Source organism: Pinus tabuliformis, chromosome 3_2 (genome assembly GCF_031772625.1).
Source record: "Pinus tabuliformis cultivar Carrire ecotype Pingquan chromosome 3_2, CPIR1, whole genome shotgun sequence".
NCBI classification, from domain to species: Eukaryota; Viridiplantae; Streptophyta; class Pinopsida; order Pinales; family Pinaceae; genus Pinus; species Pinus tabuliformis.
The window spans coordinates 842,256,032-842,328,120 of record NC_142302.1 but is presented as its reverse complement, the minus strand read 5'-3'; the positions used below and the strand labels follow the sequence as shown (position 1 = coordinate 842,328,120).

Here is a 72,089-nt window from a genome sequence, read left to right as displayed (position 1 = left end):
CTCAGTTCACCTTCTCTCTGCTGGCTTGAGGAGCTGACTTATCCTCCCACTATCCTCTCTTGTTCATGCTGGAAGGAACTTGCTGAGGCCTCCATACTTGGTGGGCCCATGCCCAAAGATTGCCCCAAAGGCATTTCCCCTTCTTAAAGGGGATTCATTCTGTGTCTTTTCTCCCCTTGAGTCGTTGTTGTTGTGAGGGGAGTCTCTTTGTCCCTCTTTCTACTTATATCCTCCTTTTGTGGGGTTTGGAGGATTAAGGCTTCAGCTGTTGTTTCCTGCCTAGGAGGCACAACTTGTGGTGGTTGCTGCTCAGTAAAACTTGGGGCCTCAGCTGCCTTTTCTTGCTGCAGTGGCTGCTCTTTCTCTTGTTGCCCCTCTTGTGGCTGTTGTACCTGTTGTTGTTGTTGTTGTACCTCCTTATGAGGTGGTTGTTCTGGTTCCATTTCCTTTTCCTTGCCTTTGGTAGAAGTTGGCTCAGTTGCTTTGGCTGCTTGCTGATTTGCTGTGGAGGAAGATGCAGTTGTTCCCACTTGAGTTCTTGGAAGAGTAAACACCTGTGAACAAAGCTCTAGGTCAGCCACCTTTTTCAGATTTCTTAGTGCTCTTTGATTTAACTCTTCTTGTGTGATAGGCTCCTCTAAGGTTCCTCTCCTCCACTTTGTTTGATTTGCATACTTTTCTATATGACGAATCCTTACGTGGTCATAACTGGCCAGCCTATATTTGACCCTTCTTAGGCTTATGAAGTGATTGGGGTCATAAGGTTTCCAAAGGAAACTGGTTTGCAAGCCAAGGGATTCTAACATGCTATCCGCCTCTTGCCAACCTTCCTCCCTTTTGTTGTAGATAAAGTGGCCTAATTGGTTCCTGACCTTGAGTTGTGCTTTCTTGCCTCTGCCTGAAAAGTGCAGCACATCAGCATTCCCAAATTGCCTGAAGTATTCCAGGTCAAACAATCTCATGGGCACATATTTGGGCAATCTGTCTGGGGGCAACTCACACCCATATATCCTTATAACTGTGTGGTTCTGGTAGAAGTACCAGTCCCCAATGCTGTAAGATTTAGACAATTGAAGTACCCTTTGCATCTCATCAGTTAGTCTTGCAGGAGGTGAGATCATCATCAGAGACATAGCTGGGTGGATGAAGAGATCTATGAACTCACAGTAAGTATATGGAGAGTCAGATTTGCAGTGGAAGACAGAGGACCAATAAACCACTGACCTTGGATTGCCTTGGGCATCCACTCTTTTCACATCAAAAGAAAACTTTTCATGTTGATAATATAGGATTAAGTGGTAGATGTAAGAGGTGTATCTGAACACCTTCTCTCTTGCCAAGTTCATCAACTGCTCATGTATCTTATCAGAGATGTAGGTGGCATAGTCATAGCAAATTGGAGACTTGCCAGGAGCGAACATGAGCATGATCACTAGCACAGTTTCATCTACAAATTCAATTGAATTATAGCCCAAAATGGGACTAATCATGTCTGCAAGATCTCTGCCCAATTGGTTGAGGTATACTTGTTTAATAGGAGGATACTTCACAGAGTCAGAGCCAATGTACAGCTGATTGAGTTTGGTGACCTGAGCATCTGTCAATCTAGCTCCTTGATTTATCAAATCTATTAGTGATAAAGGAACTAATTTCTTCTCAGTCTTGAAGTTCAACATCTCTTTGATAGCTTCAGGGGTGATATAGAAAACAACTAAGCCTGAAGGGTCAAGCATAGCCCTCTGAGTAGGGTCATAGCATTCGGCACATAGGTGGATTAAATCAGGAAACTGATTGACCTGAGGGAGCTTGAAGATAGGGAGAAAAGAGTCCCATATGCCCAATACATCTGTTCCACTCTCATGTTTAGCCTTCAATTCATTTAGCAGGTGGATGTGGAACTTGGTCTTCATCAGCATTTCCTCTGAAATTTGATAATCCAGGTCTGCTAGAGGTTGCCATTCCAATTCTCTCTGGGGAGCATTTAAAGGAGCAACATTCAGGGCTACCGGTGCTACTGGAGCATCCATGGCTACTTTTAGGATTCGGTTGTCTATAAACACTGACGTTACCGTGCAAAGCAACATAAAAGAGTATTCTTTGAAAAGGAAGGCGAATTACTTAGGAACAAAGGATAAATGGTCAATTGCAGCAATTGAAATACTGCTCAAAGTATGGATAGGACAAAATGCCTGGCTTTGAACTCTTTTTTCACGGTAAATTGGTGCAGTTTAGGCTACCAGTCCATGATTGCGCGAACAGAATGTAAGTTTTATGAAAACTCTTGTAAGATAAAGCTCGGCTGGTGAATTTCGACCTTATAGTGCAAATGGGGACTAGGCACAGGGGAATTGCTGGTGAATTATGTGTTTTTCACTGTTTTTAGCTATTTTTGGCGATTTACGGACAAAACCAGGCGCAGGAGGGATTCATAAGGATAAATACCTGATATACTGTGAGCAATGGTCACGGATGCAGGTGGAAATGGCGCGCCAGCGGTATCCAGGTTGAATTCAGCAGGTTGGCGTGCGGTTGGACGTGAAAAACATGCAGAGAAAAGAACAGTCGTTTTTTCCAAAAGTGCAAAAACGCGAAATTTTGGCCAAAATATGGATTTTTGGAACATTGGCGCTTTTTTTTGGATGACGTCATCAGGTGGGGTCAAGGTCAGATGACGTTAGCATGACGTCATCGGGTGACGTGGCGGCACAAGAGGGGTCCACGAGGATGGTGAGGTGGCAGACACGTGGAGCAAATGGCGGACGGGGCGCTGACAGGGTGATGACGCTGGCGGTGACGCTAGCAGTGGGTTCCCCGAAACCGGAAATGGTTAGCGGTTTTATATCGCACCGCCTTCCATACGGAAGCGGAATTGTCAGAAGTACCTCCGATATGATGTGGGGGTGACGCGCGACAAAGGCCTGACGTCACCCTCTGACAGATTTCGGAAGCTATCTTTCAGACGTCGGGGCCGGTCCGATATGTACGAGGGTCGTCGGATGAAAAGGGCCCGATCCGACAATCGACGGATCGTTGAGCTAGCCGAACGATACGGATGCGGGCGGGGTTAAAATAATATTTCTTTTGAGATTTGCGCCTGGCGGGAACCTTTGGAAATTGGCGGATTTTCATGGTTTTTTCAATGTTTTTTACAAAAATGCGCATAGCGCTAAGACTTTGGGTAAATGAAAAAAGTGGGTTTTTATATGTATTTTGCAAATGAAGCGGGTTAGGGGTAAAAAGGGGTTTATCGCAAGGTTTATTAGCAAATGAAGGGTTTAATGGGTTAAATGACTTCTGAAGGGGAAAGAGGGGTAAGGCTTAGGGCTCTTAAACTGACCAGATGTCAATTTAATCTCTGGTAGTGAATCATATGGCTATAATGCCAAGGGGAGGGATATTTATACAATGCTTGGGGTTTATACACCATAGTGTTATAATAGTAGGGAAAGGGTAACATAGGGGATTTAGATAATAGAAGTTAGGGGTTAATATGGATGAAAAAGGTGAATGAGGAGTGAAATCACTAAGTTTTTGTGAAGATAACTTAGCTTAGGGAGTAGATCAAAATGAAAAGTTTTTTAGACAAGAAATGTGGCTTTTAAAGGAATAAGAACCAGCATAAAACCTCAAATTCTTTCATGAACACAACTAATGAAGGGATGTTATTAATGAAGGTGAAAAAGGGGGAACAGGAAGTTAGTCATGCTTCTTTGCTTTGTTGCAACATGATGGAGAAGAAGACCTTCTCAATCCATTGATATTCCTTTGTGAATAGGTTAGAACACATTCAATTGTAAGGAATGACATTTCTGCAACCCCATCTGCCTACCCATCTACTTGCCTAGCATTTTTTGTTTCTTCTTGGAGGGTGCACTTAGACTTGCAGACCCTTATTTGCCTTTTCTTTTCTTTTGGCTTTTTTCTTTTGGTTTTCTATCTAAAACTACACTTATTGCTTCCAAGGTCCCAGATTAAGCAGTTGGGAACCTTAATTTCTCTACCTAGCTACTGGTCTGCCAAGATTAGACAGTTTGGACAGACTTCTTTCTCTATTCTACAACAGAAAATTAAAACATGGCATGATCCAGATTAGGCTTTTGGACCATCCATCAAAATTGAGTCAACATAAAGCTATATACACACCTTGTCTCCTTTTGGAAATATGGGATCTTTGTATCACCAAAGCAGAGCATATTTGGAACTTTCTTTGCCAATCATGAAATATGAAACCTATTGGTATAGGTAGCTAACAGTGGCTCCACATGGGGATGGTTTTTCCATTTGAAAGACCAAGAACAGCAGGTCAGAATGCCTTGGCCCTTGACTGCTTTTACCAAAACTTGAAGTATGCTGCTCTGAAATGCCAAACTTGTGCTCTTCCCATCTTGGTAAATCTCTGAACTTATTTGCCTTTTGCTGATACCTTATAAACTTGAGAAACTGCATTTTTACATATTTAACAGAAAGTAATATATACACCTGGATATGTACAAGGGAAACTCAGGTTGCACTTATGGATAGTAATCAAAATAGTGCTTTAACATCTTGCCATTCACAGGACCTTCATCCAAATCAGTTTCATTAAGACTTTTAAGGAAATAAGTATTGTTTCCTTGTACTGCTTGAACAACAAATGGCCCTCTCCAAAGGGAATCAAATTTTCCATGTTTTCCCTTATCTTCTCTTCTTGAATCCCACTTGAGGACTTTGTCTCCAACATTAAAGTCTTCTGCATTGGTCCTTCTGTCAAAGGCTTTCTTTAGCTTTTCTTGTAAAACTTGAACTCTGCTGTAAACTTGGTCTCTAGTTTGCTGCAAACAAATTATTTGATTTATCCTTCTTTGCATATCATTTGGTTCTGCTTGGCTCTCTTGAAGTAATTTCATGACAGGGATTCCCAGTGATGAAGGAAATTTGGCTTCTAATCCATAAACTAACTCATATGGGCTAATCCCAATTGATCTTTTGGTTGTTAGTCTATCTGCCCATAAGGCATTCACAAGCTTCTTATGCCAATTCTTCTTATTTTCTTCCAATACCTTCTTTATGATGTTCACAAGGCTTTTGTTTGATGATTCAGCAAGGCCATTTCCTTGGGGATAATATGCAGTAGAATGGCCCAAGGTTATGTGAAATCTGTGGTAGAAATTCACCATCTTCTTAGATCTGAAAGAAGCAGCATTGTCTGTTATTATCTTATCAGGACAACCAAATATAGAGAGAATATTGGTCTCAAGGAACTGAATGATTGTGGAATCATTTGCTTGTCTGCATGGAACAACTTCAATCCACTTAGTAAAGTAGTCTGTAGCTGTTAGAATCCATCTATGTTGGCCTGAAGATGAAGGGTGAATTTCCCCAATGAAATCCAAGCCCCATTGTTGAAAAGGTCTCTCTGTTGCAATAGGCCTCAAAGGCAGTGGCAGTAATTTTTTCTTTCCCTCAAACACTTGGCATTTATGACATGAAGTGGTAAATTTTTTGACATCAGCAAAAATAGTGGGCCAATAGTAACCAGCCCTCAGCATTTTATCCACAGTGGATTTCCAATACAAGTGTCCACCACAGTCACCTACATGAAATTCTTTGATGACATTGTTAGTGTCATTCTCAATTAAGCAGTTTAACAGTATGCCCTCATGGTTTTCCAAAGCAAATTGCCATCCAAGACACAAAATCTTGAAGCTTTCATTTTTAGGAACCTACACTTAGTTCTGGACAATCCTGGTGGAGCACACAGGTTTTGTAACACATAACATATATCAGAGTACCAAGGGGATTGTTCAAAGGCTACATTGATCTTTGGAGTCGCCAGCTCCAGTTCATTGTCCAGATGGTTTATGTCTAAGGCTTGGAAGTTTGCTTCTGTCATTAGTTTGGCCAAACCTTGCCCTTTTATTAATTTTGTAGGTTTTATTTCAATATCAAATTCCAAAATGTTGGCAATCCATTTTCCTCTTCTACCCTCTAAGTTTTCTTGAGTGAGTATGTCTTTTACAATGGGACTTGGCACATAAGCTATAACATGGGAATAAAGGATGTAAATCCTAAAGTCTTTAATGGCCTTGACCAAAGCATAAGCTTGTTTCTCCATGATCTGATATTTGAGAGGTGCATATCTAAGAGCTCTGCTAAAGAAAGCAATGGGTTTCTCGTTCCCTTGGTCATCTTTCTGTAATAAAACAACAGCAATGGTATGCTGGGAGGCAAAAGAGAAAATGATAAATTCCATGTCAAATTGAGGATTTGTTAAAACTGGAGTTTGGGTAAGGGCCAATTTTATGCCTTCAAAGGCTTGATTTGCTTCAACTGTCCATTTCACCTTTGAGTCCTTCTTTAGCATGTTATTTAGTAATCTGATCAATTCTGTTAAGTTTGGGATAAACCTTCTCAAGAAGTTGATCTTACCCAAGAAGGCTTGCAATTCTTTGATGTTTCTTGGGTGGGGCATTTGTAAGATAGCTTGTATCCTGTCTGGGTCAATTCTTATGCCATCTTTTGAAATAATATGCCCTAACAGCTTACCTTCTTCCAAACCAAATAGAGACTTCTTTGGGTTCAATGAAATTCCATATTTCCTACATGTCAAGAAGATTTGTCTCAAATGCTTCAAATGTTCTTGGTCTGATTTTGAGAAAGGTGTGAGGTCATCTAAATAAATGACAAGAAAGTCATGAATCTCCTTGGCAAAAGCAATATCCATTGCTCTTTGAAATGTTGCCCCTGCATTTTTCAGTCCAAAAGGCATTTTTACATATTTGAAAGTTCCCCATGGGGTTGTGAATGCAGTTTTGTCTTGATCATCAGGGTGTACTAGGATTTGATTAAAGCCTGAGAACCCATCAAGCAGTGAGATCCTTGAGGCTCCTACCACTCTTTAGGGAATGTGATCCATCTTAGGTAAGGGATAGTTGTCCTTGAGGGACACTTGATTCAGATTTCTAAGATCAACACAAAGTATTATCTCACCAGTTTTCTTTCTTGTAGGTACCAAATTAGAGATCCAGTCCGAAAACCTGATTGGTGCTATGATGCCAGCTTTAAACATTTTTTGAAGTTCTTTTTCAATTGAAGGGAGAAGCATGGGATTGATTCTTCTCAGTTTTTGCTTAAATGGCTTTTGATTTGGCTTGAGAGGGATAGTGTGTTGGATAACGGAGGTGTTATAGGATTTTAAGTCCTCATAACTCCATGCAAAGACATCTTGAAACTCTTTGAAAAGGTCAATGTATTTGGGCTTTTGATCAGGGGGTAGGGAAGCAGATAATTTTATTATCTTGGGCTTTTCAATGGTTCCAATGTTGCATTCTTCAATGGCAGAGTTAAGGGGCTGCATTTTTGGTTTTCTTGGGACATCATTTGAATCAAAGATATCCTCTAGTGGAGTTAGGCCTGTTGGAAGAAAATTGTCTTTCAATTGTATTACTTCAGCCTCAGCATCAGCCACTTCTTCACAACTGATTTGTTGAATTTTTTGTATATTGTCTTTGTTGAAAATTGTTGGATGTAGGATTTGGTGAGCTGTCTTAGGTGATATTGGCTTGTTATTCTGTTTACTCTGTATTTGTGATTGACTTGCTCCCTCAAGTATTTGTGATTGACTTGCTCCCTCAGTGTCAATATTTAGTCCTGCAAATTCTTGTTGCAAGGTCAAGAAATTATTTATTTGTGCATCATCTTCAAATACTTGCCAGTCTTTGACATTGTTTGGGACAGAAGGTCTGTGTTTTACCTCAGCTGTAAAGCAATGATGGGGCTCAAAAGGTAACTTGCAGGTGCTTGCAAATGTGGCCAAGCTATGAGCATGCAGGTTATGGGTCCTGGGAATCTTGGTAATTTGAAATTCAGTGAAGGACTGTAGTAGTTCAGCAGCAGCAGATCTATAAGATCTCAGTCTTTTATCATTAGTAACAAAATTTCCCTTTACCTGTTGGATAATCAATTCTGAATCTCCCATAATTGAAACTCTTATGGCTTGTAAGGATTTCACTAGCTTAAGGCCTAGCAAGAGAGCTTCATATTCTGCCATGTTATTAGTGCATCTGAAATTTAGTCTATAGGCTCGACCTTCTGCATGATTGTTCTGCTTGTTATGTATCCAAACCCCAGCTCCTGCTCCTAATTTGTTAACTGACCCATCAAATTCTAGAAACCATAGGTTCTCTTTTCCTAGGGGAGATTTAATAACTTCTCTATGATCTGGGATAGTGAGTTGAAGCTCTGGTTTTTCACCTGGTTTGTCTTCTAGGACAGTCTGATAACTTAATTGAATTAGCTTGATTTCTAGAGCAGCAGTTTGTTCATTAATGTCATGATATTGTTCAAGTGTTTTGGTTTCTTCATCATTTGTAAGCCCTGAATTATCATTGAAGAGAATATATGAATCTATATCGGAATGGACAGCATATATGGGAAAGTTTTGAGGTTTTTCTTCACTGCTGACCATGTATTTCATGAGTGACTCTCTATATAACCTCTTGGGTTGACCAAAGACTGAGATGGTTGCATATGACATGTCTAGTTGTAGGGAACCTTGGAGTTTAGCTCCCCATGACCTTGATAACAGCATCCCATATTTGGGTGGGATATCAGCAACCACAACATCCATGAGGATTGTTTTATTGGGATATTGAACTAGGGACACACATAGATCTTTTATCAGACCTAAACACTTAACTTGGCTGGAGTCAAATGAGAATAAGTCCTTGTATGGTCTTGTAATATCTAGATTCAATCTTTCCATGACTGATTTAGGCATCAAGTTATGAGAGGCACCTGAGTCAAACATTGCGTTGTGTAGTATCTTGTCATGAACATGCAGGCTGACATAGAAAGGTAAGATCCCTGTAACTGTTGTCTTTCCATCAACTTCTGGACCGAACAGTAATTCTGGGGTGTCATCCAACACATTGACATTATCTTTATTACGAGTAATTTGAAGGGACTTCTTGATTTGTTGTCTATAAATTTCATGCTTGGCTAGTTCTGAAAGAGGAATAGCTACTTTTAGTTTGCCAATTTCAGCTTCTAGGTCAAAGGGTTTTTCAGATTGGATTTTGGGGTTGTGGATGACAGTCTTTTCCTTGTTCACTAAGTATTCTTCTTGATTCTTATCTCGGTCTTGCAGCTTGTCCTTCTTACTCACCTCTTGAGGAGTGTTACTTGGATTGGGCTATAAGGGTGATGAATCTGCTGGCTGCTGTTTTGAGGGAGATGTTTCAGTTATTTCTTCAACCGTTACCTCATTTGTACTTGGACAAGTTTTGTCACTTGGTTCTGTGATAATAGCTTTCTTAGGCTGTGTAGTGTCCTTTTTTTTGTCAGGCTGTGTCACATTTATAGTTCTGCTTCTCAGCTTATATTGTTTATGAACTTCATAAACAGATGTGTCATATCCTTGTTTAAAGTCAAATGACTCACCTGACCTGGTTTGGAATTGTTGAATGTCATCATCTTTATGATCCTCTTGACTCAAGAAAACTTGTTGTTCATCATTCAGACCCATTAGATTAATGTGTGTGTCATCTGTTTGCTCATTCGAAGTGGATGCCTCAGTATAGTTTTCCTGGAAAGGAGGTCTTATGTCTGGATCAGAACCGGCTTTGCCAGTGTTTGGGTTTTGATTTCTCCTAAAATTTGGATTCCTGATAGGGTTATTTTGTGGAGCTTCCCATGATGACTTTCTCTCAACTGATTCTACTCTATCACCCAATCTCTTCATACCAATACCAATAAGTATTGCATCCAGTTTTTTATCAAAGGCAGAGGGTTCTTCTTTGAAGGTGGTTCTATTTTCCAATCTTGCCCTGTTTCTTTTGGCAATCAGGTTAGCCTCTACTGTGACAGCAACCTTTTGGGCTTCTTCAAGGGTTTTAGGCACCCTTTCTTTTAATTGATATGCCATACCAGGGTCAAAACCATCCGGAAATTTGTACAAGGCTAAATCAGGGGGAGGTCTTAAATTCTGTGGTATTGCATTATATACATTATTAAATCTTGCACAATACTCCAACACGGTCTCTTGAGGACCTCGTTTTATTGTGTCATATTCACCAAGTATGTGCAGGGGATCTTTCTTTTTCTCCCATCTATTAGTAAAGGCTTGATAAAGGTCATCAGGAGTTGTGATGGTATTTGCATCTAGTGATCTAAACCAAGTTCTCACATCCCCTGTGAGGCTCTGAACAAAGATTCTCATTCTCACACTGTCATCATCTATTTCATAGTTCTCAAAGTGGTCTTGCATCCTTCTGGCATGCTGAATTGCTGTGAAAGGGCCAGTGGAGTCAAGATATGAGATTTTGGATTGATAGTCCTGAGGTAGAGCTGGAGCATTGGCAGGTAACTGTAGGGGTGCATACCTATTAGCCATATTTGCAGGATTTATAGGATTAACAGGTATAACTGGGATAGCATGAATGACTGGTACAACAGGGGTTGTGGGAAAGGTGGAAACTAGAGTGTTGGCCAAGGGAATATGTGCAGTGGATGAAGGTGTGAAAGGAGGGCTTTGAGATGTGGATGGTGAACTGGGGGAATCAAGGCTAGACCGAAATAGAACCTTGATTGGAGTTGGAACAGGGTTTGGATGAGTGGTCTCAGGACTTGAATCAGCAAGAGTTTCCTGTCCCTGCTGCTTCCTAATGATCTTAGGGATTGTATTAGGATTTTCAAAAACAACTGGTGGATTAGGGTCAGGATTTGACCTTGTATATCGTGGATTCTTCTTGGGAGCTAGCTTCTGAACATCTTTTTGGTATATTTAGGATTTTTAGGACTGTTTTAAGGGACTGCTCAAGCTTTTTAGAACCACAGTCTATGGATATACCACAGTTGAAAAATAATATGCTTGTCCCCAGTGGAGTCGCCAATTATGTTAACACCCAGGTTGTTCCCTTTGACTCCCAAGGGAATACGGCCGGGGTAACCACTAACCAATCTTTGGATTACAGTTTCTAGCCAAACTGCAATCAGAGAGGGCTCTCTCTTTAAGGTTTGTCTCTATTTTGTGAAGATTTTAGGCAAGTTATGAGTTTAGGGTTTGGTTTTATATTTTGGTTGAGGGATGTCTTCTGTACCTAAAATGGAAACCTTCAGATAATTCTAGTCCATTGGGCAATGGAGTCTTTGGCTACTAGTTGTTTGAGAGGAAGATTGGGATTGATGAAACTGCAGGGCCTTTTGAATATCTCATGAAACAAATTTGATATTATAATGATGAAGTGTGTTTAACCAGTGAAAAGCAATTAAGAATTTTCCACTAAGCTTGGTTGTGAGAAAGAGATGTATTGTAAAGGAGCAGATTTGAATTCCTAAAAACAATAATCACTGTGAAAGATACAGTGTAGAGGTGCAGCAATTAAGAATTACACCTTTATAACCATAACTGAAGAAAACATTTATAATAGCATAGATTGAATTCAGGGTATTCTATGAATAAATCCTCGAATTAGTCTTTTTCTCTGCCATTAATTGTGAAATCTAGAACATGGATGAATTATGAGAAAATAACAGAAAGAACATAACGAAAGTTTAAGTAAACTTATTGAGCCATGAAAACACGTAGGAATCCTGTAGCACTCAGCAATCGCATTACAACCCCTCAGACAACACAGACTTTGGAAATTCCATCGGCCTTTGTATTAAACTCTGAAAATTTACAGCAAAAGAACTCTTGAAGAGAAATCAACAACAACCCTTGCAAACTTATGTGAGGGGGAATATATACAAACGCTCATACAAAATATCTGGAGTGTTGAGTCATTTGAGAAATGAATACGTTCACCAACTTTTCAAGATAGTAGATAAGAAAGTTATTACATCATTGAATACAAAATAAATGCTCTTTATATCTGTCAGGAGATACTTTGACATTTGGAGGCCACTGAGTCAGTCTGAACGTTCTGCTTTAATGCCGGAAATGTGCCTTTATGGCTATCGTGCTGTAGCTTTTCGGCCCTGTTACCTGTTAGCTGTCAATTTTGCTTTGTTGGCCGAATATGATCTGCTGAGTTGGCTCAGCCCTTCCCTTTTCATGCATGCTGATTTTACTAAGTTTTTCTGTGCATACCAACTTGTATTTTTTGATGAAAAAACTTAGTGAATGGCTTCTTGTCTACAAGATCATCTGTATTGCCTTAGTCCACCATTCCTGTGTGGGCAATTGATGTCTAAGAATTGCATCCAAAGTCTCATCTACCTCTTTGTATTTGTAGAAGTTTGGAGGCACTTCAAACAGATGTTTAATTTCATTCATTATAAAGAATAAATTCTCTACCCTGTTGTAGAGAGTTTGTCCTGTAGCTGGCCCTGTTTCTTCTGAGGTGCTGGGCCTTTCAGTGATCTGATTTGTGGCGAATGTGTTGACCCTCTTGGCATACTGCTCATGTGTAAGTAGCCTTCCTGCGCTGTTCAGTAAGCCAGGGAGACCTCTGTTTTGCAATGCCACATATTTGTCCATGAATCTATTGACCTCTGTCTGCATGTCCTGGGTCCTCCTTTCTAGTGTCTGCACCAGGTTTCTTAGTGTTAGGACCCTCTTTATTAACAAAATAGTCTCAGTCTTGTTGGAGATTCCCATAGTTGCTAACTGAGCACTTGTTCTATTATTAAGCACATTGATCATCCTGTTGGCAACTTCAGGCATATTGCCTAGAGAGGCCCTTGATCTCTGAATTTCCTTCTGTGCTTTTGCAATGAGCTCCAACTGCTCATGAATTGTCTCAATATATTGCCATTGATCAGTGATGGATTGGCCAATATTGGCCCACAACACTGTCTTGAGCTCAGCTATCACTTTATCAAGTGTGAGCTCCTTCTCCAGCTCTTTTATCTTATCCTTAAGGGCCTTTATTTCCCTGCCCTTTTCTGCTACAGTCTGCTTGGATTTGTCATATCTTTCATTTACCTTGGCTAAATTCTCCCTGGCCTCATTTAATTCTGTCATTTGAGCTTCCAGGGCCTGAATCTCATTTCTCATCTTTTGCATGTCCAGGCTTGGGGCCTGCTCTATTGTTGGTGGTGGTGCTGAGGTAGAAGGTGTTGCCTGTTCTGTTTGTTGAGTGAGGGGAGCAGTAGTTGGAGGAGCTTCCTCAAGGTTAATTATTTCAGGAGGAGGATGAGATGTTTGACCTCCTTCCTTTTGCTGTAATGATGCTTGCAATGCTGCCTGTGCAGCCTCTGATTCTCCCAACTTTTCTTGAGTCTGGATCAGCTGTTTGTATAAAGGCACCAGCAAAGCTGTGGCATCTTGATCATGTCTCAGTTGGGCAACTTCGTCTGTTTGAGGGTGAATAGTTGTTGGGATTTTGATCTTTTTCCTCAAAGCTGCCATGTCTGCATCCCTCAATTTCAATATTTCTTGTATGCCCTTGATGTCCTTGGGGTTATGCCCAATCTCTCTGATTATATCTTCTAAGGCTCTGATCCTGTTGTCCTTTGCTTGAGAGGATGCTCTCTCCAACTCAAGTTGGGCAGCTGTATTATTTAGGCTATTTTCTAGCCTGTAGTTATCCAATGTCTTATCTGCCAAGGAGGCATACACCATCTCACCCGTTTGCTTACGCAATTCGATTTCTTCCATTGGGTGGATGTCCTTGGCTAGGACCTCAAGATTGGTCCTCAAGTAGTCTAAAGGGGACTGTGGTTGCAATGCAGGTTGCATGAAGTGACTCATGATCATTTTGCCTTCATTAACATCGTATGCAGACATCAGTCTTTGTTGGTTAGTGGGAGCCATTTTCAACAAATGATTATATAGCTGAATTTTTATTGGCTCATTCCTCCTCTTTATGTCAATGAACTATTGTTTGATGCTCAGTTCACGTTCTCTCTGCTGGCTTGAGGAGCTGACTTCTCCTCCCACTATCCTCTCTTGTTCCTGCTGGAAGGAACTTGCTGAGGCCTCCATACTTGGTGGGCCCATGCCCAAAGATTGCCCCAAAGGCATTTCCTCTTCTGAAAGGGGATTCATTCTGTGTCTTTTCTCCCCTTGAGTCGTTGTTGTTGTGAGGGGAGTCTCTCTGTCCCTCTTTCTACTTATATCCTCCTTTTGTGGGGTTTGGAGGATTGAGGCTTTAGCTGTTGTTTCCTGCCTAGGAGGCACAACTTGTGGTGGCTGCTGCTCAGTAAAAATTGGGGCCTCAGCTGCCTTTTCTTGCTGCAGTGGCTGCTCTTTCTCTTGTTGCCCCTCTTGTGGCTGTTGTACCTGTTGCTGTTGTTGTTGTACCTCCTCATGAGGTGGCTGTTCTGGTTCCATTTCCTTTTCCTTGCCTTTGGTAGAAGTTGGCTCAGTTGCTTTGGCTGCTTGCTGATTTTCTGTGGAGATAGATGCAGCTGTTCCCACTTGAGTGCCTGGAAGAGTAAACACCTGTGAACAAAGCTCTAGGTCAGCCACCTTTTTCAGATTTCTTAGTGCTCTTTGATTTAACTCTTCTTGTGTGATAGGCTCCTCTAAGGATCCTCTCCTCCACTTTGTTTGATTTGCATACTTTTCTATATGACGAATCCTTACGTGGTCATAACTGGCCAGCCTATATTTGACCCTTCTTAGGCTTATGAAGTGATTGGGGTCATAAGGTTTCCAAAGGAAACTGGATTGCAAGCCAAGGGATTCTAACATGCTATCCGCCTCTTGCCAACCTTCCTCCCTTTTGTTGTAGATAAAGTGGCCTAATTGGTTCCTGACCTTGAGTTGTGCTTTCTTGCCTCTGCCTGAAAAGTGCAGCACATCAGCATTCCCAAATTGCCTGAAGTATTCCAGGGCAAACAATCTCATGGGCACATATTTGGGCAATCTGTCTGGGGGCAACTCACACCCATATATCCTTATAACTGTGTGGTTCTGGTAGAAGTACCAGTCCCCAATGCTGTAAGATTTAGACGATTGAAGTACCCTTTGCATCTCATCAGTTAGTCTTGGAGGAGGTGAGCTCATCATCAGAGACATAGCTGGGTGGATGAAGAGATCTATGAACTCACAGTAAGTATATGGAGAGTCAGATTTGCAGTGGAAGACAGAGGACCAATAGACCACTGAACTTGGATTGCCTTGGGCATCCACTCTTTTCACAGCAAAAGAAAACTTTTCATGTTGATAATATAGGATTAAGTGGTAGATGTAAGAGGTGTATCTGAACACCTTCTCTCTTGCCAAGTTCATCAACTGCTCATGTATCTTATCAGAGATGTAGGTGGCATAGTCATAGCAAATTGGAGACTTGCCAGGAGCGAACATGAGCATGATCACTAGCACAGTTTCATCTACAAATTCAATTGAATTATAGCCCAAAATGGGACTAATCATGTCTGCAAGATCTCTACCCAATTGGTTGAGGTATACTTGGTTAATAGGAGGATACTTCACAGAGTCAGAGCCAATGTACAGCTGATTGATTTTGGTGACCTGAGCATCTGTCAATCTAGCTCCTTGATTTATCAAATTTATTAGTGATAAAGGAACTAATTTCTTCTCAGTCTTGAAGTTCAGCATCTCTTTGATAGCTTCAGGGGTGATATAGAAAACAACTGAGCCTGAAGGGTCAAGCATAGCCCTCTGAGTAGGGTCATAGCATTCAGCACATAGGTGGATTAAATCAGGAAACTGATTGACCTAAGGGAGCTTGAAGATAGGGAGAAAAGAGTCCCATATGCCCAATACATCTGTTCCACTCTCATGTTTAGCCTTCAATTCATTTAGCAGGTGGATGTGGAACTTGGTCTTCATCAACATTTCCTCTGAAATTTGATAATCCAGGTCTGCTAGAGGTTGCCATTCCAATTCACTCTGGGGAGCGTTTAAAGGAGCAACATTCAGGGCTACCGGTGCTACTGGAGCATCCATGGCTACTTTTAGGATTCGGTTGTCTATAAACATCGGCGTTACCGTGCAGAGCAACACAAAAGAGTATTCTTTGAAAAGGAGGTGAATTACTTAGGAACGAAGGATAAATGGTCAATTGCAGCAATTGAAATACTGCTCAAAGTATGGATAGGACAAAATGCCTGCCTTTGAACTCTTTTTTCACGGTAAATTGGTGCAGTTTAGGCTACTAGTCCACGATTGCGCGAACATAATGTAAGTTTTATGAAAAATCTGGTAATATAAAGCTTGGCTGGTGAATTTCGACATTATAGTGCAAATGGGGACTAGGCACAGGGGAATTGCTGGTGAATTATGTGTTTTTCACTGTTTTTATCTATTTTTGACGATTTATGGACAAAACCAGGCGCAGGAGGGATTCATAAGGATAAATACCTGATATACTGTGAGTAATGGTCACGAATGCAGGTGGAAATGGCGCGCCAGCGGTCTCCAGGTTGAATTCAGCAGGTTGGCGTGCGGTTGGACGTGAAAAACATGCAGAGAAAAGAACAGTCGTTTTTTCCAAAAGTGCAAAAAACGCGAAATTTTGGCCAAAATATGGATTTTTGGAACATTGGCGCTTTTTTTGGATGACGTCAGCATGACGTCATCAGGTGGGGTCAAGGTCGAATGACGTCAGCATGACGTCATCGGGTGACATGGCGGCACAAGAGGGGTCCACGGGGATGGTGAGCTGGTAGACAGGTGGAGCAAATGGCGGACGGGGCGCTGACAGGGTGATGACGTTGGCGGTGACGCTAGCAGTGGGTTCCCCGAAACCGGAAATGGTTATCGGTTTTATATCACACCGCCTTCCATACGGAAGCGGAATTGTCAGAAGTACCTCCGATATGATGTGGGGGTGATGCGCAGCAAAGGCCTGACGTCACCCTCTGACAGATTTCGGAAGCTATCTTTCGGACGTCGGGGCCGGTCCGATATGTACGAGGGCCGTCGGATGAAAAGGGCCCGATCCGACGGTCGACGGATCGTTGAGCTGGCCGGACGATACGGATGCGGGCGAGGTTAAATAATATTTCTTTTGAGATTTGCGCCCGGTGGGAACCTTTGGAAATTGGCGGATTTTCATGGTTTTTTCAATGTTTTTTACAAAAATGCGCATAACGCTAAGACTTTGGGTAAATGAAAAAAGTGGGTTTTTATATGTATTTTTCAAATGAAGCGGGTTAGGGGTAAAAAGGGTTTATCGCAAGGTTTATTAGCAAATGAAGGGTTTAATGGGTTAAATGACTTCTGAAGGGGAAAGAGGGGTAAGGCTTAGGGCTCTTAAACTGACCAGATGTCAATTTAATCTCTGATAGTGAATCATATGGCTATAATGCCAAGGGGAGGGATATTTATACAATGCTTGGGGTTTATACACCATAGTGTTATAATAGTAGGGAAAGGGTAACATAGGGGATTTAGATAATAGATGTTAGGGTTTAATATGGATGAAAAAGGTGAATGAGGAGTGAAATCACTAAGTTTTGTGAAGATAACTTAGCTTAGGGAGTAGATCAAAATGAAAAGTTTTTTAGACAAGAAATGTGGCTTTTAAAGGAATAAGAACCATCATAAAACCTCAAATTCTTTCATGAACACAACTGATGAAGTGATGTTAGTAATGAAGGTGAAAAAGGGGGAAAAGGAAGTTAGTCATGCTTCTTTGCTTTGCTGCAACATGATGGAGAAGAAGACCTTCTCAATCCATTGATATTCCTTTGTGAATAGGTTAGCACACATTCAATTGTAAGGAATGACATTTCTGCAACCCCATCTGCCTACCCATCTACTTGCTTAGCATTTTTTGTTTCTTCTTGGAGGGTGCACTTAGACTTGCAGACCCTTATTTGCCTTTTCTTTTCTTTTGGCTTTTTTCTTTTGGTTTTGTATCTAAAACTACCCTTATTGCTTCCAAGGTCCCAGATTAAGCAGTTGGGAACCTTAATTTCTCTACCTAGCTACTGGTCTGCCAAGATTAGACAGTTTGGACAGACTTCTTTCTCTATTCTACAACAGAAAATTTAAACATGGCATGATCCAGATTAGGCTTTTGGACCATCCATCAAAATTGAGTCAACATAAAGCTATATACACACCTTGTCTCCTTTTGGAAATATGGGATCTTTGTATCACCAAAGCAGAGCATATTTGGAACTTTCTTTGCCAATCATGAAATATGAAACCTATTGGTATAGGTAACTAACAGAACCACCCCTCAGAGAAAGACAATTACCCTATGTTGTCCATGGAGCATATTTTACATAACATATCTCGTGCAGATTTTTTTTATTATTTGACGAGTTTTCAGGATATAATTAGGTCCTACTAACAAAACTTGATTGATTCAAAACTACATTTCGTAGCAAGTGGGGTACGTTTGCATATAGATGAATTCAATTTGGGCTTGTGAATGGATGTACAACCTTTCAGTGTGCCATGGAAATCTCCTTCCATGGACTCATCGAATAGAGCGTAGTGGTATACCTCGATGACATGTCAACCATGTTTTCCAGAAAATGGTCAGACCACATACCCCACTTGAAGAAAATATTTGAGTCATGATGGAAATATATGGTTTCCTCTAATCCCTAAAAAGGTGCATTTGTAGTGTCTGAAGGCAACCTCCTTAGGCACATCATTCCCAGAAGCAGCATCAAAGTTGATCCAGATTAGGTCTAGACCATCACACAAATCCCTCACCCAGCCAATAAGAAAGTAATGCAATCCTTCTTAGGAAAGATAAACTTCCTCCTAAAGTTCATCTCGAACTATGTGCACATAGTAAACCAATGCAAGACATGATAAAGAAGAATTCAGTCTACAGCTGGGGCAATAGGGAAAATAATGCATTCACCCATATCTAGTAGGATATAGCAGAAGTGTCTGCACTTTACAACCCAAATTTTAGCAAAGATTTCTTGCTATACACCTTCACCTCTGACAACTCGCTTGCTGCAATACTCACTTAGAAGGACAAGCTGAATGATGAACGTCCCATCTCCTTCATGAGTACAAGAATGCATGGATAGAAACTCAGCTATCTTGCCATTGACAAATAAGCATATGCAGTTATCATAGCGACTAAAACAACCCTCCAAAATTTCACCTTAGCTTTGTTTTGGAGCCTCCCTATTAACCTTTCACAACATCATGTCTTGCTTCATCATGTACACAAGTTTCAATGATTTTCTTGCAGAATCACAGCCTGTCCATCAGAGCTGTTGCATTCCCCTCACAAGTTGTTCCTCCAGACTTGGTTCGGTTGCAGGCATAGCAGCTCCCTCAAGAAATTGCGCAATTTTGGAGGGCAACCAGTCTTCCCTCCAGAAATTGCATAATTTTGTCTCATAGCCTATTGGGCTCCAAAATTGCGTAATTCTACCAGTCATGCTTCATCTAGAAAATTGTATAATTTCCCCCAGCAAGTCTACTCATCCAAGGAATTGCACAATCCTCGGTAGTACTCAGATGCTCTACCCAGAAATTCCACAAATCTCTTGGGCAGCTAGCCTAGCTCCCTTCCAGAAATGCACATTTTCTCCCAATAGTTGAGCAGCCTCTTGCATGTGCAGCTGAGTCGATTGGATCCCTCCAAGACCGAGAAAAATTGATTTTCATGCATGGGTAGCTTCTCCCAAGGTATCATGCAAAGGCATCCCTTGATTTAGGGATCTACTTTTAACAGCTGGAGGTTGCATTCAAGGATCATCTCGAAAACCTCCCACCAAGTATCGCTCTTCCTAGATTTGTGGCATGCGAGTCACACCTTCAATCTTATCAAAACTCGTGAACCGGATGTTATAGAGCTCATTCCTAACACCATCCTTGCAGCTCTAAAATCCCACATCGCATCCAGGAGTCGTCGACATACTCAACTCAATTGTTTTGGGGTAAGCCCACTTTCCATGTCTTGTGTTGCTTTTCTAGCACCTTTTGTGTTTCACTTTGTATGAATATTGTTTGCCTGATTTCAGTGAGCACTTGCTTTCATTTTGGTACATACTAGCTTGTACTAGCACCATTTCAGTTTTCGTTAACATCTCACTAATGTCGCATGCATGAAACCGTTTTTCATGAATGGTCGCCGATTAGGCAACTCACCTCACCCATGTGTATGTTGTTCCATTTTCTGAATCTTTTATTAACCATTTGCATGCATGATCATTTGCTTATGCTTACACTCAGTATCACCATGCATTCGCATTCACATTCGCTTCAATTTCCTGTCGACGAGTCTGGGCAGCCTTGGCCTGGTCTCTACCTCACCATGACAGCATTATGCAATCCTAAAAGCGAGGGCTATAACTTCCAGGAAATGCACATTTCTTCCCAATGAATGTACTCCAATCTTGCATTGCTCAATTATGAGGGACAGTGACTGTTGGCCCAAAAAATTGTGCAATGCAGTAACTAAGCCTGCAACCATTGCCAATTGAGATTGCACATTGTGCAATTCCACCTGTGAGCAACCAAAATTGACTGTACATTGCAAAAATCCAATAGTCAATCAGCCTCCCAGCAACCCATACTATTCCTTGTGCAGTATTTTCATTCAGTCCCCTGACCTCCCAGCGGAAATTGTGCAACCTTCATGATTAGTCACATAGGTATGTTGCAAGTCACTTCTCAAGTTCAATCTAGTTTTCGACTCATAGATTGCTTGCCATGAGTGTTGCCATGTCTCTAGGTATCACAGGTGCTCATCTTCCTCTCAGCAGCATAGGTACAATGGCTTCTAGGAGAGCAGAGATGAAGATACTGTTCAAAGCACACTTAGGGATGCATTCGATCAAGTTTCTATGGACTTGCCTACCCACGAAGACATCAAGTTGTTTGTAGACAAGGACATCAAGATATGACACCAATAGCATCACAGCAAGAATCACCATGAACAATAGTTGAAGGTGGCATGCTGGATGCAGCGAACGCAAGAGGAAGGTTGTTAACAACACAGAGGTGGAAAAAAGTTGCAAGCTCAAGTAGATCCACTTGTGATGAAAGAATCTTCAGAGACTCGGGTTATGAGGTGATGGCGTGACATGAACATCATGCAAAGACAGAGAATGGAACAAAGAAGGAGTTTCATGTGTAGAAGTAGCAACTCAAGGAAGAATAGGATATGCATAGATGAGAGAATGAGTTACAGCAAGAACATGAACAATAGTGGATGCAACATGCACTCACAGATGAAATTGCAGTCGTACAAGTTAAATATCCATCCCAGCAGCTTGTAGAGAGTAGACATGGTGAGGAGTTTTTTTATCTCATGCAAGGGAATTCAATAGTATGAATGTCATCGTGTGCATGCATGTGATCAACCCATTTAGCACACTCACCGAGGCAAAGACAAGAAGCAATTCCAATTGGAGCTAAACATGTAGTTGGCAGTTGATGCGCATGAGCACCAACACACACTGGAAGATCAACACAAACACTGTGCATCAGTGTGTTTCTGGTTCGGCCACACCCAAGAAGACCATGCGCATGTTAGCAGACGAGTTGGATGAAGGTGCCATACTAATGCACCCAGATGCAATGGAGGCAAGAGTTCGTGTCAATAAGATGTCACCATGGAGCACATGCACACCATCACGGATGACCAAGCTTCGCATCAGCTCACCACCTTCACCATCACAAGCATGCCAAAGAGTTTGTCTCACCACAATGGACCGAGTGTCAATGATGTCTTGCATGGCTTGCTCAATCCATTTTGCCTCACATGGGCACATGTGCATTGTAATGTAATGTCTTGTCAAGTGGAAGTTCAAGTGTCGATAGTTGGATGTAACAATCATAGAGTAGATGAAGATTCATGAGGGTAGATGAACTGTCACAAAGGGGAATGTCAAGGGCCACCCCACCCTTTGCTATAAATAGAACCTCATAATTCATTATAAAAGCTTTTGGTTAGCCAGGCTTCCGATAGGAATATCTTAGAGAGAGCTTGGATAGTATTGTAACAAGCCTTGGCTTCTCCACTATGCAGGACTAGTATATCTCTTTGGAGGAGCAGGCGGTTGTCTTTGTAACGTTCTGCTGTTGGAACTAGTGGTTAGATATGGATGTATTGTATCACTGAAAATTGCATTTATTAATATAATAGATCCAACACATTCCATGCATATGTTGTATTGTATTATATGCTATTTGGTTTACACTAAATGATATATGTATTTTCTTGCTTACACATGCATGTACCCTTCTTAAATCTATGCTATCACAGGTTTCCAAAGGGTGCACTCATCTCATCCCCCATGTGTTTGAACCTCTCATGCACCTTCCTTGGCTTGCTGCAGCTATCACACCCTTACTACCAATAGATGATGAACACCAGTATTGGAGCAAGAATGTTGCAACTCCTGGGGCTACCAACTTTACTCTATCAACCTGGGGTTCAGACAAACTTGGAGGTGACAGTGATGTATACCGAAGTAGATGTGATGGGTCCACTCTTTGTCACTGTTGAGATGGTGATAGACCACTATGGTTTCTCAAACCGACCTTCTATTGATTTAGAATGAGTTTGATTACCAATGAAGAAAAGGGAATTTTTCACTAATTGGGAGAATTGAAATATTGTCTACTGCAGTAAGGAAAGAATGATATCAATGCTTTAAACACACCACTCATATAACTAATTTCTAAGAGATCTTGCTTCAGAATCTTGCTAATGTGTGTGTAATCCTAACTTTCCTAGGCACGTAATGTGAAATAACCAAACATTCTACTGTTGTGCATATGAATGAACACAATAACTATTTTTTCCTTTTTGTCCTTTTTTGTGAAAATGTGAATGCTAAATCTTCCTGGTGATGTGGCAATTAGGTTAGATATGGTGATGGAAGGTCAGATGGCTTGGGAGGCAAGTAGGGGTTTTCTCCTATCTTTCTGGATGCTTTTCTCACAAATCGGCCTCAAAACAGGCCACTACAGGTCGTCCTACAACATGTTATAATGCTTCCCACAGGATGTCCTAATACTCCTACAAGATCCCCTTTATTCCTATAGGATCCAACCAAGAGCAATAGAGGTGATTTTGAAGGTGGTATAGGGCTTAAGGAAGGTGAATTATGGAGGAAACGAGGCAAGGGGGTGGCTAGGACTTCCTAATAGCTCAAACCAAAGTTTGTAAGATGGCTAGATTTTCTCAACAAACCTAGAAAGTTGTTCTTATGGAATGATGAATTGGTTGAGGGACTTGGTGGCTTTCGGTGATCATGGATGGGTGAGGTTAGGCTAGGGTTTATGGCATGATATCTTCCTGCACTATTGAAACTCTTGCAATACATACATTATTAGAATTTATCCACAAATCATGTCGAACAAGGAAGATTTCTAATCAACTTAAGAAACTAGAATTTCATTATTTAGTTGCCTAATTCATGCATGGAAATACTTGCAAAAGATTTTGAAACACCATGAGATCTAATATAAAGCTAAAGATATCACAAAGGACAATTGAAACCTATATTTGAAAACTAAAAAGATGCTGGCCTAAGTAGCAAAAAACCCTAAATTCCATAAGAAATCAAAAAAAATTCTTTTTGGGGCTGAATAGGAGTTTTTCCTTAAACCATGGTCCCTGAAGAGATGAGTGAGGCAAAATCCACCTACTATTAAACTTTTTGGTATTCCTTTATCTCTCTAAGGCCACTGCTAAATTAATGCACAAATGGAAGAAAACTAGTCAAATTCACCACTACTTGCAATGAAACAATGCTAAAATCAATTCAATGCTTAATCTATGAAATAACCTAAACATAAAAGTACAATAAGAGGAGCCCTTGCTGCTAGGGTTGGGCCTAACCCAATATCTTTAGCCCTCTGAGTCAACTCAGTGCTAGATCAAGGAAATGCTCATTCTCAATATTATATTAGAAAAATTACATAACAATGTTTTCCCACAAAGCTTGAACTCGAAAATGCTTAGTTCTCTTAAATAAAAAATCTGAATCCTAATGAGGCTCTAGGCCTCCTTATTTATAAAACTAAAGTCTCCAACAACTTCATTAAATCTAGGGAGGTTTGGCTCCCAAACTCAAGATGAACTGGCTCTTAACTGTCATTGGCTCGGCTACCCATGATCTCCATGACTTTGCTACTTGCAACTCCAAGATAGTGTGATTTGATTGAGTATTATTCGAATGAGTAAGGATTTTAATGATGAGGGTCTATCTCCTATAATCTCTCCTCCTTGACTCATTTGAATTTCTACCCTTAATTAGTCAAAATTGCCATGATTTTCTCTCAAGAACCTGCAATCAATTCACATTAGACCACTAGACATACATCTTACTTTTACACATTGCAAAATATAATTGAAACATGTAAGGAATTATGAGAAGAGTTGATTTTAATAAGATTGGAGGTGTATTAAGGTAAATATAGCTACCCAATGATGAGGCTCATCCATAGAGAAATCTTACTTGCCTCTATGTGAAACCACAGTCAAGGCATTACCGTATGACCCACTGCTAGGACTCCTACACCAAACGGTCTAAGGTCTAATTGAGACTTCTTACCGGGGAGATCCCCTTACATGTTGGCGGGTCTAGCATCGTCAACATTTTGGTGCTAGAAGGAGGGCCAGATGATGAGATAAGTCCTCAAATTTGCTGTGAATCTCTACACATCTATCATGACTAACTACAGAGTTGCTCTTCCAGAATGTATGTCTTATGGAAACGACTTCATTATCTCAGAAAATCTCTCGGATAACTTGTCACATAAAACATATGATGGTGGAGTCCATGTAGCCTTGGTTAGGCACACGATCGACATTGTAGGTTCATGCAAAAGACATAGATTCTTTGAAGAATACATGAGTTACGTGTTGTTCGTCTACATGCTTTGAGGGCACCCAATGCAATGGTGTGCCATGCTGCCTGAAAAATATGTTCATTCTCTTGCTCATCTAGTTGCGGAGATAGACCATGATTTCAATCACTTTGACCGTAAAGCACTAAACAAAGAAATCCTGAAATTACAAAAAGTACCCAATGAATCTGTTGATTAGTTTTACACACGCTTTTGTAATCTTGCATACCAATTACCCAAATATGATATTGATTGGGAATTCTCGATGGAAGGTTTGAGTATGTTCTTCACATATCCAAACCCCACTCAGCACACTTTGGTGATGGAGTTGCACAATCACAGGATGGCACAGTTGTTTTCACAAGTGACTGACCACCTTCACCTCATCAAATAGCTCCACCACTGTGGAGTGGTGTGGGAGATCATGCACACACATCTATTGAACTGTCACATCCTCCCACCCAACCTACTCTTGATATATGCATAGATTTGGCTTGCAAGCTTGTTGGTAGTCACGTGGATTCGTTCCCTCAACCTCTGTCCTTGTGATATATTGATCCTCAAGATTGTATTGTCTTTTTCTCTTCCATTCTAGACTTCTCACCTGCTATGAATGAGGATAAAGCTGCAGACGGGTTTGGCATTGTGTAGCCAACCTATGCCATCATTCATGATGAGTGCATTCAGGAATCTAAAGAAGAACCTTCAGTGAAGGATGAATCCCTTCCATCTGCACCTCATCCACATTATCGTAACATCCCTTGTGATTCTGCCACTATTGATTTCCCCTATGAAAACTCATTTATGGATGTTTCTACTTTCGATCATTCACAGGAAACACCAGATGTTAGTCTATCATTACAGTGCATAGAGGACACATCCTCCTTAGAAAATCCATCCAATCTATCATCTATCTTTCCTGAAAACACAATGGGTGAACATCTTTGCTTCCCATCTACCCCTCTGCCCAATTCATCAAATCATGAGGATGTCGACAAACAACCTGAAATTTTTTATCTTGGTTTTCATGATCTATCCACTTCCTCATTCGATCATGATGTTGATTCAATCATTGTTAATCTGTCCAATACACTGGCTACAATGATCTATCTGTCAACGAAGTCAAAACCCTACAGACAGTAGAGGCACTTCAGCCCGAGCTGATGGTTATGTCAGGCCCTCATTGTCCCGAGGTTGGTTTCACTTTCGGTCATGAAATTGTTGAAACACTCAAGGCTCCTCATCTCTCTCTACTTTCCATTGAAGATCAACTAAATACCTAGATTTTTCTTCCTCCACTCGAAGTACATGACCCCATCGCTCATGCATTGGAGGAATCTTACACAACAAGCGCACATGCACAACATAAGTTGTCTACCTCTCTCACGTTTGCTTGCATGTCATAGTCAAGAGAATTCATAAACTCAACATCTACATGTGGTATAACACAGCACCATGGGAAGCCCACAAAGTGCATGTCATGCACTTTACCTCATTTTTTTTCTCTAGACGTTTTAAAACTCGAAGTGTGTTTGTTTTCACTATTACATCTTTCTTTCTTGTTGGTTCACACAACTGTCTTATTCATGAACCATACCTTCACCAACATGGGTCAACCAATGCAGCTATGGCTGCATTGGAAGTATCACTTCACGTTTTATGGCCCATGCACCATTAGTTTAGGAGTAGATGTAGTGTTCTCTTTAAGTATGTTTTCTTACTTGATTTTTTGGATTGTTTGCTTGATTTATTTTTTGCTTACTCGTTTTTCTTTCACTTTTGCTTATGCTTCTTATTTGCTTTGTGGTTTATTTTCTTGTTTTGTTTGAAGGTTAGTTTTGCATGAAACCATGTATGATTCTTGAAACAAGCTGGTTAAAGTACAAGAGGACTTGTACAACTATCAACATTTGGTTATCTGTTGTGTGCTCTCTTATGTAAGAACTTGTTGTCTTCAGTCCATGATACATCAATGGAAAATATGTATTGTTCGAGGTAAACCTTGGTGAAAACACTACGCTTGCGCACAAACTAGTATCACCTACTCTAGTTGGTTGTTTTTGGGTTAACCCTTGTCAGCCCATTCAAGTAGAGTAAGGTGAGGGGGAAAACCTTAACAGGAACATCAGAGGTATAATAAATTACTTCTCTACAGGAAAAACCTCTTCTTCTCTCAATAAGTTGAGATTCCTCTTCTGCCTCTGAAATGAATAAGTGTTATGCATAGTTATGAAAAAATGCAAAATGAAAAAGTGAAAACGTTTGAAAAAAATGAAAATGAATAAGGCAAAAGAAGAGAAAAGCTTCTTGTGCAGAGAGGTGATGCAAGTAACTCCACTAGGGTACTGACTAGGTTCGTTGGTAGCAGAGCCATGCTCATGTTCCCATGTGACTCCAACAGGGTACTATCCAGGCCTGCTGGTAGCGGAGCAACACCAAGAGATGAAACTAAGATTCTAACGACTATACTGCACCACTATACCCCTCAACCCCAATCGAAACAACTGTGTTGACTTGGCTTGGAATGTGCTCAAATCAACCAAGAGATTGTAAGATGCTACATCTTACAATCAAGCAAGTGTGGAATCCAAGACGAATTAAGAACTGAATAATACTTGCAGAGGTATTAGACTTTCCATTCATGAACATGGTCCATTCAGAGAGCTGGAGTTCTACTACTGTGTCACCAAGTGTTGAAGCAACTACAACCACCCTCCAAATTTTTTCCTTAGCTTCATTTTGGAGCCTCCCTACAAATCTTTCATAGAAGCATGTATTGCTTCGTCAAATACACAAGCTTCAGTGATTTTCTTGCAGAATGACAGCCTATCCATCAGAGCTTGTTGCATTCCCCATATAGGTTGTTCCTTCAAACTTAGTCTAGTTGTAGGCTAAGTAGCTCCCTTAAGAAATTGTGCAATTCTAGAGGGAAACAAGCCTTCCCTCTAGAAATTGCGCAATTTTGTTTGGCAGCTTACTGGGCTCCAGAGTTGCACAATTCTTCTAGTCAGGCTTCATCTAGAAAATTGTGCAATTCCTCCCAACAAGGCTGCTCATCCCAGGAATTGTACAATCTTGGGTAGTAGTCAGTTGCTCTGCCCATAAATTGCACAAATCTTTTGGGCAGCTATCCCAACTCCCTTCTAGAAATGTGCATTTTCTCCCAACAGTTGAGCAGCCTCTTGCATGTGTAGTATAGTTGACTAGTTCCCTCTAGGACCAAGAAAAACCAATTGTCATGCATGGGTTGCTTCTCCCAAGGCATTATGCAAAGGCATCCCTTGATTTAGGGATCTACTTTTAACAGGTGGAGGTTGCATGTGTTGGCTTGATGGGCCCTGACCTAGGTTCAACGTTAATCGGGCAAGCAAATCCCTACACTACTCGCCCTTTCAGCATCAATCAATGGAATGCAGACTGAAGTCTCACCCGAAGTAGTATGGGGGGATGCAGAAACCAAGTTTCCACACCCAGAGATGGTAGTGATGTCTTTTTATACCCTAAACCTTCCTTCGCGCAGGTCGATAAGCCTTTTAGGGCATATCGATATACTTCTCTAAGTCGCCCTCTAGACCTTCACGAATGTCTACGATAATCCCTTACATACCCTAAATAGGTGAATCAGACACTTACGTGCCTCTACAATTACTCTTTCTTCTATGTCTACCCAGATTAGCTTAAGTATCTGATAATTTCAACATGCATTAAGATGATCTTCGCGTAAATAGATATTCTTACTTGCATTCATATGACAAAGCAAAACATATGGATTCGCGCATCAATACAACATTAAGACATAAACCCAGTATTCATCATAACATATTCACATGCATTTATAATATAAGTAAAATAGATCATACATAGATAATTCCAGAATAACTCTCTTTATTGATGCTTCAGATCTTCTCTACAGACTGTAACTGCCCTGCCCACACAGCTGCAGGGGTCCGCGCACTCAGTTATGGACTTCTACCCTAGGCCTCTATGCACACAGCTGCAAAGCCTCTTTCCTATGCTAATTCCCATCGCTCTTAGCTTTCACAAACCCATTACATTCATCAATGACTCAAAACATACCAAGAACTGCCTTAGACTCTTCTAAGACTCTCTTTTTTAATTAATAATAATAATAAGTTAATGACTAAAAGTTTGAGCAAGTAGGACTAATATTTACTCCAAATCACATTTAAATATGATAAAGTTACATTAACTTTGAATAGGTAAATTAATCATTGTATTATGTTCAACATTGTTGGTTCGACGAAGTACAAAATATTTATAGTAGTATTCACAACTCAAGGGTTGAATTTTATCTCCAATTTAGTTATGGTGATTTCATTAGTTTGTCTCAAATTAATTAATTGAAGGAAAAGTTATATCACTTGTCATATTGGGCATGTGGTATTCATAAGCCATGGTGTTTGCCCGTGATATTATAACAAAAACATTTTGGAAGTTAAGAATCTTCATCGTAAGAATGTGAGATATATCATTGGGTGAGTATTTTGATGATTATCATGGATACATGCCTATCTACCCAACCATAATTTATATGAAGACATTAGTTTTTGATGAGATGGAGGAATTTAATATGTTTGGTATACCACATCATAAAAAAAACTTTGAAGTGAGTGGTCAATGATCATATGTCACTTTATTTGCTTTATTAGCTCTGCTATGTAGCTCTTACTTTCTAATGTTAGAAAGAAGCATGGTCTGTTGGGTTGTGTCCATAAGAAGGCTTACATTTGGTCATTTTTCCCTTTTCCTTCTATCCCACTTCCTCTCCACCACCTCCATTCCTCCATTTTTCTCCTAAACCTGATAGATTAACCCCTTTGGCCTTAGCCCCAAGCGCAAAGCCCAAACCCACTATAGAACCACACCCATATGACCTCGCACACTCATAAACCTCTCGCTGAATCCCCACCATTGATCAGTCCCCGCCAATCCAACGGCTCTCGTCGCGCCCGATAAAGTAACCGGCTTGATCATTCCCCACCGTCAAATCATCTCCGTAAAGATCCGATGGCCTTCTCTCTCATCACGCCAGCAATATGATCGTACGTTAGCATGCGATGAGAGCGGTTTTTCTCTCTCATCCGCTGCTACATGTTGATCGTTGAATGGAATCACGCAACCTCGAGCTTTTACCGCTTAGTGCCAGAAATCAGTGCGATAAAAACCATTTATCACCGACCAATCCGCCCTGCCCATTAAACGCTCACATGACTCCATTTCCCGATGACCGTTCAATTTGTCTGTTGAAGATCTGACAGCCCCAATTCACCCCGCTCCCACCTCGTCTGACAGACTCTATTGAGCCACCTCTGTTGTCCATTCTCCCGATCCGATGGTCATCCTTCTCTCTGATCTCGATTGTCCATTTGCCCATGCATTCCATGTCCTTGACCACTCTGTTGCCCAAAGAAGGCGATGACCAACTCTGCCAGTACCAGTCACAGTCATTCCCCAACAACCATATTTAACAGACAGCATGGCCAAGTAAGAAAAGGACAAGCACGACCCTGTAACTGAATTTATCAATCATGGACTCCACTGGTACGAGCACTCCAACTACCTAAGAGGACAGCAGAGCACCCGAACAGATTGGATTCATCCACTGAAGCAAGCAAGCACGTTTAGAGACTCCATCAAGCAGTTAAATGTGGTTGATGGTCAATTATGACTCCTCCACACCTAAACAGCCAACTCCCCTTGTAATGTAAATCTATAAATACCCAGAAGTAAGATGTAATCAAGGTTGGCATGTGATGTAAGGTTCAACTTCTCGAGACTGTAAACATTTTGTCACTCACAGTGTCTCGTCTTCATTTTCCGCTAATACAAGCTTCTTTTTCCGTTAACTACTCACTTTCCATTTTCCTCTGTTCTAAGCCTATGCCTGACATGTTGTATTCTTGATTTCTTAATGTTTAGCACCAGATAACTGTCATCTTATCTATGTGCTAGAATCTTGTATGCATCATTGAATAGGTTACCCAGGTTTCTTTCTATCTAATGCAGGAGAGTTGTCATCCTGTCTTTGCATTATTAGATTAGATTTACAGGTTTCTTGACTAGTTGCAGCCAGCCATCACATGGTCTTGTGCATCTGCTGGAGTGGTTAGTATTCTCCATATTCACCTAATATCTAAAATTGTGACTATTTGGTGGTCTAAAGCCTTGTAGTCTGAGGGTGTTCACACATGTGTGGTGTGAAACAAAGTGGGAGTGGTTATCTGGCTTGAACAAACCATCATTCCTTCCATTAAACCTGCAACAATAGTTGAATTTATATGTTACCAGGCATCTCCGAACTACAACCTAGGAGAGTTTCTTGGAATCCCAACAGGCTTCACAAAATTGAGTCAAAAATGTTAATATATAATTAACGATCTTTTTCCATTTTAATGTTTACATATCACATGTATAAAATAATAATATTATTTTATATTATAATTTCACTAGTACACCAAGGGAACTTTTAAGACATCTTTTTAAGACAAAAGAAATTTTGTCTTAAAAATTCACTTTTTATTTTAATTATTTTACATTAAAATTTAATACCAATTGAATTGTCTTAAATATAAAATTTAAGACAAAAACAATTTGAGACAAAAATATTTTAAGACAAAACTTTATATTTAACACAAAAACAACTTAAGGCAAATATATTTTAAGACAAAATTTTAAATTTAAGAAAAAAATAGTTTAAGACAAAAATATTTTAAGACAAGACAAAAACAGTTTGAGATAAAAATATTTTAAGGAAAAACTTTATTTTAAGACAAAACTTTATATTTAAGACAAAAACAGTTTCAAACAAAAATATTTTAAGACAACTTTATATTTAGGACAATTGCCACTTTAGATGAAACTCATTTAAGACAATTAACAATTAAGACAAAAACATATCAATTTAAGAAAATATTACTTAACAACTACAAAATTGACTTTGACAGTGCACCCTAAGTCCTCGATCTTGCGGGCTACTACTATATCATGCCAATACCAACACTACTCTTTCACTTTCCATTCACGTTATCTTATATAAAGACAATGACTTGTTGGGCTCTTTGTTTTGTGGGGTATCCGAATTTGAAGAACGTGAAAACTTTCCCTAGCAATATTTCCGAGACATTAATTACTCTTTTGTCCTTCGATCTTTGTTGATATGATTATACACAACTTGTATGTCATTGCATTTGACACTACTACACAGAGGGGAATTTTAAGACAATTTTTTAAGACAAAATAAATCTTTTGTCTTAAAATTTTCAATATGACACACTACTAAAAAAGGTAAAGGATTAGGGGTTCGTCTTTACACTATTGATGGGTTCCTCAGGAAGTAGAGGGATCGAGGGTGACAACAACTAATGGGATTTAGGGCATTGGAGGCTGACAACAGAGGTGTGTGTCATGAGAGGAACAATGGAGGCACTTTCGATGAACGTGGATAGGTGGTAACGTAATTGGAGTAATTTTTGGGGTCTCCATCAATTGTGATTTGATATGTGTTTTTTGATTTTTTTATTTATTTTGAATGCTACTTATGTCGGTTGGTTGTTGTTATTAGCATGTTGTTGTGCCGGATTGGAAACATGGGTTAGATTCACCTGAAGGATTGTTAAAAAATGCAGTAAGAAATTCTCAATTTGATTTTGCCTTGATTAAATTGAGAAAAAAATGAATTTCCACATCAGCAGACAACTTCGATGAAATTAACTTGTATGACAAGGCTTGTGTCACCCATTTTACTCAATAAATTTGAGTTGGACGAGTTAGAGTTCAATTAAGCATGTGTGATTGCTAATTTATAGTAATCAAAGTCAATTATCTCAAGTTGTTTTCAATTAAACTAGTTCTAATTGTTGGAGGAACTAGTGGAAGGCTAGTAGTGCAGTGGGACCTTAGTTAAATGCAGTGATCATCTAGTTAACTGATCAATCAGCCCAAAATAGCTAATGCATGCAAAGAATTCAAGTTCCCTGATTATGGTGGAGATTTCAAGGCAGTGTAACATTAGTTGTAGACTAGTCTTGACCGTATAGGTGTTGCATGCAGTCAGATGATCAACCTTAGGAATTGCGCAATACATTTTGGAAAAAATCCTAAATAACAGGGGCCTGCTTTCTCAAGGAATTGCATAAGGAAATAGGGGCTCAAGTAGAGGCAGAAATTGATGAAGTTTTGGTTTGGGCTTCTTAGTGAGCAAAGAGATAGGTTATTCACTTATAGGTTATGCACAGTTGAGCAAGGCAATTTTAATACATCTATATTCATCAGACTGATGCAAGAAGGCAATGGAGTTTTTAGCAGATTGCTTTCCCCTAGAAAAATATTGTGTGTGTTATCACCTAAGAAACAATTTCTAAATTGTTCACATCATTTTGATTGTAAAGATTTGGTGTTAGTCCGGGTTTAGTTTTCTTTCAAATTTGCTTAGGATCTAAGTCATAGGAGTCTTGTTAAGAATCTTGTCGGTATGTTTAAATAAAGGTCAACACTCTGTTTTTATCCATCATTGGTCTAACATCACACCTAAGCTCCATATGGCAATCCTTTTTCAAAGTTCTTATGCGCTACGAAATCAGGTATTCGTGTTGATCCATAGCAAATCTTATCCAGCTGTCAAATTTATCAAAATCTGTTATCTTTCTACATCACCATTTATCAGCTCATACCCTTTGCCTGTCAATTCGACCGCTTATCCTCATCATTAGGTCATTAGGTGTCGTGGTACGCTCAGATTGCAAGTTTCAAAAGAAGCCAAGTAATCACAGTCATAATTATGTTTGTGTTTATGGATGGGGATGAATTTGAGAGAACTACAGGAGGATATTATCGAGCACATGGTCGTCGAGATGACACAATAAACCTTGGGGCATAAAGGTAAGTTCAATTGAGATTATGCATGTCTGTAACAGTGTGGATGGAAGGGTATTGGAAACTGCTACAATCGGAATTCCAACAGAAGAATGTGGTGCCTGAACATAATGTATTCTTTCAGGTTTATTATAAATTTAGTACCATTTCAATGCTAGTAGAGCCATGGATGTTGGTCACCAGTTTCTTCTGCTTCTTTCTGGCTTGCATATTGTATCCACATTCCGATTTTTCAATTTCAAAGTCATTAGTTTCATACCTTTCTAAACTACAGCGAGAAGAGGTCCAAGATGCCATTCAGCGCCTACAAAATGTCATGAATCTGTGCTTAACTGTTAGTGAAAAAATTGAGACCTCATTGCGTGATCTTGCACGGACTGGAGACATACAAGCTTACAAGGCTGTTCGGAAGGAAGCTGATGCTACATTGGTTCCATGATCTGATAGAGCTCTTTCGCATCAGTGGCAAGGATCTTGATACCAACTATCCCTTCATGTGCGACTATGTTGATTGTGGATACTACTCTGTTGAGATCGTGTCGTTGTTAGTTGCTTTGAACGTGCGTTATAGGAATAGAATTACCAGACTACGAGGAAACCATGAAAGCAGGCAGATTACTCAAGTGTATGGATTTTATGACGAGTGCTTAAGAAAATATGGGAATGCAAATGTGTGGAAGTGTTTTACAGATCTGTTTGACTACCTTCCCCTGACAAAGATACTGCGAAGGAGTTGAAGTCTATACTTGATTTCTTGCAGTCTTCCTCCCAAGCATTGCATATTTTGCCTCATAAAGAGAAGGAAAAGCAGGACAAGTTAATTCAGAAACATACTGTAGTAGTTGATAGCTACGATGAGAAGATACCAAGTAAGGAGATTGACAGTCGCATAGCTTCTCATGAACAAAAGCTTATAGCTTATGTCATCTTCACTTACCATTATATCGACAATGTGAGGTTACAGTTGGTCAATGTATCTCAATTTGCTTTATTTAGCATTATTTGTTGAAACTATATTTAATAGGCCAAAGCTAGGTTGATTTCAAGAAAAAGGAGGCGAGATACATCAGAAGAGTCAATGCAAAGCTAAGAGCTGGAACAAGAATTATGAAGAGGCAAATCTAGGATTTGAAGATACAACTAAACTAGAGTGAAGGACATCCATAGCTAAAATAAATCACACAACAATTTCAGGGCAGATGAAAAAGACAATTCAAGAAAAGAAATCTCAAGATAGTCAGATTTTGGTATTAAAATTGTGTTTTGTGATTACATAGTAGTTTCGTAGCGCGCTACAAAACTGCTTTAGGTGATGCATAATGCCTAGCAGTTTCGTAGCACGCTACGAAACTGCTGTAGCTGCCTAGTTAAAACTTAGTTGACCAATTTTGAGGGGCCGAGGGAAATTTTTTGAAAGGAAGTGCCAGAAAAAGATCATTTACAATGTGCAAGCAATCAACCAGAGCAAAACAAGCGGGAGGAAGTTATAATAACTTTAAACTTTTTGTTATACAAATGGTCACCGCTAGTATTGTAAATGAATTTTCAATTAGCTTTGAAAAGTTTTTGTTATCATACATGTATATGGGAAAGGCTTACAACACATGAAGAACGTGGCACTCCAATAGATTGTTGGGTAATTAGAGAAGATCAACATGGTTAATTGGTTCTGAATATCTTTGAGGAAACCAAAACCATAAAAACAGGGGCAGTTTCCTACTTCTCAGCGGCAGTAAAGGGATAAGACATTAAGGACCAGTAAGGAGCTTCGAACATCCATCACAGCTAAATTTAAGGAGACCACTTGTCAGAGAACGAGATTTGATTGTAATTATCAGCATGATGTGGAGTTAGACTCCTAATTGTCTTAGGTTTCTAAAGCTTCTAGTTAGCAGTTTGTTGCATTTAATAGTTAGTTAAAGTTTGAATAGGGGTCATAATAAGCAGAATTCGAGTTCCCCTCATGCTGGAGGAGGAATCTCAGCTATGTAAACAATTCTATAAATAGAAGAAAGAGCAATGTACTCAGGGTTGGAAAATTTCAGAGGAATTGGAACTATTGTGCTATGTATATGACTCTGTTTTAGTAATACAAGACTTGGCTTTACTTCTCAAGAATCAGAAGGAGTTTAGTGTTCAGAATGTTGTGTATTGTCCTCTTCTTAATATTTGCAGTGGTATAGATGTGTGATTACTTAGAAATCACTGATTGTCCTCTAATTTCCTTCACATATTGATCCAGATTTAAACAGGAACGCAACAAATTACAGAGATAACCATATACACAAAGATGCAGCGGAAATAATACTTCATTTCATTAATGGAAAATACTGACATATGCTTACAAATAGAAATGGCAATAAACTAGCTAGGGCGATGGTAGCTTATCTCTGAGAAGAGATGTGATGGCTACATGCCTCTGAACTGTTCTGAACTGTATTACAATGAGGCTCGAAGGCCTATTTATTGTTGAGAAACAATGGAAAACCCTTCACATACCGAAACCTAACCCTAGAAGATGAAACGCCAAATTGTGGGCCCCGTTTGGGTAAATTGGTACATCAATTTCCCGGGGTCGTAACTTTGGCATACGATCTCCGTTTGACGCGTACGATAGCTCGTTAGAAAGATCTATCCGAGTACTACCACTTTGGGAGGCAACATAGGGCTCGATCGCCCCAGAATTCCAAAAAAACGTCGTTTAGGGCCTCAAAACGGCTCCGGAAGTTTAGGACCCGAAAAACTGCTAAAAATAGTAAACTGTGCTACAATTAAGGAAACTGAAAATGCTGAGAAAGACAATGGTGGTGGTCCAGGTGGACCTGGCAGGTGGCCACCAATATCCACCTGGATCACATATTTATAAACTGTGATGTCATATATGTTTCTAGTATGTTCTGAATGGTAGAAATCTAAATGCCCTGACTTCTATGTAAGGTTGATATCATTGTTATACTAAAACGATTTTGACTCCATAAGCCCAATGGATACTTTCTAATTGTGTTTCCACCACTTACATTTCTGCATTTGTTTCATAAGAGTTAGCCATCTTATTCATTATCCAAATCATTAATCCTTTGAGAGAGCCCTCTCAGGTTGGGGAGGCTAAGCCTCAGCCTAAAGTAGGTTTGAAATAGTTACTTAAGGTCTTCCTGGTCAGCAGCCTTCCAGGGTCTGATTTTGAGATAACATTTTGGTGCGTCTGCCGGGAGCGTGAAGATTATTCATTCCCAAAATCAAGAGACTGAACTTCTTAAGGTAGCAGGAGCTCAGAAATATTTTTGAGGTTGCAAAACTACCTTGGCGACTCCATTGTTGAAGAATTTGAAATTCATAGATTCATGATGATTCCACTGGAGTTATGAAGAACTCAGATGCTACCATTCTTACTTCAAGGTATGCATGCATAAATTTTTCAGGAATTCATGGTTTCCCAAATCATTTTCCTAAGGATACATATGTTCTAAGGAATGGTCCAAAATTCAATGGAGAAGATTTGAGTTTAACTTTGAAGCATATATCAAATTTCTGAGATTTTACTGAGCTTCTTAGAGTCAAACATGAGGATGTTTGCATTATGTTGTTCTATGATTCATTTCAAGGGAAATGTAAACAGTGGATTGAAAGCTTTCCTGCCAAATCTATTAAGTCATTTGCAGACTTTTGGTTTATGTTTTTGGAGGAATGGATAGATAGATTAGATTTGGTGGCAAAGTCTCCTTCAATTCAAGGTTTCAAACAATGGAATGATGATCATATTAATGAAGAAATAGATGAAAATTTTTCTTTGTCCTTGTCTTCTTATCTAAAATCATTTGAGTGCAAGACAGAAGATAAGATGAAATTTTTGGATGAAGTTGCTAAGAACATTGAGAAAGACATTGAAGGTTTACAAGGTCAAATTCAATCATATAGTCTTCATGATCATGATCATACTTTTCAAAAGCTTTCTATGGCAGAATACAAAGAGATGGTGTTGCTTCCTTTCTCTTCTGAGATTGAGGAAGAACACATTATTTTTGAAAATCAATTTGAGGATCAGTTTGAGAGCACACAGCTGAAGCCTTATGCAGATGATCAAAGTATTGGTGAGTTGTCTAAAGCTGCAGAATATCACAAGAAACATCAAACTCACCATGTGTTTTTTGATCCTATAGCTGACTACATGGAAAAGATTTATTGTTCAGGCTTCCAGTTATATTTTCTTCTTGAAGAACTGTTACACCTCATGCTGCCTTGGTTATTTCAGTATCTGGTTTATTTTTTCTTCAAGCATAGTTAAGAGATTCAAGTATCAGATCAGATCGACGACTGGCTTCATTGGAAGTTTCATGTTCCTTGAGCTACAGGTGGAGATTGCAGCTAATAGGGTAGGTAGGAATGTGCAAATAAGCTCAGGGTAGGTTGACTGAGAATTTTTCAGTAGATGTAGATTTCTTTCTCCTATAGTGATCATCAAGCTTAAGCCCGAGGTGAAGGGCCAAGAATCTTGAAGGGGATGTTTGTCAAGCAATTGTCCGTTTGTCATAAGAGGATAAAGCACTGGACCTGCGAGTTCTTAGCGTACTACAAGAGCACACTATCCCAAGTGGAGCCACCTATTATCACCTAAGAGACAATTTCTAAATTGTTCACATCATTTTGATTGTAAAGATTTGGTGTTAGTCTGGGTTTAGTTTTCTTTCAAATTTGCTTAGTATCTAAGTCATAGGAGTCTTGTTAAGAATCTTGTCAGTATGTTTAAACAAAGGTCAACACTCTGTTTTTATCCATCATTGGTGTAACATCACACCTAAGCTCCATATGTCAATCTTTTTTCAAAGTTCTTATGTGCTACGAAATCAGGGATTCGTGCTGATCCATAGCAAATCTTATCCAGCTGTCAAATTTATCAAAATCCGTTATCTTTCTACATCACCATTTATCAGCTCATACCCTTTGCCTGTCAATTCGACCGCTTATCCTCATCATTAGGTCATTAGGTGTCGTGGTACAGATTGCAAGTTTCAAAAGAAGCCACATAATCACAATCATAATTATGTTTGTGTTTATGCATGGGGATGAATTTGAGCGAACTACAGGAGGATATTATCGCGCACATGGTTGTGCAGATGACACAGTAAACCTTGGGGCACAAAGGTAAACTCAATTGAGATTGTGCGTGTTTGTAACGGTGTGGATGGAAGGGTATTGGAAACTTCTACAATCGCGATTCCAACAGAAGAATGTGGTGCCTGAACATAATGTATTCTTTCAGGTTTATTACAAATTTAGTACCATTTCAATGCTAGCAGAGCCACTGATGTTGGTCACTGGTTTCTTCTGCTTCTTTCTGGCTTGCATATTGTATCCACATTCCGATTTTTCAATTTCAAAGTCATCAGTTTCATACCTTGCTAAACTACAGAGAGAAGAGGTCCAAGATGCCATTCAACACCTACAAAATGTCATGAATTTGCGCTTAACTGTCAGTGAAAAACTTGAGACCTCATTACGTGATCTTGCACGGACTGGAGACGTACAAGCTTGCAAGGTTGTTCGGAAGGCAGCTGATGCTACATTGGTTCCATGATCTGATAGAGCTCTTTCGCATCGGTGGCAAGGCTCTTGATACCAACTATCCCTTCATGGGCGACTATGTTGATCGTGGATACTACTCTGTTGAGACCGTGTCATTGCTGGTTGCTTTGAAAGTGCGCTACAGGGATAGAATTACCATACTACGAGGAAACCATGAAAACAAGAAGATTACTCAAGTGTATGGATTTTATGACGAGTGCTTAAGAAAATATGGGAATGCAAATGTGTGGAAGTGTTTTACAGATCTATTTGACTACCTTCCCCTCACAAAGATACAACGAAGGAGTTGAAGTCTATACTTGATTTCTTGCAGTCTTCCTCCCAAGCATTGCATATTTTGCCCAAGGTAGAAGACTTGATTCATAAAGAGAAAGAAAAGTAGGACAAGTTAATTCAGAAACATACTGTAGTAGTTGATAACTACGATGAGAAGATACCAAGTAAGGAGATTGACAGTCGCATAACTTCTCATGAACAAAAGCTTATAGCTTATGTCATCTTCACTTACCATTATATCGGCAATGCGAGGTTACAATTGGTCAATGTATCTCAGTTTGCTTTATTTAGCATTATTTGTTGAAATTGTATTTGATAGGCCAAAGCTAGGTTGATTTCAAGAAAAAGGAGGCGAGATACATCAGAAGAGTCAATGCAAAGCTGAGAGCTAGAACCAGAATTATGAAGAGGCAAATCTAGGATTTGAAGATACAACTAAACCAGAGTGAAGGACATCCGTAGCTAAAAGAAATCACACAACAATTTCAGGGCAGATGAAAAAGACAATTCAAGAAAAGAAAGCTCAAGACAATCAGATTTTGTTATTAAAACTGTGTTTTGTGATTACACAGTAGTTTCGTAGCACACTACGAAACTACTGTAGGTGATGCATAATGCACAGCAGTTTCGTAGCATGCTACGAAACTACTATAGCTGCCTAATTAAAACTCAGTTGACCAATTTTGAGGGGCCGAGGGAAAATTTTTGAAAGGAAGTCTCAGAAAAAGATCATTTACAATGTGCAAGCAATCAACCAGAGCAAAACAAGCGGGAGGAAGTTATAATAACTTTAAACTTTTTGTTATACAAATGATCACTGCTAGTATTGTAAATGACTTTTCAATCAGCTTTGAAAAGTTTGTGTCATCATTCATGTATATGGGAAAGGCTTACAGCACATGAAGAACGTGGCACTCCAATAGATTGTTGGGTAATTAAGGAACATCAACATGGTTAATTGGTTCCGAATATCTTTGAGGAAACCAAAAGCATAAAAACAGGGGCAATTTCATACTTCTCAGCAGTAGTAAAGGGATAAGACATTAAGGACCAGTAAGGAGCTTCGAACATCCATCACAGCTAAATTGAAGGAGATCACTTGTCAGAGAACGATATTTGATTGTAATTATCAGCATGATGTGGAGTTAGACTACTAACTGTCTTAGGTTTCTAAAGCTTCTAGTTAGTAGTTTGTTGCATTTAATAGTTAGTTAAAGTTTGAATAGGGGTCATAATAAGCAGAATTCGAGTTCCCCTCATGCTGGAGGAGGAATCTCAGCTATGTAAAGAATTCTATAAATAGAAGAAAGAGCAATGTACTCAGGGTTGGAAAATTTCAGAGGAATTGGAACTATTGTGCTATGTATATGACTTTGTTTTAGTAATACAAGACTTGGCTTTACTTCTCAGGAATCAGAAGGAGTTTACTGTTTAGAATGTTGTGTATTGTCCTCTCCTCAATATTTGCAGTGGTATAGATGTGTGACTATTTAGAAATCACTGATTGTGCTCTAATTTCCTTCACATATTTATAAACTGTGATGTCCTATATGTTTCTGGTATGTTCTGAATGGTAGAAATCTAAATGCCCTGACTTCTATGTAAGGATGATATCATTGTTATACTGAAACAATTTTGACTCCATAAGCCCAATGGATAATTTCTAATCGTGTTTCCACCACTTACATTTCTGCATTTGTTTCATAAGAGTTAGCCATCTTATTCATTATCCAAATCATTAATCCTTTGAGAGAGCCCTCTGAGGTTGGGGAGGCTAAGCCTCAGCCTAAAGTAGGTTTGAAATAGTTACTTAAGGTCTTCCTGGTCAGCAGCCTTCCAGGGTCTGATTTTGAGATAACAATGTGCATGTGTTTTATTTCTTATTGCATGTCTGAATTTTTTGTTCTAAATTATGAATTAACTTCCGTAGAGCAGTAGAGTCGGTTTGTGTCTTATGATTTTGAAAAAACTTCATGAGCAGTTACAAATCTACGCCATAATTTCTACATCATATCATAGAAGGATTCACATTAGAGAAGGAATTTTGACTTTGTTAATCAAAAGGTTTGAATTTGTAGTTTAGTCTAGCGAGACTTTTTTAGAGCTGAGAATATGACCTTCAACACGCTGAGGCTAGAGTATGCCTTGGAAGGAAACTCTAATTTCATTGACTGGAAGGATCGCATGGAGGAGGTACTCGATGACAATGGATTACTATAATACATCGAGAGAGATGTTACAAAACTAGCAGAAATAGATTCCCAAAACCTTGCTCAGTGGAAGAAAGTTGTAGCCAAGGTGTGGAGAATAATCTTGGAGGGAGTATGGGACCACATTGTTAACAATATCCATGGGAAAAAGATCCCTATGCAATGTGGTAAGAATTGACAAATCTTTTCTAGAATAGTAGTGACCACAAAAATTTGGTGCTCAAGGATAAACTTTTAAACATCAACAAGTGGAAGAATGACTTTATCTTAAAATATCTGAGGAGGTTCACACAAGTTCACGATGAGGTTGCAAGAGTTGGTGTTATTGTTTCAAAGGATCACTTGGTAAGCATAACCCTTCTAGGCCTTCCAAAGAGTTGGCATAGCTATCAAGATTAAGTGAACGGGAGGGAGAAACTACTGAATTGGGAACACTTATGATATGATTTGGTATAGGAGGAAATAAGGGAGAATGCCAGATATGGGACCTCATCCAAGGGCAAGGATGAAGAAAACTTTGCATTGGTTGGAAAGGGAAAGAAGGGAAAAGGGAAGAAATCTTAAACCAAACCTGAATCTAGCCAAGGGGGAAAGAAGAAATATTTATCAAAAATGAAATGCTTCCATTGTCATGAAGAAGGGCACTACGCCACAAAGTGCCCACAGAAAAAGGCAAGAAAGAATAGCTTAGGAGGAGCAGCTGGTGAAACCTTGGTTTCACAGTTCAACCTTGATGTTACCCTTATCGCATGCATGTCCAACACAATGATGGAAAATGTGTGGTACTTGGACTTAGGTGCATTGTTCCACATGACATGGTGTCGAGAATTTTTTAGTGACCTGGAGGAGAAATATCTCGAGATGCACATCGATGTAGGGGATGATGGAAGGTACAACATGACAGGTATTGGTACAGTCAAATTTCAAAGGGAGTTAGGCTCCCCTCTCAGGCTCAGGGATGTCATGTTTGTTCTAGGCCTAAATAAAAATCTCATCCCTGTTATAGTTTTGGAAGACCGTGGTTATGATGTGATCTTAAACAAAGGAAAAAAATTCATGAGACACATAGCGACTGGACGTGTGAAGAAGATTGAGGTTTGTGTGAAGAATCTATATAAGTTAGATTTGGAAGATTTTGTTACATTAAGTACTAAGGAAGAGAAAGTGTAGGGATACGATGTAGGTGAACTTTAGCACATAATACTTGGCCATTTGCATCATGGCACCTTGAATATTATACAACAAATAGCCACTAGCCTCCCTAAAGGAGCACGTGAGAAATAGGATATATGCAAAGGATGTACCTTGGGGAAGTACATAAAATCTGCATTCCATGATCGAGACAACAAAGTGCATGCAGTCCAAGAAAGGATCCTCTTTGATGTCTATGGAACTTTATTGATAGCCTCCATTGTTAGACACAAATATTTTGTTCTTTTTATTGATAACTTCTCACATAAGTGTTGGATCTCTTCATGGAGAAGAAAGATGAGACATTCTCCAAGTTCGTAGAATTCAAGGCATTGGTTGAGAAAGAAACCGATAAGAAGGTGAAGGCTCTCAGGAGCAATAATGGAGGTGAGTATGTGTTGAATGAATTTAAAATTTATGTGTGAAAGAAGGCATTCGACAAGAGTTGATAAAATCCCACAAACCACATTAGAATGGGGTGGTTGAGATAAAGAATCATAGCATTTTGGGAGAAATGAGGGTGATGTTTCACAACCGAGGCCTACCTCTACACTTGTGGGTTAAGGAATGCAATACAATAGTCTATTTGTAGAACCAAAGTCCTCATCAGATTCTTGGCATCATTACACCTGAGGAGGCTTTCTTGGGAAGAAAGCCAGATGTGTTGCACTTCAAGATTTTTGGAGCCTCTGTTTATTGCCATTTCTCCAAAGAATCAAGGAATAAGATTTAGTCAAGCGCAGAATTGGCGGTATTTGTGGGTTACACAGAAACTCCCCACAACTAACATGTGTACTTTCCATCACTCATAATGATAATTTTGCAAAGAGATGTAAATTTTGATGAGGAGAAAGCTATGTGGTGGTCTCTTGATAGGGAGCTTTAAATCCCACCAAAAGATGAGATTTTAGCTCCAAAAGAGGAACCTCGGGAAGTTGTAGAGCAACCAAAAATTGTGGAGGAGAGAGTGGAGACATTCACTAAAGAAAAACCTCCAAAGACAATAGAAAATGAACTAAGGAAGTTGAATGAACTAATGAAGTTGATAGACTTGTGCAGGATGCAAGGGAGAATGTGGGATATCCTTCAAATTTGCATAAGAAAAGGAGGTCACTTGAGAGGTACACTGGCTACATGGCTCTTATGACTGAGCTTATAGAGATTGAGTCATCCTATTTTGAGGAAGAAATAGAGAAACCTGTATGGGTTGATGCAATTGTGGAGGAATACGAATCCATTGCAAAGAACAGTGTTTGGGAAAAGGTCCCAAGACCATCATATAAATCAATAGTGGGTTTGAGAGGGATCTTCAAGGTGAAGCAAACAACAAATGGAAACATAGAGAAGTATAAGTCTAGATTTGTGGCTAAGGGGTACTGTCAAGTTGAGGGAATTGACTATGAAGAGACCTTTTCTCTTGTAGCAAGGTACTCATCCATTAGATCAATTCTTGGTCTAGCTACACAAATGGGGTGGAATATCCACCAGATGGGTGTAAAAACAACATTTCTCAATGGGGTTATTAAGGAGGAGGTGTACATAGAGTAACAAAAAGGTTTTGAGACATTTGATCAAGAGTCTCATGTGTGCAAACTCAAGTGAGCATTGTACGATCTCAAACAAGCACCTCATGCTTTGCACACTAATATCGATAGTTATCTCACCGGTTTGGGGTTCACCATAAGTGAAGCGAATGTAAACCTCATCACATCTGGATAGAAGGTAAATTGCTTATTATTGTCTTATATGTTGATAATTGTATTTTAACTAGTGATGGGAACTTGATCATATCTTACAAGGAGGACCTCGCAAAGGAATTTGAAATGAAGGACATGGGTCTGATACACTACATTCTTAGGTTGGAAGTATGACAAGGTGATGGGGAATTGTTTGTCTCTCAAGGAAAGTATACAAATGAGATATTGTAAGGATTCTACATGGACAGTTGTAAACCCATGGAGACACCTCTAATGAACAACTAGAGGAAGGAGGATGCCACTTCAGGTGAAGAAGTGGATGCTACCATTTATCGGTAGCTAGTGGGTCCACTCATGTATCTTATAGACACATGACCAGATCTGTGTTGTGCAGTCAACTAGCTAAGCCAAGCTATGGTTAGGTTAACCAAACTATTTTGGAAGGCAACTAAGCATGTTTTACGGTACCTTAGAGGCACTACCCAGTTTGTACTATGGTACAAACGAGCAGAGGGAGTGAAGTTTTGTGGCTTCACAGATGCAGATTGGGCATGAAATCCATTAGACCGGAAGATTACATAGAGTGGAATTTTCAACGTTGGGTATGAAATTGTTTCTTGGTATGATAGGAAGCAAAGATCTCTGGTGCTTAGCTAGACATAAGCATAATACATTGCTAAAAGTCAAGCAACACGTGAGGTGATATGGATGAGAAAGATACTTATTAGACTATTTGGTCAGGTGATGGATCCAATTGTGATAATCAAAGTTGCATCAATCTCTCTGAGAATCCTGTATTCCATGATCAATCCAATCATATAGATATCCAGTATCACCATTTATGAGACTGTGTCTAGAGGCAGATGATGTTGCTACACCCCATTCTGACAAAGGAGTAAGATGTTGACATTTTGAAAAAAGCTTTGTGAACAGGGAAGTTTGAGTTTCGTAGGTGAAGGATAGGGGTGGTTGATAATCCCTTTCTTGCAGAGAGGGAGTCTTGAAAAATGTAGCAAGAAATTCTCAATTTGATTTTTCCTTGATTAAATTGAGAAAATTTGAATTTCCACATCAACAGACAACATGGATGTAGTTAACGTGTGTAACATGCCTTGTGTCACCCAATTTACTCAGTAAATTCGGGTTGGAGGAGTTAGAGTTCAGTTAAGCATGTAGGATTGCTAATTCGTAGTAATCAAAGTTAGTTATCTCAAGTTGTTTTCATTTAAACTAGTTCCAACTGCTTGAGGAACCAGTGGAAGGCCAATTGTGCAGTGGGACTTCAATCAAACTCATTGACCATCCAATTAACTCATCAATCAACCCAAAATAGCTAGTGCATGGAGAATTCGATTTCCCCAGCTGTGATGGAGATTTCAAGATAGTGTAACATAAATTTTAGACTAGCCTTGAGTGTATAGCTGTTGCATGCAGTCAGATGATCAACCTTGGGAATTGTGCAATCCATTTTGTAAAAAATCCTAAATAATAGAGGCCTAATTTCTCAAGGAATTTCGTAAGGAAATATGCGCTCAAGAAAAGGTATAAATTTACTAAGTCTGGGTCAGAGCTTCTCCGTGAGAAGAGAGACAGGTTATTCACTTGCAGGTTGTGCTCAGTAGAGCAAAGCAATTGAAATACATTTCTATTCATCATATAAATGCAAATAGACATTGGGGTTTTTAGCATATTGCTTTCCCCAGGAAAAAAAATTGTGTGCATGTGTGTTATTTCAACTCAAATATGTCCTCTATTTCAACTTCTAGTTACCTTTCTTTTCTTAGAATAAGTGAATAAATAAAAAATTAGCGTAACCAATGTGTAAATTCATTTCTATCTCTTTTGTGAGAAGGGAGGAAGCTCAATGTTTTATCCCTCTTCTATTTATTTATGAAATTTGAGTATGGTTTTTTTTGTTTATCAAGTGGTCTAAGTTCATCATAGATTATATGAGGCTTGACCAGTAGCTTGAGAAACCACAACTCACGGGCATCTAAACCTTCAAAATAAACGAGGGATCGCACCACGGCCACACCAACCTTAACATCACTAGATTTATTCCCACAGAACCAGCGACCTTCACATTAGTGAGCAACTTAATAGTACACACCATAATTGTCTATTCTACACTCGGTGAGCAATTTGAGTATGAAATTTATGTAGAAAGAAAAAATTAATTTTATAATAAATGTTTATCCAATTGAAAATTTTATTGAACATGAAAATTAGAATATTTTCTCAATTTTAATTAAATAAAGTTTTTAGAAGCATTCTTATGAAAATTTCTTTTGGAATAAATTATTTTAAAAGATACTCAATTTAAACATTAACTTGGATTAAATTAAATAAATCAAATTCTTCAAATATTAATTACCATATCTACTTATTTCTTTAAAGATAAAGTAGTTGAAATAATCATAAAACTTTTTATGAGAAAAATAGAGATAATCTTTGTGATATTTCAAAAATAAATAAGATTATACTACATGTTTATTGTTTTAACATAGTTATATTCTATAAATTTTGATACCCTAACCATATTTTAAATAATTAAATATATCTTCCTTAATAAACCATTTCACTTTAATTTGAAATCCAACAATACAAACCCGCACTTAAATTATGTAGATTAAACAATTTAAATTCAAGTTTTTAATCAGAAAAATAATAATGAAAAAGGTCATTTCCACTTAAACTTGGCCTTTTGTAATATACTATAAAGTTAATTATATAATAAAATATAATAAATATATTTGTACAAATTATTTAATATTTACTATATAAATTAATAAAAAAAATTAATAATACAATTAATTTCAAATTATTATTATTATTATTATTATTTCTACCTTGCTTTAGATTGAAATTTTGATTACTTACACACATAATGGATTACTAACATGTTTTTTTGCCAATTATACTACCACCAACTATAACACACCTCACTAACCCCAATACTTTATTTTATTTTATTTAAAATACTATAATCTATTAAAAAATTATATCTATTAAATTGACATTTAATATTGAATATTTATCTCGGGGCCATTCCTATTTCCACCACAGTTTTTTAATTAATGCCCCTGACATGTGGGGGCGATAGGGAAATATAGGGGGATAGGGAAATATAAGGCTCCCCGTTTTTTTTCCTCCTCCAGTCATGACCGGGGCGTTATATTTCCCTATAGCCCGTGCATGTCAGGGGACATTAATTAAAAAACTGTGGTGGAAATAGGAATGGCCCTCCGTCTCCCCACTTAATTATAATTGTCTTACCATTACACCATACTGAGTTTTAAATCCAAAATTTGGCGATTATTCATACATTGATTATTTGATTCCTTATTCTGCTTAGTGCTATAACATATATTAATTCTGTAGCCCGTTGCTCTATTTCTATGTTACAATGTTTATGGTTATCATAGTGAATTTGTTGCAGTGACAAAAGTTGTTATGGTTCAATGTTTCTCGCTTTAATTTATTACAAAGTTCTCCCTTGATTTATGACTCGACCATCGTTGCAATTTCTTAAGAAATGGAACTGTGTATCATGACCTTCAAATGGTTAATGTCCAACACCGTTAGTTACCTCCTTCGATGATCGTGAGGCCAGCTGGCGGGAGATTCGCAATTCATCAGTCTGAGTGTTTAAAATGGTTAATTTTTGAACTGGAATTCTCTGGAGAACAACGGTACTTCCCTCCCTCGACGGTCGTGAAGCCAGCTGTCAAGAGATCCGCCATTCATCAGTCGTAGTGTTTAATCGAATGGCCATCAGGTTTATGGATTCGGTTGAGGTAACTAGCGAACCTCTACCCCAGGCATAGCCTTCATTTGCACGCCTCCCTCCACCAGCGTGCTCTACAACTCGTTTTCGTCATACCTGCTACACAATGGGTTGTCACAGCGTCGAAGGTTGATCGGGTGTGAGTAATTTCTGTGTTTCTGTCTTTTTCATTTTCCTATTCTGTCACTCAAGGTTCTTTTGATTTTAATGTTAATTATTTTAAGCCAAAGTTGATACCTGTTGCATATAATTTAATCTCCATCAAGTGCAGAGTTGGGCTCAGTGATACCCCAACCCACCCTTGTCCGGTGCGTTGAAGCTCCTAGTGATTGGGTTTTGAAACTAGGTGCTTGTTCGCTGAGAAGTTTAATTTGCTCGGTAAAAGAGGCCGACCTTCCAGGTGAGGGTTATCAATTTTTTTCTTTGCACTGGATATTTAACTCTCTTCATTTGCATATTAAGTGTTGAGACAACCCTAAGGGGATTTTTTGTGTCCTGTACAGAATCTTCTAACTACAACGGGGTTGCAAACTCACTTCTACATGTATTCTTATTCTGCAAGTAAATTTATGATAAGGTATAATGCCAACCCTTGATTTCTTGTTGCAGATTACTTAGGGTTTTGTTCATTAATTGTTTGCGTCAGACATACCTCGCAGCCTTGGTGCTAAAACTATTCAATTTTCTCAAAGGACTATCTGATGTCACTTGTCTAGGTTCTAAATGAAATTCTTTTACTGCCTCGATTTTCCAAGTTCCCCAGACGCAAGTTCAAGATGTCAAATGGTTACGGTTTCTTAAAGCTTCATTAGTTTTACTTGGGTTTTTCTAAAATTTCCTTCTAGCCATTTCCTTCTGGCCATTCACGGCCCTACGTGTTGTTTTAGGATGAATTATAATAATTGTTCATTATGAGGAAATTCAGCTAGCTATACAGTTGTCCTGTATAATCTTGTTTGAATTTCATGTAGAGTGGCCTAGGGCCTGAGTAATTTAATAGTATTATCTTCATTTTTTCCTAAATTACTACAGGGACTACTTATAATTCAAGTAATTGTTTATTTTTTGTTAATATATGAATTTCTTCTCTCTGCTGGATATGGTTGTTGAGCATGTCGGTTTTTGGTTCACTGGAATCTAAATAATAACCTAGTTTAGCAATGATTTGTCTACAATTATTTCTTATGAATATATTATTCAGTTTTTGCTTATTATTGCATTCAACATTCGATTTTGTTCCTGAGTTTATGAATTTGTATAAGGTCATGGAGTATGCTAGTTTTTGGTTAACTAGAATCTAAATAATAACCTAGTTTAGCAACAACTTGTCTACAATTATTTCTTATGAATATATTATTCAGTCTTTTCTTATTGTTGCATTCAGCATTCAATTTTGTTCCTAAGTTTTATGAATTTGTATAAGGTCATGGAGTATGCAAGAGGGCCTCGCTCGAGTTTGTTAAAATTTGGTTTACAGACCTTCAAACTTGTTTTCCAAATTATAAGAAATATAGAGAATGTTTTTTTTATTTGTAAATTGTCGTTAATATAGAGTCTAAGAGTTTTATACTTTACATTTTGGTATTGTATATTATCAAGTCTCTGCCAGGGGTTCTACTACCCCTAGACTCACCAATGAGTATAATTGTTGCTCCCATTGTAAGGATTCTTCATGGAGTCCTGACTTGAGTGACAAACCTCACTCTAACTACTATTTTTCTTATTTTCTCTTCTCACATGACCCTTCCTCTACAATGACTGCCACAATATTCATTGCACAGGAAACATTCCTTCCACAGAAGGACTTTCATTCATAGTAAAAAATTTCATCGACAGTACTACTATGTATCCACATTGAAGCTTTTCATTCACAGAAGGAAGATAGACTTTCAATAAATTCAGCATAAAAAGTTCAGAATCACTTATTTGTTAAAGCTAATTGGCCTGCCACAACCACAGAGGAAGAATAGATGTGCCACCCAACCAATGAGACCTGACACTTAGGCCAGAATCCCCCCATCCAACTTTCACACCTCAAGAGTTACTTGACAGGAACTTTCACTAGTTCTCAAGTGATTCCTCCAGGTAGCATCCTGCCTTTCCTCAATGCAGTGTCTTGTCCTTGAGGAAAGTAGCTTTACAGCTACAAATTTTTACTTGGGCCCCCTCCTACCAGGCTCTAAGATACAGATTGTGTCAGGGTTTCCCCTATCCCTTCATGGCCAAAAACACCACAGCATATGTTTTTCTATTGCTGCAGTATACGTTTTTCTATGGCTGGAGATAAATGCCATAGCGTGAGTTTTGTGAAATTAACTATGGGAAATAAAGACAATTCATGGATAAATACTAGTGGGAAAGAAAGACAGACAGGGATTCTAGGTGCAAAGCCAAAGAACAACTCTACAGAGTTATTATTTTTTGCGGTTAGTTAAAGGATAACTTCTTCCTAAAAGGACTGCCTGGGAGAAAGTTGTATACATAATAGAGAATGGTTGTATTGATTATATGCATTTTTTGTTGGTGACAAATAGTATATAGGTTTTAGTGAATGATTTATTGCGATTGTTCCTACATAAATTGAATATATATAGTACTTAGTAGTGTCTTAAGAAGATAAAAACATTGTTGTATAGCTTAGAAAGTACACCATATGATAGAATCCTATAGTTAAAACCTTTAGTCCTGTAGTCCCAAACAAAAAGGTACTTAGGACCTAGAGAAAATGACTAGGTTTCCCGATTATAGAGTTCCCATGTGTTTCTCTGGTCTAGAATATATTCTTAAAAAGGAAAAGATAGTACATAAGACAAATTATCACTGCAAATGTGCTTTCCTATACATATAAACATAATAGACAAAAATATTATAGAATGAACTAATAGTGTTGTATCTCTAAGTTCAACATATTGGAAGTAGTCTAACCATAAAACCAGGAAGTTATTGAACAATAAATTGACTACAAATAGAGGGCATACAAAAGAAAAACTCAGTTTGGATTTTGGACTTAACAATCCTCCTTGCATGGAATGGAACAATTGAGGCCTGCATCCTACTACTCAAATTACAACTTGAAAGTACTCATAGCATGAGCTAAAAAGAATGTAATGCAATAGAAAGAGACCCAACTTCTATCGAGAGAGGATTCCACAATTAAGATAGTAGTCAACTCTAATCCACACGTTGTAGCAACCATGACCTAGAGCTAAATAAAAAGAGAATCTTACTTAAGAATCTCTTGGCTCGAGTTGAACCCCTTGCATAATTAAAATGTAAGATTAAATTTGAAACATATATATAAATCCATTCTAAGTTTAGCTAGACATAGTAATAAAAAGGAAAGTGACAAATTGGGTAAGGACCTGCCTAGTGGCCTTGAATGGAAGTCAAGTAAATCTGAACATATTACCTTTGGGTTCTAATGACATGTTGATAGAGATGGATTGGTTGGAGGCACTGGGCTATTGTGGATTGTTTAAATAAAATTGTTACATGTACAATAGAAAGTGGAGAAGTACAAGTCATCAGAGGTATACCCAAACCTATATATGTATGGAAAATAATAACATTATAGTTAAAATGAGCTGCAAAGAAAGGGTGCCAACTTTTTTCCATACAAGTTGATGATCATTCAACAAACAAAATGGGTAACTTTGTGGATGAGTTGGATATTATTTGAGATTACCCAAATGTCTTTCCAGATGATATCTTGGGTCTACCACTAAAAAGGGAGGTAGATTTGTGCAGAGTTGAAATTGGGAGCAACTCTTATGCTTATCAAATGAGTGCTAGAACTTACAGGGTTGAAAATGTAATTGCAAGAAATGCTTAGTAAAGGATATATATGACCTACTGTGTTTCCATGCAGTGCACCAATCCCCTTCATTAAAAATAAAGATGAAACCTTTAGATTATGCAATGATTACCATCAATTAAACAAGTTGACCATTAAAAATAAATATTCCCTTTCTAGGATTGATGACTTGTTTCATCAAGTCAAAGGAGCATTGATATTTTCAAAACTTAACCTCAACTTCGGGTATCTTTAGCTGAGCATTAAGGAAAAATATATTCCAAAGACAACCTTTTGAACAAGATCCAATAATTATGAATTTATAGTTTTACGCTTTAGGCTCACAAGTGCCCCTACTACGTTTATGTTTTTAATAAATAACATATTCAACAAGTTTTTAGATAGTTTGCGTTGATTTTTATATATGATATATTCGTATACTCTAAGAAATTGGATGAACACAAACAACACTTGGAAATAGTGTTGCGAACTCTATGTGACCACAAGCTATATGTGAAATTCAGCGAGTGTGATTTCTACCAAGATAGGTACAATATATAGGTCATGCTATATCTAAAGATGGCATAGCTCCAAGTACTAAGCAGTGGTCACGAAGGAGAAAAATAAACAACAAACCTTGTCCCAAACAACGAGAGCTTCGATCCATTTTTCTAAAGATAAAATGATTCAGACAAAGGCACCAAGAACATTAGAGCTAAGTTTCCAGATTTCATTTTTTTTACTTGGGGTTCTGATAATGATATGCAACCAGACAAAGTGGCATGGTTCTGGTTGTGGTGGGTGATGGTTCCAGCAGAAAGAGGTGGAAATCATGTATTCATTGTTAACCCTCACTGGGCTACCCAAGACTCCATTATGACTTGGTATTATCTATGAAATTTATGGAATGTTTATGATATGTTACCTACAGTTCAACAACCCTCCTTTTTTAAATGCTTTGGGGTCTGCCCAGGTGTTCCACCTCTCGATTCGCTTATGCCGGAAGAATTTCCAGTGGTCATGCTCAAGATTATATTACTTTGCCTTTTCTAGGTATTTCATAGACTTATGGTGACATGAAGAGTCAGGGTTTGCTTGTCCTGTTTCCTTAAAAGTGTAAATGGTCGTAATGGCCACTTGAGCCTGAGAAGCTATTCTAGTTTTTGGTCTCCATTGACACATATGTTAGACTTGGTTATTAATTTTGGGTCTGTAATGTAATTTCATTAAGTTTTTCTCCTTCTTAGCTAATTAGGGTTTTAGACCGAAAATTAACTCTCATTAAAACTTTTTTTAATGTGGTTGTGTCTGACTCTAGAATTATGGCTTCAATACAATTAGAGTGACTCTATATGGTTAATAGTACTGCAATCCTAATTGTTTAATGGTTACAGTAGTTTCTATATTGTGAATGGTGCTACCATGTTAATAGTTAGAGGGGTTAAAACTGAGAATTCTTTTGATTGTCTTTTGCTAAGATTATGAATGTGGTTATTATTACTATTTGTTACTTCCTGCAATTTTCTCATTCTTCACAGTATCATAGACTTGTTCCTCTTGAATTTCTGGGTTTGACAGAATGTGAATTATATTTGTAACAGGTTATTATGTATTTACTTCTAGATTATACTACATGATGCCTACATTATTTATTTTTCTAAGGTTTATACCCAACGACACCCTCCATCTAACATTCAATACTTCGAGACTATCTTCTAGCTAGGCTACTGCCAGGCTAGGCCAGAAGACTAACCAAGTTTCCCTACTCTCGTTAATTTTTCCCGCAATTCTATTGTCTTTTTTGTTTTTCTATTTATTTATCAGTCAAGATAGCTTAATTACTTCTGGAGTCATTATCAAGATCCTTTATTTGTTTTTTCATCATACAAAATGTGAGTTTAATTTATTTCACAGAGCATTAATAACAATCATAAAAGGAGACTCAGTTTCTGGAAATTTATATACTAAATATCTACACTTACAGTTTTCGTTCAATTATCCTCATATAACACTAATTCAATTTGTATCTCGTTATCAGTTATACATTTGAGCCATAGAATGCTTATTTTCCGCCTTGCGAGTCTGCACAAACATTTCCTCCACCTTCTAGAAAGCAATGCGGTTTCCTCCCTATCACAATGCTGTTTCCTCCCTATCACGAGATTAGTCATAGACCAAATAACCCCTCGTGCTCTTCTCACAAGCATGATGTTCTAGGACAACCTAATGTCCTTGTCAACTCCCTCTCATCTTCCTTGTCATGTTTTCTAGGACTTGTGTATCCAACAAGAAATTTGGGAGACTAATGCCATCAATGTAGAAAATCAAGGGGTTTTCAAGTCATTTATTTAGGGTTCCCACTAGCATAGTCCCACCATATGATCCACCAATCCCTAAATTTGGGTCTAGTGTTATTTCCATTAATTATTAGATCATCATGGTGGGCCATAATTCCAAGTTAAATGTTATGACTCTTCATAGGATATTATTGGAGATACTTGAGGAGACATCTCTTTGGCTAAAGGGTTAAGGAAGGATTTTGAATTCAATATCGAACCATCAACCATATCCTCAACATTTGTCCCATCGACCATATCCTCAACATATCGAACCAACAATCAAGAAGACAAATGAGGTGAAGCATGGGCATCCTCTCTCACCCACTTTATTCAGGATATATATAAATCTTTGAATACCTCTACACTCCACAAACTATGCATCAATAAAATTTTGGGTTGCCCCACTGTCCACCAAGATGGATACCAAGATGGATACACATTGTCTGTGCATTGTGCCTCTGATTGCCAAAATTGCAAAATTGGGATTTTCCATGTCAAAATTTTAATTCAAGATTGACCATGCATTGGAAGGCCATTAACACAATATTAAGACAAAAAAAAATGAATAATTGACACAATACCAAATACAATACATACATTGAGTTTTATCTCACAAGGTATCTAGGTCTTAATTAAGCAAGTTCACACGAAGAGAGAAAGGCAATGTCATGATACATTGTTCAATTTGTAATCAAGAGAATTATCTTGGATAAGGAAGAAGTAGCATTTAGTTTCTTTCTCATATACTGATTTGAATTTGGATCCTTAAACTCTCTTAAAGCTACCTGAACTCTGTAAAAACTCATATCGAAGTTTATAGTCTTGTGGATGTTGAAGCCTATCAAAAATAACCTCTGAACAACAACAATTTGCAGCCAACACAGAGCAACGAGGACCTTCAGTCAAAAAACGCTGACCGTTGGCCCATGGGGACTCTGCATGGCGCAAAAATGGCAGTTGGGAAGTCCAAATAAAAAATGAAGGTTGTTTCTGATGCGTGGGCAAAACCCCTCGAAATGGAAAGGCCCCGAGCGCTCAGTCACAAGGGAAGCTAGAGAACTGTGGGAAAAGCGTTGAAAATAGACGGCGGGTCCCGCACTCCAAAACCGACGGTATATCGGAGGCATTTCGGGTGGTAAGCGGGTTTGTGAGAGGACCCAACGATGCCATATAGTGATTGACACGTGTCTCGCGGATGAGAGAGAAAACCACTCTCATTGGGGGCTAACGTCCGAGCAAGTCAACCACGCAATAAGAGCGATAACCATCGGATCTGGAGGCCCCAGATCTAACGGCGGAGATTGCACCCAATGGGAGACCAGACCCGAGGGAGAAAATAAGCCACGGTGCATAAAGGCTTGAAGTCCAATGTGGATGATGAGTTGGAAGAGATTTGTGCTTCGCGGGCATTCTTGGAGTAAATGGAAATAATGATCGTTTCAAACGATCGAGTGTTTCCGGTGAACCAGAAACTTATCCGTTACGGAATAGGTGGCCATTTCCCTATGAGGTGTGATGCAGGGACTGTAACAGTTGAAAGAAGGGAGACGAATAGACGAAGAGAAAGAGGATGGACAGTAGAAGAGAGCAAAGAGTGAACAACGAAAAAAACGCTGAATGTGCAGAGAGTCTAGGGAGTCACTCAGAGGTCGACTGAAAAGCTAGAGAGCTCAATTGACAATAGCATATTGTTGTTGGAGTTGCTTGGAGGTCGAGCGATTCACAGAGGCATGCAAAGGCCGACCGAAAGAGCTTAGAAAAGTCAGAGTAGAGAGCTGCAAACCACAGCTAGAGCAAGAGCGAGATCGAGTGCCACAAGCGAGCGCTGAGAGCCAGAACCAGAGCCAGGGCAAGAGCTAGAGCTAGAGTCAGAGCCACAACCAGAGCAAGAGCCAGAGCCAAGAGCCAGAGCCAGAGCCAGAGCCAAGAGCTAGAGCTAGAAAGCCGAAGAGCTCCAAGAGCCAAGGGATAAGATGGTGTTCTGAGCCCAATTTTCTTGTATAAAACATTGGAGTTAAGTGTAGCACTTGTAAAAGAATTGAAGCCATAATCCCAAAGAGCCTAATCGAGTTGATTAGAGCTCAAGGAGACATAGCCCAAGATATCAGGATGAACTCCATATTATATTGTTGTCTTATGTGTTTGTTTTTGCTGATGCTTTAACTACTGTTATATGCATTTATATATCAGTTTAAGTACCTTCCCATATCATTACAAACAACATATTTTAAAGTCAATAATCAGCTGAAAACAAATACTAGCATACACCCATATTTACAAGAATTTCTTATTTCCGCATTGGTTAATCAAATAGACTTGGGAAATTTAAAGCTTTGGAAGTGGGAGAGGTTCTTATAAGTTAGACAAGAAGTCTAAGAGCCCCATTTTCAGATGAGGTGGTATCAGAGCTTAAGATTGATTAACCCCACCTTCAAAGAAGGTTGTATCAGAATGCTTGATTGACAGGGCAAAGATTGCTTGTCTGAAAGGTGTTTGGATAGTCAAGGATTGATTGCCTCATCGATTGTATGCTTGGTTGCAGACTGACTATTGTTTGAATTTGCAGAAGTGAAGGGAAAGCTATTGATAGCTCAGTCCAAGAAGGGCAAGAAGGAAGAAAGGCTGAAGTCATTCTTCTATCCCAAAGGACCTCAGGGAAATCCTTGAAGCACAAAAGGTTGTTGCAAGAGGTTACTAGATAAGCTCTTTAATAATCTTGTTTGAAGTTCTTTTGTGCATTTTGAAAATGACAACTTCTACAAGTGAGTTCTCAAATTCTCCTTGCTCCTGAAGTTCCTTTGATGGAGACATGAAGTAAGACTTGTCCACCATGATGGATATGGTGAGAGAAATGTATGAGGATGGAAGGAAGAGTAGCATACTTAGAGAGAAGTTGAATTCCGTGGAGGAAGAGAAGCAGATGCTTTCTGGAAAATTACAGGAAATGGAGAGGCAACTTCATATTGCAAGTATGAACCTGAAAAGGATGCATGAGTTGGAGTCACAACTCTTTGTTGCAAAAGAAGCCTTGGCCAAGTATCAGCTTGAAGAAGAGGTAAACCATTCCTACTTGTCTTCAAATTCTTCTAAGAATGCTCATATTGGTTCTTTTGAGAAACATACCAGAGGCATAGGTTCCAAGCTAATGTCCAAGATGGGCTATGAAGGGAAAGGATTAGGCAAACATGCACAAGGTATTGTTGAGCCAATAATGGTTGAGGAAAGCCCTAAGTATTTGGGTCTTGGCTATGGACAGTCTTATGGAGAGAGTTCCAAAACTGCCATGAAGGCCATTGAAACAGTTCCAAAGAGGAGTTTCATTGCAGGTCCTCTACCTCAGAAGTGTGAGGATTGTATTCAGGAGGAATGCAATAGCTCAAAACATCATTCGCATGATGCAGGTGTTCAAAAGCACATACTTGAATCAGAGGGTTGTGGAAACTCTGACAGCCTTGAAGAAAGTGATAGTGTTCCAAAGGGAGCTACTTCTTCATTTGTCTCACCTCCTCATGAAGGCAATAAAGGTGAAAGAGGTTGGTATAAATCTGGTTTTAAACACATTCCTTTTGATTTTGTAAAGCATGGAAAAATAATTGCATGTTCCTTTTGTGGTTTGGATAACCATTATGTTTCTAGATGTTGGAAGAGGATGGTCACATACAGGAAACTTTTGAAGGAAAAGAAGCAAGCAGCCAAAGGTCCACAGGATAAGGCAAATCATGTTGTCAAAAGGATGCGCATGTGTTGCACTTACTACCATAAGCAAGGGCATCTTACTAAAAGGTGTTGAACTTTGAATCCAGCACTGCTTCCACCAAAGCTGAAGGAGAAGGTGGAAAAATAAAATGGCAGTGATGGAAATAAAGATTCCATGATTGATGTGGTTCAAGATGATTCACATATTGATGTTGATGTGCAAACAAAGGAGGGACCTTTGAAATGGATTGGTAAGAAATGGTTAGAATTCTTATCCAATTAAGACTACATGTCTTTTGATGCATCTGTTTACATTTCTTTGTGGAATAAATGCAAGTTGTAGGATCTTACCAAAAGGGTAAATGGAAAGAGGTTGAGTAGGAAACTCACTTTATTGTTGCAACAACATGTTCATTTCAGCTTCGAAAGTACATTGTACTTAAGCGAAAGTTGATAGATGGAATGCATGCATGAGCATGAGATGCATGTAATGTTGGCTTGGGAGAAGTTAACTTGGTTTCCAACATGGAGATAATGATGAAGTGTTTCATCTTTTGGAAAAGAGTCCTAAAGGTATTTTTCCTACATGCTTGACTTGAAGGGTCATTTGTTGTAAAGGCATGTTTTATTGGCTTGTTATCTAGTCCATTATTTGTATGCAGATATAAGACATCGAAGGGTTCACAAGATGTGAAATCTGTTTCTTTGTTGAATCAGGAGTTAGCCCATGCAGTTGTTGTCTGTATGCCTGCTTTTGTTAACAGTTGTTGTTGGCAGCTTTTCAAACAGGTACAAATGAAAGTTTTGTGGAGCATATGTACTTCACATTTGTTTGAGCCACCCTGGATCAAGGATCAAGGCAAAGAAGTTCAAACTACCTTCTGTAAACTTCATAGCAGAAGTTCTACATGAAGTCAAGGAGGAAAACAGTTCTTCCCGAGACAACCAACCCATCAAAGAAGGGAAGTAGTCAGAGATTTTGGTTCAGAGGCACTATGCAGAGGCAAGTGTAGGAAGCCTGAAAGAAGAGGGTGTTGTTACTCTCATTTACTGTTCAGATCAGTATATCAGTATTTTGGTGGACCAAAAGTTCTTTTAGTGGGAAGGCGTGATTTGAATTTGGATCCTTAAACTCTCTTAAAGCTAGCCGAACTCTGTAAAAACTCATACCGAAGTTTAAAGTCTTGTGGATGTTGAAGCCTATCAAAAGTAACCTCTGAACAACAAAAATTCGCAGCCTGCACAGAGCAACGAGGACCTTCATTCAAAACGCGCTGACCGTTGGCCCATGGGAACTATGCATGGTGCAAAAATGGTAGGTGGGAAGTCCAGATCAGAAAAATGGAGGCTGTTTTTGATGTGCGATTAGCGCAAGCACTTTGCTGGGCAAAACCCCTCAAAATGGAAAGGCCCCAAGTGCTCAGTCACAAGGGAAGCCAGAGAACTGTGGGAAAAGTGCTACAAACATATAGCGGGTCACGCGCTTCAAAACCAGCGGTATATCAGAGGCATTTCGGGTGGTAAGCGGGTTTGTCAGAGGACCCAGTGATGCCATAGAGTGATTGACGTGTGTTCGGCGGATGAGAGAGAAAACTGCTCTCATCACGAGCTAACCTCCAAGCAAGTCAACCGCACGATAAGAGCGATAACCATCGGATCTGGAGGCACGGCGGAGATTGCACCTGATTGGAGATTGGACCCAAGGGAGAAAATAAGCCACGACGCATAAAGGCTTGAAGTCCGACGTGGACGATGAGTTGGAAGAGATTCGTGTTTCGCGGGCATTCTTGGAGTAAACGGAAATAACGGTCGTTTCAAATGATCGAGTGTTTCTGATGAACCTGACACTTATGCATTACAGAACAGGTGTCCATTTACCTGTGAGGTGTGATGCAGTGACTGTAACAGCCGAAAGAAGGGAGATGAAGAGAAAAAGAGAAAGAGGAGGGACAGTAGAAGAGAGCAAAAGAGCGAGCAATGAAAAAAACTTTGAATGCGCAGAGTCTGGGGAGTCACTCGGAGGTCGAGTGAAAAGCCAGAGCTCAATTGATAGCAGCATATTGTTGTTGGAGTTGCTTAGACATCGAGCGATTCACAGAGGCATGCAAAGGCCGAGCGAAAGAGCTTAGAAAAGTCAGAGCAGAGAGCTGAGAGCCACAACCAGAGCAAGAGCCAGAGCGAGCGCCAGAAGTGAGAGCTGAGAGCCAGAGCAAGAGCCAGAGCTAGAGTCAGAGCCACAGCCATAGCAAGAGACAGAGCCAAAGCCAAGAGCCAGAGCTAGAAGCCGAAGATCTCCAAGAGCCAAGGGATAAGATGGTGTTTTGAGCCCAATGTTCCTTTATAAAACATTGGAGTTAAGTGTAGCACTTGTAAAAGAATTGAAGCCATAATCCGAGAGAGCTTAATCGAGCTTATTAGAGCTCAACGAGACGTAGCCCAAGATATCAGGGTGAACTCCATATTATATTGTTGTCTTATGTGTTTGTTTTTACTACTGCTTTAACTACTGTTATATGCATTTATATATCATTTTAAGTACCTTCCCATATCAGTACAAAAAAAATAATTTTAAAGTAAATAATTAGCTGAAAACAAATACCAGCATACACCCATATTTACAAGCATTTCTTATTTCTGCATTGGTTATTCAAATAGACTTTGGAAATTTAAAGCTTTGGAAGTGGGAGAGGTTCTTGTAAGTTAGACAAGAAGCCTAAGAGCCCCATTTTCAGATCATATACAAAGGAAAAATGATGAACAATGTCAAATGCCTTTCATGAAGCAATGTTGTTGTAAAGGGTGTTAGAAATCCTACATTGTAGGCAAGGCTCTCACACCATACTAGATTGTGTTAACCAAAGCATGTTAACCATGTGCAGTGACCTCAAATTTCATGAGCATGTTCAATGAGTCACCATAAATGAGGGGTGTGAGAGTGGCTAATAATCATAGTTTATAGTGGATGATTGTCATCGTACATAATATTCGTGGTCCAAGTCATTTGTTTAGTGCCCAATGTTGGTTAATCATTGTATTGCATCATGGTAGCATATCTTGCCTTTTTAAAAGCAAAAATATATTGAAAATAAATAAAGTTATGTCTCATGCAAATGTTCAATATTGTGGTGTTGTGAGTCGTTTACATATTATATGTATCATATATCTATAATCACGTATTTCAAGCCTACTTTAAGAAACAAAGGAAGAGGTGCAGGGCCTTTCCATAAGAAGGACTCCCACCAACTCCTCTCCTCACAGAAATCTTTCAAATGTTAGCCCATAAATCAAACACATGCCCTTGTTTCTCTAGTTTGGAAACCCTTGGATGGATCTGACAATGAACTCCTCCCAACAACTACTTTAAACATCTATTGAATAATTGTAGTTTTATTTTATTTTATTTTATTTTTATTTTTTTCACGGAAAATTTCATAGAGAAACCTTGGGCACTTCTGTACATTTCATGGATGGCATTGGTTACAGTGCTGGACCTGGGAGAAATATCAATTGAGTCACAAAATAGGAGCAGCTAGTTTGGGAGATAGACTCCAAGACCTCTGCATGAAGCTCAAACCATTAAACCACTCGAGATAGCCCACTGGGCTATAGTGAGTGTTATTTGGTTATGTATTATGGCACTGTAAATGGTTTTAATAGAATCTGATTTGGAAATCAAATTTATATACCATTGATTTCTTATATAAATCTAGTCACTTTGCTTATGGTCCCGCTCTTTAGCTACATTAATAGGTTCCAACTCCCAACAATTTTGTCCTATGGATAGAAGAAATTATTGAATGTTAGATGTTCAGTTTTTAAACACCTGAAAGATGTCATGATAGAAAAATAGTTAGAGGGATAATGTACAATGCGTATGTAATGAATTGACTACAAAGAATGTGATGATCAAACCATGATATTATCTATGTAGTAGACAGTCCTGCATCATTGGGGAAAGTTATTGATGCCTTATTCCAAAGCTCATTTTTATGCCTTCGACAGTACCCAATCAAACACATTAGATAAGTCCACACTTGATCATATAACCACTAGTAGTAAAAGCTTTTGCACAGAAGTTAGGCATTGATTATGACGTAAAATGAAGACAAGCAAGTTGGTTTTAGTGGTGACATCTTAGTTCAAATGAACGATTTATCAGGGGAATGCCAATAGTTCCTTTCTAAATGGAGCTTTAGTCTTCATGCTACAGCCCCAAGGGTCCATGCTAAAAGAAGAAAATGCACCTTATATGTAAGTTGTAAAAGGCACGGTAGGGACTCAAGTAGGAACCTAGAGCTTGGCTTGTGATGACTGATGAGGACTTCAAGGCAATTGGGTACAGGAGTCTGTCAAATCCAAATAAGTTTCAGGATAGCTCTGAGTTAGCCCAAGAAATACTCGAATTCCTCCCAAGAAGCACTCTGAATCTGCCCTAGAACTATTCTGAACCAATACTCTTGAGTATTCACTACAACTCCCAAGATTTCATAAGCTTGCAAATCTCAACGAGAAAGGTGTGAGAAAAATAGAGGGGCCCATCTATACATAGGTTAGGATTGGGGTTTAGGGTAGGTTAAGCACTTTTTATTTTTTTTATTTTTATTTTTCCGTTCTTTCTTCTTCTTCTTCTTTTTTTGGGGGGGGGGGTGTTATCCCTCATATTTGCATCAAGGTGGCCACATTTTCTTCACCATATTACCCCAAAAATTTTGTTGATCCTGTACACATTTTTGAGTTGATGTTCGAGCCTAGTGTTACATGATTAGTTGTTGATCTGAAATCACCCTATGAATGATCTCAGTTAATTAATTAATGCAGGTATTACAGACTCGTGCTGGTGTGTGCCTATGTTATTTTAAGAAACAGATTGATAAGATTGCGAAATACACACGCAATTGGAAACAGTAAGAGAAACACAAGAAGGAAATGCAAAACACAAAAATTTAATAAAGAGTTCACCCAATCCTCCTCGGCTACGTCTCCTGGTTCAGCTTTCAGTGGTGGCCTTTTCTTATTGTGTCTTTAAGTAGAGTTTTTACAATGAGGAGTTCAATTTGAGTCTCTTGTAACAGATGATGCTTATTAGGGTGGTACTTGGAGTCCCTAAGCCACTAGAGTACACAGACTCCCCCTTACCAAGTCTCAACCTCAACTGGTCTTAATGGGATGAGTCCAATTTGGTACTCAGTTCCTGACAGATATCCTCATAGGGATTGCTTGAACCTCTCAAGCCTTTTTTCTGCTCGATGCTGCCTTAGCTCTGTAGGTTAGTTCAACTCTCTATTCTCTACTACTTGCTTCGCTCTTTCTTCTGTCTCCTCTGTCTCACTCTCTCCTTGTCTTCTTGTTTCTGTTCTGAGTCTGTTCGTTGCTTAAAGCCAATCCGTCCCTTGACTGTTCATTTCCTCTTCCAACCCTTCAGATCTCCTGCCTTTGTGCACTTGGAATTGCCTGCCTCTGCGTCAACGCCATTGTTTAATGTCTCACAGGGAGGTGGCCACTTGTCTCCTTACAAATTGAGTGCCAACTCTTCCTCGAACGGTCATTATTTCTGTTACTTTGTGAAATGATTCATCTGCCAACTTAGCAGTCAAATCAGACTTCAAATCATTATATGCCTCAGCTTATTCTTTTGCCAAATCCAGTCTCCCATCGGGTGCAATCTCCGTCGTTAGATTTGGGGCCCCTAGATCCTACGGTTGTTACTCTTATCGTATGAATTACTTGCTCGAACATTAGCCTGCGATGAGAGCGGTTTTCTCTCATCCACCGTACATGCGTCATTCATCATATGGAATCGCTGGGTCTTTGGACAAACCCGCTTATCGCCCGAAACGCCTCCGATATTCCGCCAGTTTTGGAGCGCAGAACTCGCCTGTCAGTTTCAACGCTTCCCCATGGTTTTCCGGTTCCCCTTGTGACCAAGCGCTCGGGGCTTTTCCTTCTCAAGGGGTTTTTCCCAGCGATGCGCATTAGGAATGGCCTCTGTTTTCTGATCTGGATTTCCCAATTGCTAGTTTGCACCACTGTGCGGTCTCCATGGGCCTCGGTTAGCGCGCTTTGACCGAGGTCCTCATTGTTCTGTGCTAGCTACAAATTGCCACTGTCTAGAGGTCCATCCTGATAGCTCATTGTTTACAAGGTTTTTGAAGTCTATCATGATTTGAAATAATCATAGAACTCTGATAATTTTCATGGATCAAATTCGGATCATGACCTTCCCACTTAAAAAGCTTTTGGACCACCAAAAGTTAGTTTTCAAGCATCGACTAAGTGAGGATACAACTTTCTCACCTGTCCAATCTCTATCCATTTTGCACTGCTTGGCTTTGAACCCTTGAGCCCAATTTTGAGGTACTCAACATCTCCCCTGCGCGTCGTTCTCACCTTCCTGTCAAGAACTGTGTCTTCCTGCAATTCATTAAGATATTCAGGTAGCAGGTCATCAATGGAAGGCAATTGACTCTCTTCTTCAGGATATTCAATTAACGAAGGTTCAAATAGTCTCAAGCTGTCTGCATTTATGACTAAGTAGATGTGCATGTAAGCTAGTAGATCAAGGCAAAAAGCATTCTCACCAATTTTCTCAAGTATCTTGAAAGGTCCATACCTGATAGGCTTTAACTTTTTACCTTCACCTTGCATTTTGTCCTGGATGATATATAGCCAAACTTGATCACCAACTTGGAAACTATGCTCCATTCGATGCTTGTTATGCCTTGCCTTGTATTTGGCCTGGCTCTTTTCCAGTTGTTCCTATACTGCCTGGGGGATCTCTTGGATTTCTTCAATGAACCTAGTTGCCTTGTTCACATCGTTGTGTCCCTCAACTGTTGTGTCCTTACCAAAGACAAAATCCAAAGGAGACCTTGGTGTGAAACGAAAACAGGTCTCAAAAAGAGATCTCTGTATATAAGAATGTTTGTCTTGGTTGTAAGCATGTTGCACACAACACAAATGTTCATCCCAAAGCTTAGGATGCTTACTGCAATATCCTCTGAGTAAATGGATCAGTCCTATTGACTACTTTTGTCTGGCCATCAGTTTGGGGATGGAAAGTTGTGTTTTTCTTTAGTTTGGTGTCTATCAGTTCCCACAGACTTGACCAAAACTTCCCCACAAATCAGGTGTCTCGATTAGATAAAATGGAAGTGGGTAATCCAAAATGAAGCCATACATGTTGAAAGAACAATTTTACAGTTTGTTTAGTTGTAATCTATTTATTACAAGGTATCAAAATACACATTTTGCTGAACCTATCCACATCAACATACAGATAATCATGACCTTTCCTAGATTTAGGCAGTCCTCCAACAAAATCCATAGAAACACTTTCCCAAGGATGAGAAGGAACTTGTAATGGAGTGTGCAAGCCTAGTTTTCTATTGATGGGCTTGCTTTTAGCACACATAGTACACCCTTTTATATATCTAGAAATTGCCTCGTTCATTTTTGGCCAATAACAAAATCTTTGCAGCTGTGCAACTATTTTACTTACCCCAAAGTGACCTGATATTAGAGAAGTGTGTGCTTCTTGAATTATCTTTACTCTTTTAGTTTGTGGAATGCATAGCTTCCCACAATGATGTAGGAGTCGGTCCTTTAAATGATAGTCCAATTCTTCTACTCGTTTTCCTTGACTTAAAATTGCATATACATCCTTAAAGTCTATATCTTGAGCATATTGTTCAATGTAGCTCTCATGTAACAAAGAATTATGCTTAAGTATAGTAGATGCATTTATAATGGGTCTAGATAACATATCTGCAACTCTATTGTGTATGCCCTTTTTATATCTGATGACCAATTGAAACTGTTGTAGAAAACCCATCCATCTATAGTGTCTTGATTGCTACAACTTAGTTTGGGAGTGTAGATATTGAAGTGGTTGATGATTAGTATGTATAACTGTCTCTTTGCCCATTAAGTAATGTTTCCACTTTTTCACACTCTGTACTAATGCATACAATTCTTTATCATATGTGGGATAGTTAACTACTATAGAATTAAATGTCTTAGAATGATAACATATGGGTTTACCATGATGTGTCAACACTACTCCCATGGCATAGTCACTGGCATTCGTTTGGATCTCAAATGGTCTTTGAAGATCAGGCAGTGCTAGTACTGGTGTTGTACTAATCTTTTCTTTCAAGGTGTTGAAGGCTTTCTGCTGTTTGCCTCCTCAATGAAACACCTTGTGCAATCATGTTAAATCATGTAAGGGAGCTGCAATTAAGGAAAAGTTAGAAATGAACTTTCTCCAATATTGTGCTGCTCCTAAGAATCTCCTAACTTATGTAGCAGATTTGGGTTTAGGCCAGTTTACAATGACTGCCACCTTAGAGGGATCTATCTTCAATTCACCACCCCCTACTATATGTTCGAAATAATTCAAAGATGTTTTGCCAAATTCACATTTTGAGAGTTTAACATGAAGTTTTTCTCTTTTCAAAACATCTAGTGTCTTCTTAACATGCTTTAAGTGTTCTTCCCATGTTTTGCTAGATATCAGAATGTCATCTAGATACACAATAACAAAATCATCAAGAAAAGGTCTCAGTACATAATTCATTAATCTCATGAAAGTAGCAAGAGCATTAGTTATGCCAAAAGGCATAACCAGCCACTCATACAATCCTTGCTTTGTTTTGAAATCACTCTTCCATGCATCTTGTTCTGCCACTCTGACCTGATGATATCCACTATGCAAGTCTAACTTGGAAAAATAAACAACTTCTTTCAATTGATTTAAGAGATCATCTATGCGAGGAAGGGGATAACGATTTTTGATTTTTATCTTATTCAGGGCTCGGTAATCAATGCACCTTCTCCATGAGCCATCTTTCTTTCTCACCAAAACGATTGGAGATCCACATGGTGATGTGCTAGGTCTGATGAATCCCTTCTCGAGCAACTCTTGCACCTGCTTCTTGATTTCTGCATTCTCTAAAGCGGACAACCTATACATTCCAATGTTAGGCAATGGAGCATCTTGCTGCAAATTAATTTCATTCACTATTTCCTTTTTGGGTGGTAGACCTTTAGGTTCTTGAAACAAGATATCATATTCTGAAACAACTTTTTCTAAATCAGCTTGTTGTTTAGCATCAGAGCCCTCAAATACATTGGTTTTATCAGGTTTCTTTTCCTTTACAACCATCAGTAAAAATTGTTTGCATGAATTTATCATTCGTTTCATTTGCCCTGAGTTTATGAGAGTGTAACTATTCTTGAGCTTATGAGCTCTTACAAAGTATTCGATTAAATATTTAACGAGTAGATACTTGTTCTCAGCTCTATAGAAAATAGCTTTTCTGTTATACAAGTAAGGACTTCCTAAAACAATTCCACATATATCCAAAGGAATTATGTCTAACTCAACCTCATCTACAAATGTTGATCCAAAATAAAACTTGAGTTTGCATTGTCTAGTCACTTGTAGTTGTGCTTTATCACTTAACCATTATAATGGGTATGGTTTCTTGTGAGGTGTGGTCAGTAATCCCAACTTCTTTACAATTGCTTCAGAAATTAAATTTACTTGTGAACTACTATCAAACAAAGTATCAATCTTTTGATGTTTGGAAATAACTTGAATATGGAAAAGCTCATGTCTTTTTCTCTCATTTTCTTCATTAATAGTAGATTGTGCAGGATTACCAGTAGATGCTTCAGAATCCTTACCTTTTATACGTGTGGCTGCAATGGTTGTTTCATCTCCTGAGTCCAACCCCAAATCTTTCTGAATAGATGCAACAATCTTCTTCTTCTTGCCCTCGAACTTCTTAGGTCTCAGCTCCGGATGCAGAACCCAACAGTGCTCATCATGATGCCCATCCTTCTTATAGTGAGTGCATGAAGACTTTCTTTTTTGTGCAGTGTGGGCCTTCCTTGCTTTCAATTTTTGTTTTCTTTTCTCCTTATTCTTACTTGCAGTGGGTTGGGATGATCCCCCAACTTCTGGGTTTCCATTCTTTCCTCTAGCTTCTAGATGAGTAGCTTGAACATATACCTCATCTATACTAGTGGGCTTAAACATGAGGATAGTGTGCCTCATGTAGCTGTGTTGACCATCAATGTACATTAACAGAGTCTCAGGTGAGTCTAATGAGATTCCTAGAATCAATGCTCTCTTCTTAAATTCTTGGGTGTAACCATGTACACTTTTCCCTTTCAATTGTCAAAGAGTTTGCCAGCTCATCATGGCTTACTACATGTAGGCTAGTGGATAGAGCTGCTTTTTGATTGTAGAAACAAATTGACTCCAAACAAAAAGAGTCTTACCATGTCTCTTCATGTCGGCTTGGGTCCTGCCTTCCCACCAAATTAAGGCAATGCCTCCAAGGTGTAGGCTTGCCAACTGAATCTTGCTCTTCTCTGAATCGATACTCTGCACTTGACAATAAACATCTATTTGTCTAATCCAATTGTCCAGCTTTTCAGCATTCAACTCTCCATCATATATTGGTAAATCAAATTTAACATCTAGTTTAATCAAAGATGTATTCTTTTTATGTTCAGGGCTATTAGGGTGTGAGAAAGCTTTCTTTTTTCCCTTTGCCTTTTGAGTGGTCATGGAGGAGAGACTCTTCTTCTCCTTTATCTTGTTCAGAGCCTGATGAATCTCCATCCTTATGTTTTCTAAAATCCTTATACATTTCCTCTACCATGGACCTTATGGCTAGGAAACTATGTATGAATTGAGGGCCTGGCCCCACTGAACCTTCCTCTAACATTCTCTTTTGAGGATAAACTCTGTTATGAAACCATCTCAAGAAAAAATAGAAAAGATAGATCAACGCCTTAGAATTCAGCCTCTTCGAGGGGGCAACCTCCTTTACATTACATAAATGAACAATTCTTGGATGATACAAATGACAAAACCTCCTTTTTATATATAGGAGTCTAAGAAGTCACAATATAATCCAGCCGACCTAACAATAATAATATAAAGCCACAAAAATAACAAAAGAGGGATTCTATGGGGCACAGAAATAACAACATGGGGGTAATAGGGGCATAACAATATAAATAAGGAATATAACTACAATAGTAATGGGGTAATCACTAATATTATAGGGACCCAACATGCCCCTCTCCTTCAAAAAAGTGTTGTCCTCAATGCTTGAGTAGTTCTGGATACTTCTGCATAAAATTCTCATTCTCCCATGTGGAATCTTCAGCGGATAAGTTCTTCCACTTGATAAGATAATCTAAAATTGATCGATTTCGTAGCTGTCGAGTTCTTATTTCTGTGACTGCTTCCGGTTTCAATATAATTTTTCCTTCCTCATCAAGTTCTGGCAATATTGTTTGAATTGGGAGCTTGTCGCCTATAACCTTCTTTAAACATGAAACATGGAAAACTGGGTGCAATCGAGAAGCTGCAGGAAGTTCCAATTTGTATGCCATAGTATCAATCTTTTGCAACACCTTGTATGGACTATAATACTTTGGTGATAATTTATTATCCTTCTTAGCTTGCTTTAGGGACATTTGCTTATATGGTTGTAGCTGTAGGAATACCCAATCACCTACATCAAAACTTCTTTCACTGCGATGTTGATCTGCCTGTTGTTTCATTCTATTTTGTGCCAACATGAGGTTATCCTTTAAGAGTTGGAGGACTTGTTGTTGATGTTCAATGTGATGTTCCACTGCTTGAACCTTAGAATTTTCTCTTAAATATGATGTGATGGATGGTGGTTGATACCCATAAAGTGCCATAAATGGGGTCATTTTTGTTGTTGTATAGAAGGAAGTGTTATACCACCATTCAGCCAGAGGAAACCATTTGACCCATTGTGTCTGTTTATCAGATACAAAGAAACGAAGATATCCTTCCAAACACTTGTTTACTATCTCAGTTTTCCCATCAAAATGAGGATGATAAGATGAGCTATGAGCCAACTGAGTACCAAGACAAGAAAATAATTCTGTCCAAAAATTTCCAGTAAAAATGGGATCTCTGTCACTTACAATAATCTCTGGGTTTCCATGTAGCTTTTGAATTGTTTCCATAAATGCAGTAGAAACTGTACTAGCTTTAAATGGATGTGATAATGCACAAAAGTGTGCATACTTGGTAAGTCTGTCAACTACCACCATGATTACACTCTTTCCATCAGACTTGGGTAAACCTGTGATAAAATCCATTGAAACCTCCTCCCAACGTTGGCTTGGAATGGATAAAGGTTGTAATAGACCCGGTGTCTTAATTGTTTCAACTTTATTTTGTTGGCAAACCAAACATTCCGCCACAAACTTTTGAATATCTGATTTAAGGCCATCCCAACAAAATTCCTTCTTAACCCTGTGGTAAGTTTTTAAAAATCCTGAATGCCCTCCTAAAGGAGAAGTGTGCAATTCCATAAGAATTTTTTGTTTTAGCTCGGAATTCTTACAGAGGTATAAGCGATCTTTGTACCATAACGAATCATTTTTCCAGCTAAATGTATCAGACATACTGGAGTCTTGTTGTAGCTTTCGAATAAATTCCCACACTTCTTCATCATTCTTCCATTCCTCCCTTGCTTCATTTATCCAATCTGGTTGGATAATAGAAATGGCGCACAAAAATGCTTCCACATCCTCATCCTTTCTTGAGAGTGCATCTGCCACCACATTTTGCTTCCCTTTTTTGTAGATGATTTTGAAGTCATAACCCAACATCTTTGTGACCCACTTTTGTTGCTCTTCAAAGGATAATCTTTGTTCTAAAAAGTATTTAAGGCTATCATGATCCGTTTTTACCTTGAAGTGTCTTCCCATTAGGTAGGGTCGCCATTTCTTAAGTGCATGGAGTATTGCCAACATTTTCTTCTCATAAATAGCTTTGCTTAAAAACTTTCCCTTGATTGGACGACTTTCAAAAGCAATGGGTGTTTCATCTTGCATTAGAACAACACCAATTCCATTTCCTCGGTTTTTGTGAAGTCTGGTGTAGCTAAGACCGGTGCTTGGGACATTGCCTCTTTAAGATGTTCAAAGGAATTTGTTGCTTCCAGAGTCCATGAAAATGCATCTTTCTTCAATAATGTTGTTAGGGGTGCTGCTATTCTCCCATAATTCTTAACAAATTTGCGATAATACCCTGTCAACCCAAGAAATCCTCGCAGATTCTTTATGGATGTGGGGATTTTCCATTCCTTAATGTCTTTAATTTTGCTAGGGTCTACCTTAACTCCTTCATGAGATACAATATGACCCAAATATTCCACCTCCTGGACTCCAAAGAAACATTTGGACCTTTTTGCAAATAATTGTTTCTCCTCCAATAGTTGTAGCACCTTGTCAACATGTTCAACATGATCCTTCCAAGACTTGCTGTAGATTAATATATCATCAAAAAATACTAACACAAATTTTCTAAGGAATGGTTTGAAAATTGAATTTATCAAACCTTGAAATGTTGAAGGTGCATTGGTAAGGCCAAAAGGCATGACCAAAAATTCATAATGACCCTCATGAGTTCTAAATGCCGTTTTCAGAATGTCTTCAATCTTCATTCTGATTTGATGATATCCCGAACGAAGATCCAACTTGGTGAAGTAAATTGATCCATGCAATTCATCCAATAATTCATCAATGACAGGAATGGGGAACTTATCTTTAATAGTGAGCTTGTTGAGCTCCCTATAATCTGGACACATGCGCCATGATCCATCCTTCTTGTGCACCAATACTACTAGAGCAGAGAAAGAACTTTGACTTGGTTGAATTATACCAGCCTCTAACATTTCTGCAACCATACTTTCAATTTCACTTTTTTGGACATAGGGATATCTGTACGGCCTGATGTTTGGAGGAACACTTCCTGGAATCAGATGAATAGTATGATCATGATCACGCATAGGTGGGAGATCTTTGGGGGTCTCAAATACCTTGGAATGATTGTCCAAGACTTTTTGGAGATCTGGAGAAATAGATGATTCCAATGT

The 72,089-nt window shown here is 38.9% G+C and overlaps 1 long non-coding RNA gene and 1 pseudogene across 1 annotated transcript; both read left to right on the top strand.

The window, feature by feature from the left end:
• The first annotated feature begins 38,756 nt into the window (after nt 1-38,756).
• Nucleotides 38,757-39,149, top strand: LOC149183291 (dolichyl-diphosphooligosaccharide--protein glycosyltransferase subunit 1A pseudogene; annotated as a pseudogene).
• Nucleotides 39,150-48,085: 8,936 nt separating this feature from the next.
• On the top strand, nt 48,086-49,403 carry LOC149183290 (uncharacterized). Its single transcript, XR_016257692.1, has 4 exons — nt 48,086-48,457; nt 48,590-48,718; nt 48,822-48,895; nt 49,035-49,403. It is a non-coding gene; the product is annotated as an uncharacterized LOC149183290 (long non-coding RNA).
• The last annotated feature ends 22,686 nt before the right edge of the window (nt 49,404-72,089 follow it).